The following is a 72,089-nucleotide window of genomic DNA, read 5'->3' on the forward strand; positions in this document are numbered from 1 at the left end:
GACTGATATTTTAATTGGGCCTTTGGCGATATTTGATATTGCCTGTTACTGCTTTGCTCTGATTGTGGGGGTCAATTCAGTTACAGAGGATGATGTACTAAATTGTGAACATTGCAGCGTTTTTGTGCATGAAGGCCCATTTGAGACTTTTTTTTTGTTTCACAGGTTTTTGGCTTCCGCTACTTACAAAATTTTATTTACATTCCTAATTAATGAACTGCTAGGATGCAAGATGATGCAAAGCAGTTCATTAGGATTTTAGCAAAAAAACTCAGGCCAGCTTCCCTGTAGCAAAATGTCACACAAAGTAAATAAATTATCCCAAAAGGTATTGGAAATAATCCTGAATTGAAGACAATGGCAGCACATGTGAATGGAATGTACTTTCCAAAATGTGGAAAATGAAATATGGGACAAAAGAAAGAAAATGAAGACATAAACACAGACTCAAAGAAAAAAAGACTCCAAGTATTGCAATTTTGTTCACTAAAATGTCTAGCTTAAATTCCTGTAGTGTTAGTATCTGCTAAACCTGGACATGATCTATTTTCTGAAGTTAATATATGATATCTAGTTTGGCTTTATTGAGCTTGAGAGTTTTTTTTTTGTTCCTCCAGGCTTCCAGCAAAATTGGAATCAATTTCTACCTGGATATGGCACCATGAGCTTTCATTTGTAACTATCTGGCTATTTGCCTCCATTTTAGCCCCTCCTCCCTCTTTCCATCTAACCCAGCCATCACATCCACAGTGCTAGGCAAAGGGCCACGGACAGTGACTCCCTCTGGAACCCTGTATAAGTACACCTTGAGCCTGGCCTCTAGATGTCACTGTTGTGGGGTGTGCAGCATCCTCAGCCAGCTTGACGGGCAGAGGACAAACTTACAAATCAAACCTAGTGGCTCCAAGCAAACAGATTATCCAGAAATACCATTAAAACCGAAGTATTAACTGTTAGCTCGAGTTCCAGCAGAGGATGTGCTCAAGTTTATTGAATTTCAGGTTCGGCATTTGCCTATCCCCACACAAGTAAGAAATCTAGGGTAACTCTTGTTGCAACCTCATGCAGTCAAAATAGTTCAAAATGTATTTTATAAACTGTGTTTATTGTGCAGGCTGCAGCCTTTATTAAACTAGCAAGCTTTTAGCACTGTAATACAATAGTTGACTAGTAGTATGGATTACTGTAACTCGGTATTCTTGGGCCTTCCAACCTCTATGTTAAGTGTCTTGCAGCTAGCACAGAATGCTGCTGCATGCATTATGGTGTTAGCACATGACACCGATTTGAAATCTATGCTCTGGTTACCCGTTACTTGCCGCATTAAATTTAAAATCTTACTATTAATTTTTAAGATATTCCATGGTACAGTTCCGTCCTGTATTAGTGCAGCCTTAAAAAATTTATACTCCTGTTTACCTGCATTGGTCCCAGGACACAATTCTCATAGAAATTCCATAATTTAAACATTTATGGCTCTATGAAACTAGAAAGGAGATGTTTGCTGTTGTGGGTCCAATGTTATGGAATTCTTACCAGAAAATCTTTGCGTTGAAGGGGGTATAAAACCCTTCAGGAAAAGGGTTAAGGGATTCTTATTCCAACAGGCATTCGAGGGTTAATTGTATAATACCTATCTGATCAGTACCAGATTGGCGGCATTTAAACATTTATTATTTTTGTCATTTTGTTTTATGGATTTGATTGTAGTATGTTTTATCTGTTTGTGATCTACTTGTGTTAGTTACAAGTGGAGTAATTTTATGTTGAATAGATATACAGCATGATGGTAACTTTTAAACAGGTTTGAGGGTGCACATGTGCGCGCGTTTGCCGACTCACACCCAGGGACGTGGCCATTTTATAACAGGCACACGCGAATGCGTGCATAGTATAAAACAGGCTGAACACACGCACACGTGCGCCCAATTTTAAGTAGGTGCACGCCTATGTGCGCAAATGGCGCTTTACCCTGTAAGTGGGGAGATTTTAGTAGATACGCGTGCCGACGCAATTACCACTTTTCCAGTTTGTTCCCAGTTCGCCCAGTTTAGGGATAGGACTTCCAACCCCCCCTCATTTATTAGCCTCCTTTCTCCCTATTAGCCCCAAACTTTAAAACCCCACTGACTAGCCTAGATCTTTTTGGTTTTTTTTTACTCACACACCATCCGTAGCAGTAGTAAAGTTACACGGCAGGGGACCCTGGTGCTCGTCTGTGCACGTAAGTATTTACATGCTCGTCTCTTGGCCTTCCCCCAACATGCCGAATGCCCCACCCAGAAAGCACCCACACCCTGCCCCTATTTCTAACCTTTTGACTTGTGTGTGTAGTAGGAGATACAACACGTATACCTGGGCGGCTTGTAAAATCCTCTCATTGCGCCCCAACCCAACTTGTGCACATATCTCCCGGCGTTGGTGCACATCGGGTTTTCAAAATTCCCCTACATGTGTTAAATTGTTACTTGCCTAGAGTTTTAGATGGGCAGGCTAGAAATATCTTAACTAACTAACTAAATAATTAGTTCTCCCACATGGCGGCATGCATGGCATTGCCACTAACCATCGAGCCAGCCTTGGTGCATGATACGTTTTTTGCAGGTGGTGCTATGAAGAGAAACGACTTTCTCAAGCTCTCCAAGCATATAAAAAATATGCAGCCAGGTACGCACTCCTTGTCCAAATTCGAGCCCTCAAAGCCTATTCCTTGTTATTACCTCTTCTTGGTTCATGTGCCTTCCATGTGCAGAGGGCACCATGCAGATAGCAAACCTTTGTGTTATTATTGTTCCTTGGTACGTAGAGCAGTATGAATCATATGCTGGTGTGAAGTCAGTGAGTGGGACAGAAACAAAACAAAAAAAAGCAGTTATAAAAACACAAGCTAGAGTGGTGATAGGGTAACATGACAACTTAATGTCATGTGCTGCATGGTATCAGGTTCAGCTAAATGGTAAGAAGTCAGTGTTCCCAAAGGCTTCGATTCTGCACACTTTCTACAAAAAAGGTTGCCTGGGAGTGAAGCTCTACTGAGAGGAGCTGCATCTCGTTGGAGTTCATCTAAAGCATATCTCAGCGCAGCGTGAGAATATAATATTGGGGACTGAATATGCCCAAATATTTTTTCCTTTCCGTGACCCAGGACTTTGGAAGAACTGAGACCCTAATGAGCAATGTATCCTGTTATACCACAATGCCACAGAATTTTAAGACAGCTTTGCACTTACCCTGCTTCATTGCTGCAGACTAATAGTGTATGTGTAATATAGTTGAAAGGTTTCTCTGTGCTGAGCCTAGGATATATATATATATATAATATTTTTTTTCTCCCCTAGATCTGTCCATATAGCCTGGCTACCTCAAGCACCAGAGACAATCCAAAAATCCATATATTCTCATAGGATGATTGCCCATAGCTAGTGGAGACTGTGCCAATTTCTGCTACTAAACTATTCAAAAATCAAATAATGCTAGGCACTGCACTCAATATATTAAGATCAGAGCAACTATTCATTATGTATGACATGTCTTTATTATGTTAAGATTCTGAATGCAGTGCCTGGCTTTATTTGATTGTTGGAGCTTCCTGGATTTCTCCTCAGGTCACTGGATTTCTCCTCAGGGCAAAGATTAGATGAGCCCATACAGCTGCCCCTGGAATGTGCATATGTGTACAGTGCTAGACTGGGTGAGGTTCTGTAGCATATTCTACAGAAAACATTTTGGTGGAAGGTGCCTGAAACTCCTTTCAAATCTCAGTGGGCTACCTCTTTTCTATCCATGGCCCTCATAGTGAAAAGGCTCCCTGCCATTTCCTGTACCTCCCACCCTCCCCTCCGTTGGGGTTTCTTTAACAGGGTGAGCTGCTTTTCTCACTCACAGTGACAGCTTCTCCTTCCTCATCGGTTTCACCCTTCTTGCTGCCAGTTCTATAATTTGGTGGCCTTTCTGAAGCCAGGTTGTTTGGCACCGTGCAATTCAGAACGTCCCAAAATTTCACCGCCAGAATAGGGCATGGGATAAAGATAAAAGGAGAATAAAAGCCTAGGAATCCTCGGCAGAGCCTTTGCGATGTCCTGTAAAGCAAACGCACTTGAAGTGGAGGCCTGTATCCAAAGGCGAGGAGCCGCAAACAAACCAGCATTTTTTTACCAGGCTCCATTACTGCTATTCCTGACCAACACCTGGAACTGGCTGCTTTCCTATGTGGCTGACCTTGACTTTTATGTTACTGATGGAATTCCAGATTTAGTTTTTAACTTTTTAATGCAGCCTTGCTATGTTTTGGTATTTATTCTTCCTGTAATGTGTTGCTCCACGATGTAACGCATGAATGGGTTTGGCTCTCTCTTCCTTTTCTCACCCCCTTTTCCTGGGCTCGGGTTGGTGAGGTTATCTCAGTTATGGAAGGGTATTAGCAAACATAGGGCTCAATTCAATAAAGAGTTGTTTTTTTTTTCCAGAGGCCCAGAATGGAAAAATAATGTACTTTTTGAATAAGAGCGATTAAACCAGAAGGGAAATTTGTAAAATAACAAATGCCCCCCCCCCAAAAAAAATAAAACCCCAAGCAAAGCTTAGTGGCTGATTTGCAATGAAACCAGGATGGACACTTTGGGCCTGATTTATCAAAGTCTTCCCCCATTCTGTGCCCATGGGAAGAAGCTGTGATGAATCAATCCCCTCAAGCTCACAAGGGCTTTTACTTTGCAGAAATTCTTGTGCACAGTGGCAGAGTGGTGCCAGAGGAGGAAATGATACCAGTGTTTTAGAACACAGTGCTCTCCCCAAGAGCGCACATCAAATTAAAGTGCCAGTCACAGGCTACGCTTTGTATTTTGCTGGGTCTCTGTTATGTCTTTCTATCTGTGCTAACACTGTAATTCTTGTACAGTCAAAATAATTTATCCTGATAACATATGCTTGTTTACTTTATTCTGATGCTATTTTAAAAATGTGACACACAAGATGTTGGTATAATCTTTTAACCAGGTTTATTGAAATTTGTTAGGTTTCTTGTAGCACTCTGTTATGGTTTTGAGGTGTTTGAGTGGATTCTCGGGTACTGTGGAGATGACCAAGCCCACAGGGAGGAGCCCCGTGAGGAGCCACAGTACCAGGCTAGACTCGAGATGCACAAACACAGAGTTTTGTCTTTTATACAGCTGATGTATACCACCAGAGGTGGCAGTAGTGAGGTGATCCAGAGGTAGCAGTCCAGGGACCCTCGGCAGAAGGAACCCGTCTCACCGAGATGGTATAGGGAGATCCGGATGCAGGTTTCCAGCGCAGCAGAGCTGTAGATGAGACAGACTGAGAATGTTAGATTACTCACTAACAGAACATAAGAACATAAGAACATAAGAAATTGCCATGCTGGGTCAGACCAAGGGTCCATCAAGCCCAGCATCCTGTTTCCAACAGAGGCCAAACCAGGCCACAAGAACCTGGCAATTACCCAAACACCTAGAAGATCCCATGCTACTGATGCAATTAATAGCAGTGACTATTCCCTAAGTAAACTTGATTAATAGCAGTTAATGGACTTCTCTTCCAAGAACTTATCCAAACCTTTTTTGAACCCAGCTACACTAACTGCTCTAACCACATCCTCTGGCAACAAATTCCAGAGATTTATTGTGCGTTGAGTGAAAAAGAATTTTCTCCGATTAGTCTTAAATGTGCTACTTTCTAACTTCATGGAATGCCCCCTAGTCCTTCTATTATTCGAAAGTGTAAATAACCGAGTCACATCTACTCGTTCAAGACCTCTCATGATCTTAAAGACCTCTATGATATCCCCCCTCAGCCGTCTCTTCTCCAAGCTGAACAGCCCTAACCTCTTCAGGTCGATACAGTAAAGTGTGCTCCGTCGGAGCGCACTGTCAGCCTGCTCTGGACGCGTGTTTTCCCTTACCCCTTATTCAGTAAGGGGAGGAAAACACGCGGTCCACCCGCGGCACCTAATAGCGCCCTCAACATGCAAATGCATGTTGATGGCCCTATTAGGTATGCGCGCGCGATTCAGTAAGTAAAATGTGCAGCCAAGCCGCACATTTTACTCTAAGAAATTAGCGCCGACCCAAAGGTCGGCGCTAATTTCTTCCGGCGCCAGGAAAGTGCACAGAAAAGCAGTAAAAACTGCTTTTCTGTGCACCCTCCGACTTAATATCATGGCGATATTAAGTCGGAGGTCCCCAAAAGTAAAAAAAAGTAAAAAAAAACAAAAAAAAATTTGAATTCGGCCCGCGGCTGTCGGGCCGAAAACCGGACGCTCAATTTTGCCGGCGTCCGGTTTCCGAGCCCGTGGCTGTCAGCGGGCTCAAGAACCGACGCCGACAAAATTGAGCGTCGGCTGTCAAACCCACTGACAGCCGCCGCTCCTGACAAAAAGGAGGCGCTAGGGACGCGCTAGTGTCCCTAGCGCCTCCTTTTCCCCGTTTTTCCCGCGTCACCTCATTTAAATACTGAATCGCCCGCACCGGCGAGGGGCCGGTGCGCGCGCCGGGAGAGCGGGCGTTCGTCCGCTCTCCCGCGGTCTTACAGTATCGACCTGTAAGTTGGTAGCTGTATAGGTGAAGATCCCAGCAGGCAGAAGTAGTTGAGTACAGGCACTGAACCAGGGAGAGCAGGCCCTCGAGGAGCGAGTACCTGATCCCAGATAGGCACCCGATAGAGAGCAAAGGGCCCCCGAGGAGCGGGTACCCAAGGTTAGAGAAATACCCCAAAGGGCAGAGAAAGCTTCCAGCGGCAGCAAGGAAGCGGCAGAGTAGCTCAGACCGGAGGCTTTCCATCCATTCACGATCCTTGCTAACTCGATGATCTAGCAAACAAGGGCAGGCGAAATACCCGGATGGCGTGACGTCACTCGAGGGGGACGCCCCCAGGTTCCCGCCATGACGTGGATAAAGACGTAGGTGGCATGCGCACGCACCCTAGGAGACCCTTAGGAGAAACATGGCGTGAGGCTTTGCCATAGCCATTCTGGGGACGCCAGAGAGAGCAGCATGCAGACGCGGCGGTAGCCATCTTCCCAAAGCTGGCAGGGAGAGCAGAGTAAAAGGTGAGGCACAGAGGTTGAAGCTGTCTGAGACCGATGGACGCAACACAATCTTGTAGGGTCAGATTTCAGTTTCAGGCTAAAGAAGTGCAAAGCATCTACAAGCCAATGTGCTTGCACTTTTTTTTTGAAATACTACATCTTTTGTCTAAAGAATTCATTTCCTGTAACTTCAGGAAGGAAAAAGCTGTGTTAGTAAAACCTTCTGTGAAAAGCAATGCGGGACTTATCTCTGAAATTGCTAGTTTTATGAATTGGGGAAAGTTCTAAGGCACTTTCTGCATGATAATTTTGCCCTGAGTTGATGAAGAAACTTCCTGTAACTCTCAAAAGCTACATTAAAGTGCAGGTTTTGATCTCCTATCCGATGTAGTTGGTCAGGCCTGGGCATGCTGTGTAGGTGGAGGGAGGAAAGGTGGCTGCTTCTACAATGGTGACTGTTACTGGCCAGCTAGCAGCACCAAGGGCATGCCTTGCAGGAAGTGCCCCTCCAGCTAGTGGACAGCAACAATCACCAGCGCTTCTTGGGTAGCCCATCTGGGGAGAGATAGAAGTGGCAAAACCGCTAGGGAACCAAGAGAATAAAAAACGTTTAGCCCAATTAAAAGGTAGTGCCTACAGCTTCTTTTTTAACCTTTGTCTCCATGAGATTTTGTGACAGAAAGTCACTATCAGTACCAGTTGGGGAATAGATTGTTCTAGGGAACGGTTACAACATTGCCCCTCTCACCTCTAGGCCACCGGTTGAAATCCCAGCTCAGGTGGGCTAAGTGAAATTAGATGGTGGTCTCAGCTCATTTCTGGGGGCCTTGGTAGACACGTTCATAGTGTGGCTCCTATCATATTTCTATCAATCTCTTACATCTGCTCATGAGTTTTTGGTGCCTAGGGGCCAATAATTATATCTGTACCCCTGCCCCTTCTGCCCAACCATCCCAAGCCCACCCACAGCATTCTCCCTCTTTCCATGACCCCTCTCCCCTGGCCTGACTCCAGCACTCTTCTTAATGGAAGTTACTACAGTATCTTGTGTGGTTGCTGCAGAACAGTTCAATTTTTGTTTCACCAGTCCAAAATACTTTGTTACAAAATGTTTCTGGCTTATCAAAGTTTGGTTTTGTATAGTCTTGACAATGACTTTTCTGATGAAGTCATAGAAAAGATTACTTTCTGACTGACACCTCACTCATGAAAATCATTGTTGTGTAAGCAATGTTGTACTGTGAACAACTATTCCAGCATCAGCTAAACTTTTTAGCAGCTTATTTGCAATGATCTATGGATTATTCTGTTTGTAGATCTGACCAGTTTTCAGGCAGTTCTATAAGAGATTTTTCTTGGTCTTCCAGATGTTGCCTTGACCTTAGCAACTGAATGCAATTTGCATTTCTTAGTAATGTTTCTGGCAGTTGAAATTACTAGCTGGAAGAGTTTAAAGAATTTTTTTATAGCCTTCCCCTGCTTTTTAAGAGTGAATTATCGTCATTTTCAAATGCTCAGACAGGTGCTCCTAGAAGTCCATAGTTGTTGAAAGTAGACAGAACAGCAATCACAACTTGAGAGGTTAAAAGATTCAGAGTATTTGTTCAAACTTGGAATTGTTTGCATTTGTCTAATTGAACGCTTAAAAAGTCTATCAACTCTTTGGGCCTTATTGACAACTTTTTAAAAAAAGTAAAAATTAATCAATTGGAATGGTATCCAAACTTTTGCACATGTCATTTGCTTTATTATTTTCAATGTATTAAAATTGCAAATAAATAGTAATTGTGTATTAAAAATTGCAAAAAGATGCATGTTTAATTTTATAATTCACATTATATCCAAATAAATCTATACAATCCATTTGATGATCAATCTATTTTAGATCTACATCAGTATGGATTTTGTGCAGATCATAATATTGAAACATTACTATTTTCATTTTTTTGACAGTTTTGTAGGTGTTTTGACAGTGTTTTTTTTCCTAGTGCTCCTTGATTTAACTTTTACTAACTAGGTTGAGAGAAGTTGGCATAGCTACACTGTTTATGACTGGTTTATGTCCTTTTAAAGGGACAATACCAGAAAGTAGTTTATAATAATTCTGACTCTTCCCTATTCAATCTTAAAACAGGGGTGCCTCAGGGTTGGGTGCTGTCTGCAACTCTATTCAATGTTTATATAGCTCCCATCTGTAAAGTTTTCTCTAGTCTTGATGTAGAATGCCGTATCTTTGCAAATGATACCTGATTCTACATACCAATCAAAGGATCATTTGCAGATGCACTAGAAAAAAAGTAAGCCACTATCCATTCTCTTAATCAGTGGCTAATGGAAAATATGCTAACTGAATATGAAAATAAACCTGAAATACTATACCTGACCAGGAATCCAGAGGTAAATCTCCCTGCTGAAGTATCTATTAATGGAATTGTAATGCCCATTTTAAATCAAGTACAAAATATGGACATATTAATGGTCACCACCCTTTCACTATATCTTCATATAAATCAATGCATAGTCAATGCATATTATAAACTACAGTTTATTCATAGAGCATGCCCATATCTTGAAGAGAATGACCTAAAAGCAATAGTTCATTCCCTTATTATGACACCTCTTGATTACTATAACATTCTTTTCCTTCAACTATCACAAACAACATTATGGGCTCTTCAATATGTCCAGAATTTGGTGGTGAGAATTATTTCTGGTACTCCTGTACATCAACATATCATCAACATATCATCAACATATCAAAATATCATTGGCGTATAATATAGTGTATGAAGTTTAGGGTTTTATTATTTGTCTTTAAGGGTATTAATGGGCAAGTTTCTCCAGTCTTTAATTCTGATTTGAAATTATATCAACCAACGAGATCATTCGGTTCAGCATCACAATTATTATTAGAGGTTTCATTTTTTAAATATATAAGATTAGATGAATCATGTGAGCAGCTATTTATGATCCAGGGCCCCTCTTTATGGAACTCCTTACCAGCGGAAATTAAAAGAGAAAGTTCTCTTCTTAGGTTTAGGAAATTGTTTAAAACCTTCCTTTTTAAATCAGGCTTATGATACTTTATAGCCCTTTTAAGACGACTAAGACTGCAGCAAGCAGGTAAGAACATAAGAACATAAGACGTTGCCATACTGGGTCAGACCAATGGTCCATCAAGCCCAGCATTCTGTTTCCAACAGTGGCCAATCCAGGCTATAAGTAACTGGCAAGTACCCAAAACATTAAGTAGATCCCATGCTACTGATGCAATTAATAGCAGTGGCTATTCCCTAAGTAAACTTGATTAATAGCCGTTAATGGACTTCTCCTCCAAGAACTTATCCAAACCTTTTTTGAACCCAGCTACACTAACTGCACTAACCACATCCTCTGGCAACAAATTCCAGAGCTTAATTGTGTGTAATTGAGAAGTGTATACATAGGCCTACTAAGATAGTAGTAGCTGTTGAAGTATGAGATTACTCTATTTTTTATTTTTACTGTTTTATGATATTTTGTTTTTAAGTGCTTAATGTTATGTTTGTCACATTATGATCCTTTTACTGTAAACCACTTGGAAATTGATAAGTGGTATAAAAGTATTTTAAATAAATAAATAAATGCACCAGAGGATTCAAACATTTGTTTTGTTAGTGAAAATTGAATAGAGAACTAGTCTAAAGTATTATTCTAGACAAAGAAGTTTTTTAAGTTTTAAGTTTTTTTTAAGTTTTCAAAAAATTAAAAAATAATAAAAACAAAATAAAATATCATATGTGTTAATGGAAGTATGCAATGGTATTGACAGTGGTGGGTTAATTTTTAATTTTTGATGTTTAATTTTGTGCCATGTAGGGATTGTGTCAGCTTATGTTCACTTAGAGATTCATTGAAACATATAATTTGACTAGGGTTACCTACACTTTTGTATACAACTGTATATTCTCTTACCTAAGCCAACACCAGTTCTTCATCCTCATGCTTTTACCTAGCCTCTCAACCAAATTTCTATTGCTCCCCTCTATATCTGTCCCAAGGATGTTTATATTTTGTTATAGTACTAAGCTCTACCTCCTCTATTGGTACACTATTTCAGGCCTGGTTGTCTTTCTTTTTGATTTTTATCAGCTCTATACTAATCCAACAACCAGACCTTCTGTCATGTCTTACCACCAAGCTTTGTAACAATCCATGAATCATCAAAACTAGTGAGGCTGTTGTCCAAAACATCTGGCCACCCTGTGCTCCTTGATATTAGGGTTATAGTCATACAAGCAAACATTAATGATCTAAGATCCTTTTATTAAAAAATTACCCTTTCATTTTCTGCCACCCCTAGTGGAGATCCCTTTAATAAGCTGAGGTTACCAGACACTGGTTACTCTGGAGTGCTTTACAGTCACCATTCTTAATGGGGAATCTACATATCTGGCTCACAAAGGGCCAGATTTACCAAAGCAGTGATTCTGAAGAGTAGGCACAGTGGCTGTATGTGGCTACCAGAGAATTTTTGTGGCCACCAGAAAGAGGAAGAGAGACACCATCAGTCCATGCAGGGCTGAGAGGAAAGGCAGCAGGCAGCAGTAGCCCATATGAGTAAGGAGAGCAAGGATCTAGCATCACTCGCTTGTGCAGAACCATGAAGGAGTTGGAGGCATAGCCTGTACAGGCTACAAGTAGGAAACAGCCAGACAGTGGCATGCGGTGCCATTCACAGTAAGAGACTCATCCCAGGGCATAATAATCTTCCCTTCCTTTTCCCACCACTCCCTGACATTCATTATTTTCACTCCCCCCAGCACAATCACCTGTCCTCCTTCCCCTCCCTCTCCTCCTCCCTTTCTGGCAGAATTTTGAACTTTTCTAACCCTAGGGGAGAGGAGAGAGGGAGGAGAGGGAGCTGAAAGTCTCAACCCCCTTTTCCTCCTCATGAGTCTCCAGCAGTCTTGCTCTGAATCAGAACCCTGTCCCCTTCAAGTCCCCAGCAGAGTCTGTCAGTGACTGACCTTCTGTTAGACTCAAGACGTTGGAGATCCTAGTGGTAAAGGACAGACGCTGATCCTTTTTGTGCCATGCAGCTCTGCCACCTCTTCTGGTACCTGCCTCCCTTGCAGTTGCCTCATTCGCTTTCTACTTTGGCTCTGCACAGACACAACCAACTATGAAGGTCCTGCATTCCAGGTGCTTGCAGCTTTTTGCACAAGGCAACCAGCAGAAGGTGGGACCTTACTTTGAGCTGAAGCTAAGTCCTGCCTTCTGCCCCCATACAATGTTGCTTGCTGCTATCCATAATAATGGACACAGGCCCCTGCCTGCCATTGCTGTGATTGACCCCACCATGATGAGGCCATCATTTGCTTTGCTCCTTCTTATAGGCCAGACCCCCTCCCCCCCCCGGTGGTTGCAATCAGGGGTGCACAATGCTGCAGGCTGCTGCTGCCTCCATTGGCTTAGTAGCTGAAAGAGAAAAAAAGAAGATTAGGGCAGGGCATTCACTGAATCCCTTGAAGGCCCTGATCACATACCACTGCAGCCAGACCAGCATCATCACGCCATCCAGGTCCAGGAAGAGGAGGAAGTAGGTCATGGCAGAATATGTCTGAAAGAGGAAGCTGCCAGGAGGAGGAGGAGGAGGAGGGGGAAGCAGCAGTAGGGAACCATAGGAGTCTGGGGGGGGGGGGGGGAGGTGGAATTAATGGCAGAGCAGACTGTCAGTGACGTTGGTAGGGAGGGGGAATGGAGGAAGGAAAAGAGTGTGAGGAGAAGGATAGGAGGGGGAGGGAAGAAGTCTGGGTGAGAAGGCATATGTGGAAGAAGGACAGGAAAGGGATGGAACATGGGGAGAAGCACAGAAGGTGTAGAGAAAGACTGGGGGGGGGGGGAAGGAAGGAAGGAAGGAGGAGAAGAGACATTCTGTTTTTTATTCCTATCTCTTCAACTTGGTGTTTCACTTTGAGGATTGTTTCCATATGCCTCTCAGCCGTTAAACAATGGTTAAGGCATAATAGCCTAGCCTTAAATGTAAGTTAAACTGAAGTGATGTTCCTGCGGAGACCTAGTAGGACCAGTACTATCATTGGGAAAATCCCTTCCTTTTTTATGTTTGCAAATTGTCAAATCCCAATCATTACATAGGTGAGAAGCTTGGGAATTATTCTTGATTTCAAGCTTTTGATGTCTTCTCAAACGTCAGCAGTGATCAAATCTCAGCAGTGATCACTGACCTTTGAAACATTTACTTAGTACAGAAGATTTCTGTTCAGTGGTCCAGGCTATGGCTCTCCCTATCTTGGACTATTGTAATAATTGCATATCTGTCTCCCAGTCCATGATTTGCGAGCCCTTCACTTGCTCCAAAAAAACATTGCCCGATTGATAACTGGGTCTTAATAAAAGAACGCATATATTTCCAACACTGAAAGAGCTACATGGTTACTGCCAGCGTATAATATAAGGTCGCTCCTCTAGGTCACAAGATGGTAAGCTCTGAGTCTCTGCCATGGATGAATTCCATGTTACGTATGCACAATCCATCTAGAACCTTGAGGTCCTCTCATCTTTCTGAGACTCAAAAGAGCTCGTTCTCGGTGGCTGCCCCTGAAATGTGGAATTCTCTGCTGAAGGCTACACAGCAAGCATCCTGCCTGAAACTGTTCAGGAAAATGCTGAAGGTTTACGTATTTCAGCTGACTTTTGCTGAGATTACTCAAGTTTTGAGGAGGCGCATTGAGGCATTGACACCTAATTTTGTATCAGTTGTTGTTATCTATTTGTGATTGTTTTGTATGAATTTTAATGTGTATGTTGAATTTTGTGAGCCACTCAGAGCTGTAGTTATGTGGTGGCATATAAATATTATAAATAAATAAGAGGGAAATGGGAAGAGAAGGGATATGGGGCCGCAGGATACAGGGTTGGAGGAGGTGGAAGGAAAGACAAATTGGAGGTCTGCAGAGGGAACAGACAGCAGGCATGAGGGAAAGAGACAGGGAAATGGGGGGGGGGGGGGGCAAATATGAGGTGGGGAAGGGTGAGAGATGGGAAGACAGACATAAGGAGGGTGAGGATAAGAATTCCCTACTTTTTTCTGTGTTAGCGAAGCTGCGGTGGAAATTTGGTTGTTCCCTTCTTATTTAGAGTGGTTTGGTGGGAGTAAAGGGAGTGGTAGAGCCCCATCATTGACTTTTGCCAAGGCCCTAGAAGCATTAAACTGTCCCTGGCCATAGGTTTATCTTTATTACTTGTTCCCCTGAAACTGAAATGACCTTTGCACAGAAGCAGCCCAGAAAAAGAACTACCTGTGCAGCACTCTTAGAAATCATTACTTTTCCCTTCAAAGTAGCTGCTGCTTTCAGCATCTGATGGTGGTGACACAAAAGGATGTTTCCCAAAGGCAAGGAATAGCTCAGTCCCCTGCGGCAGGAATAAAGGGAGACATGTAAATACACATTCCAATATATTGCATCTGCCAAAGACATTCCCCCCCCCCTTTCTTTATTTGGTTTTATAACTTAGGGTGTCATTTGGAATAAACTTTAATTGGGCCCTTCTTGCATCCTCTGAGTGGTCTCCATTAGCAAGTGCTTAGCACGGCAAGCAGTAGGGCCTTTGTCACAGGTACTTGCCATTCACTGAACTTTCACAAACACATCCCCCATTATTTATGCATGCTGCTGTGCTTTATTACAGACACCAGGTGTGAGTTTGGAACACTTGGCTACACACAGGCAACTGAAGGGGGTCAAATGTCACTTTAAGGTAATAATAGTAAAAGAGAGAGAGAAGGCAACAGAGGTGTGTTTTCATGTGACCAACTCTGTCCCAAGCCTCATAAATATGCTGCAACAATGGTCCTGTTTTATGGTAATCACTAAAGGCATCCAGGAAACATGAGCTGACTCCTTATGAACACAAGGGCAACATTTTGACCTCCTGGCTTATTTTTTTTTTTTACTATTTCTTTTATATATATATCTGCCATGTTGCAGAAAGAGTAATCTGTGCAAAAATAAATCAGTTGTCAAACAACAGCTAATAAACTGTTCCTTCTTACTTTGGCTGGAAGTTTGCTCTGAACACTTCTGTAGTGTAGATAGGCCCAGCTCTGTTCACGCTTCGAAAGTGGGCATCCACTGCTGAAGGCTTAATGTTCTTTCCTTCTTTCATGCTTTTTTTCCATTATCAAATTGTATTGGTAGCATACGAAAAGAATTGCAAAATTTAATTAGTGGATGACTCTCAGGTCATAGCAAAAATTGGCACTCTCAACACATAATAAATGTCTACTTTACTTTTAATTAAACAGCTTCCCCCTTAAAGGTTTTTAGTCATTGGTCCAGATAAGTGGGATCTGCACTGATTGTTGAGGTGCTGTGGAGTGGGGCAGCAGACGGGCACCTGAGTACAGATAGGATGGAGGGCTTACAGGAAAAGTGTGTGACGTAGAGAGAGGAAAAGGTCATACGGGTTTCTTCTCGCATGATCTCTGAGATGGGGAATGCCATGATTTTCACCAATGCAAGAGGTCTTTTTGTACCAGGCACTTAAAACTATTTCCATTAAACTTTTACACTTCTTTTCTCATTTAAAGGCATTAGCAAAATACCAGGCAATGCCTCATGCCTAGATAGCTTTTGTGCTTTGCATATGTAAGGGTGTCCCCTACTAAACTCAGTTTCTCCCCAGAACTTCCATGGAACTTATGGATGATGTCAGAGGGCAGGAATGTGTCTTGTGTTCTCAAACACTCCCCAATGGGTCAGTAGATTCTCTATAACAGAGGTGCCCTTTGGGTCCTTTTTCTTTTCTGTCTTGCTTCTAACACTCCTGCAGGGAAGATAGTTCAGGTTCAAGGTCAGAGCCTTCAGGCTTTCAAGTAAGGGGAGCATCCAGAGGTGATCTCCTGCTGGAGAGGCAATAATGACAGAACTCCTTGTCTGAAAGGGAGAGATCCAGTTTTATTCCAAAGGTGGATTTGCAGCAGGGAGCAGAGTGAAGCTACACCAGGTGTTTCTGCACTAAGGAGTGGCAGCCGATGCTCAGTGTTTTAGAGGAAATCCCAACTGTAAAGAACCCTGAGTCAGAAAGAGGATTTCTTTTGCAAACAGGAGAATTATCAAGCTTCTTGCTTGAAGTGGGAAAATCTTCAACCTTTGCTCATATACCAATACACAGAACGTCCCAGTGCTGGCAGCATCTCTAAAGAATACCCAGCGAAGGGGTGAGAGAGGAGAAAGCCACCTAGGCTTCACATTCTGTGACCGGAACAGCATTGACTTTGAGTTCAGTTCTTTTTTCCTCTTGTATGGATGGCATTAGAAGAAAGTTTACTATCTGCCAAGTCATTCACATTTGGTAAGTACTCCGGTAAACTTATTTGTGGAAGAACACTTCCTAGGGTGGCAATATGATTTGTACTGGGAAGTCCAGAGGAAATCCCAAGCTTACGGGCCCTGAAAGCTTGCCTTCCTCCCACCATGGGGCGTTAGATGACTTTTCAGCTACCAGCTGTGCCTCTGCATCCTGCAAGAGAAATGAAAGGGCTACAGTACACAAACTATGACGCGGGAATTTGGACGGGTTTTATTTATTTATTTATTTATTTAATATATATTTCTATACCGGACTTCACGAATGGAATTCACATCAGGCCGGTTTACATGGAACTTAGGGGATTAACAAGTGTAACCAAACAAGAAGGCCGAAACAAGCAAAGTTACATATAACAAGGGCATTGAACTTGGGGGCTATAGTAGCCAGGAAGTAGGCAGAGTGGAATTAACAACATATAAATAATATATGACGGGTTAAGAGATTAGTAAACATCCCATTCCTTGGGCTGAGTCCGACGTGACATTTTGACTTAGGGGAAGGCTTGGCGGAAAAGCCACGTCTTAAGTTTTCTTCGAAAGGTATGAAGGCAGGGTTCCAGTCTTAGGTCAGTCGGTAGTCTGTTCCAGAGGACAGGGCCTGCTGTGGGGAAGGAACGTTCTTTGGTGGATTTTAGACGGCTGGATTTAGTAGGTGGGACTTGAAGGGTTCCTTTATATGCTTCTCTGACGGGTCTTTCCAAAGAGTGGTGTTTGAAAGGGGTCTGAAGGTCTAGTGTGAGCTGTTTGTGGATGGATTTGTGGATTATAGTGAGTGCTTTATGTAGAATTCTGTATTTTATTGGCAGCCAATGTAGGTTTTGGATGATGGGGGTGATGTGAGCACGTCGGTTGGTGTTGGTTAAGATTCTGGCTGCTGCGTTCTGGAGCATTTGTAGAGGTTTTGTGGCTGAGATGGGGAGCCCCAGGAGTAAAGCATTACAGTAGTCAGTTTTCGAGAATAACGTGGATTGAAGGATGGTTCTGAAGTCCTGGAAGTGGAAAAGGGATTTGATTCTTTTTAGAACTTGAAGCTTATAGAAACAGTCCTTGGTGATATTATTAATTGATTTCTTTAAATTCAGATGATTGTCTAGTATAACTCCTAAATCTCTTGTTTGAGAAATCTGTGGGTCCAGAGCTGTAATATCGGTGTTGGTCGAGTGTTCAGGGGAGATAAGAAGGATTTCCGTCTTGGATGCGTTTAGAACCAGGTTCAGGCTAGAGAGGAGGCTTTTTATGGACTTCAGGCAATTTTCCCAGTAGTCAAGCGTTTTTGGCAGGGATTCTTTTATGGGGATCAATATCTGAATATCATCTGCATAGAGGTAGTGTGTTAATTTTAGGTTTGTGAGCGGATGGCAGAGGGGCAGTAAGTAGATATTGAAGAGGGTCGGGGATAAAGAAGAGCCTTGTGGGACGCCTAGCGTTGCTTTATAACTTGGTGATTCTCTGTTGTTGACTCTAACCTTGTAGCTTCTATTGTTGAGGAAAGAGTTGAACCATCTGAGGGCTAGTCCAGCGATTCCAATGTCTGATAGATGGTTTAGCAGAATGGCATGGTTTACCGTATCGAAAGCCGCTGAGATATCTAGGAGGACCAGTAAGTATGAAAGCCCTTTGTCAAGACCCAAGAGGATGTGGTCTGATAGGGAGATGAGAAGGGTTTCTGTACTGGAGGATTTCCGGAAACCATACTGTGAGGGGTATAGTATTTTATGTTCCTCAAGGTAGTCAGAGAGTTGTGTGTTCACAACTTTCTCTGTGAGCTTCGCTAGAAACGGAAGGTTGGATATGGGTCTGAAATTGGAGAGTTCTTTTGTATCCAGGTTGGGTTTCTTCAAGAGGGGTTTGAGAGATGCAGTTTTTAGCTCATCTGGGTAGATTCCTTGGGCTAAGGAACAGTTTATGAAGTTAGTCAGTGCTCTAGAGATGGTGCTAAGTTTTAGACTTAGTTACTAGGGATGTGCAGGCCTAAAATTTTCATTTTGGTTTATTTGTTTCGAGTTATTATGTTTTTGCTTTTTTGTTTGTTTAATGTCTTTTTGGTTTGGCTTATTTCCCATTCTTAAAGTAGTGTGTTGCAGAGGGCAGGAGCGAGTAGGCATCATTCCTGTCCTTTGGACTTTGCAGCATTATAGGGTAAGAGGGGGCCGGGGAAGTCTCCAGGTCTGAAAATGTTTGACAGGTTGGGCGTGGGGGTTGGAGAACCTGGCTGGGCCCTGACCTTGATTTTACAGGATGGGATGGGGAGTTGGAAGGCCTGAGGAGGTCTGAACATTTTTGGGTGTTTTCATGAGAGGCCATTTTTAGTTCATTCCATTTGGAACGAACAGATAATGGCCTCATTTGTCATGTTTTTCACAATCATGAAAATGAATGCACATCCCTATTAGTTATTCATATTTCCAAAAAACCTGTGCTCAAGGTGAGTTACAGTTCAGGTCCAGTAGGTAGTTCCCTGCCCCAGAGGGTTTATAGTCTAACAGGCTGATGCAATACCATGAGCTCAGGCTAGCGCACAGGTTAACCTGTGGTTGGATGCGTCCATAACCCCTTATGCAATAAGGGGATTAGCACGTCCAAAACGCATGTCCAAACCAGCGCTTAGCTAATAGCACTCATCACATGTAAATGCCATGTTGATGAGGCTATTAGCTATTCCCCCTTATGCTAAAAAATAAATGTGTGCCCGACGCACACATTTTTACTCTCAAAAATTAACGCCAGCCCCGGAGCTGGCGTTAAGTCTTGAGAAGCCCCAAAAGTTAACAGAAAAGCAGAAAATACTGCTTTTCTGTAGTTCTTCTGACTTAATATCATGGTGATATTAAGTGGAGGAACTGAAAAAAGGAGTAACATAAAAAAAACCTCTTGCCGGTGCTCAGGTTAGGAAAAGGGACTCTCAATTAATGAGCGTTGGGTTGTAGGGCGTGAGTGAAAGGACTGGAGAGAGTGTGGGTGGAAGCAAGGCCAGATTTAGGCATATGTACATAGGCATGTGCCTAGAATGCCAAATTTTGAAAGCACACCAAAGTGGGACCCTCTCCCTCCACCATGCTGCTTCTGATTTCCATGGGTGAAACGCACCACTTCTGGTCCTTTGCCTATGAGCACCACAGTCTTAAATCTGGCCCTGGGTGTTAGAGAATCAGGGTGTGGGGAATGAATGAGAAAAGGGCTCTGTGTCCAAAGGAAGTGGATCTTCCTTTCTTCTCTCTCCTGATCTTGGATCTCCTCCTTCCTGGTCCTTTCCTCCACTCATTCCCTCTCCCTATCCTTGCAAACCTTTCTCCGTTTGCCCCCGATTCCCTCTTGTTTCCCCTTCCTCCGTGCCTCAGTACCCTGACCCTCTTCCTTCAGATCCCTTTCCTATTCCCCAGATCTCCTCCCCTTCCCTACACCTCATTCTCTCTCTCTCTCTCCTCCTCCTTCTCTCTTCCCAGCATTGGTCTCTAAGTTCCCTTTTCTTCCCCAAAAGGACCAAATACATTAGCCAGATACAAGAAATATCAGAAAATAACCTTTTTTTTTACAATGTAAAATATGAATTAGCACTCTTTAATATGCAAATCCATTCAAATATATGCAAATGAGACACAACTGCTGCAGAGTTAGAGAAGCTTAGCCTGCAGAACTTACCCGCAAGCTGCTGCAGCAAACTGTGGGCTCTGTTGGAAGCTGGGCAGGTGGCCGTGCAATTGGACTGTTTTCGGATGAAAAAGTAACTTTTACAATGAATTAACTCCAGAGATGAGGCTGCAGACTAGCCATGCAAAAGGCTTGACGTGACCCATAATACTATAGTTTGCTGCGTATTCTCTATATCAGTAACTTGGGTCCTCAGTGAATTTTTTTTTTCTCAAGTCATGTTTCCTTCCAAGTAATTCAGTGGAATGAAACCCACGTTATAGTGAATTAACTTCCCCTTACAGTGAAAATGCACAAGAGAGTAGAGTTTATTTTAATAGTGGCATATTTGCACTGTGTATGTTGATTTGTAGGCTGTTTCAGGCCAAGGCATTAGTGGCCTATAAATGCCAATAACTAAATAAATAAATGAGCCTTTTTGCCGTTTTATAGTTGAATAAAATAAAACATATGGAAGGCCATGTTCAAACAGCTCACATAGGCTAAAGTCTGCCAGCACTTTTTGTGGGCATAAATTTGCTTTGAAAATCTGCAGTGCCGATGTTCATGCACAAAGTTACGTCTGCTTGGGTACAGATGGAGCTTCATGTGTAGATATTTACGTGCATGCTTCTGAAAAGTGAAAGTATGTGTGCAAATCACGTCCCCACTTCAACTCCGCCTCAACCACCCGGATGCATCTTTGTAGTGCAAGTGAAAGTACGTGCAAAATCACTTTTGTGCCTGCTTCTATGTGCACAACCCTTTGGTTAACTTTTAAAAGACTATTTATGCACAGAAAACCGAAAGGGGCAATTTTCAAAGCTAGGCAGATTGTTTCAAAGTCCACGGATACCCTCTTCGCGGACTTTGCACCAATTTTCAAAGAGAAAATACCTATGAATTTTCCCTATGAAAACAGCTTTCAGGAAAAATACACACAAAGATTCACACACCTGCTTTTTCTGTGGATACTTTTCCCCTGAAAATGCAAAGCTATGTACGTTGTTGCCTCCCTAGCCCTAACTATACCTCTGATCCTACCTATTTTTTCCTGCAGGGAAAACCAGGTGTGGTGTGTTGTTGATCCCTGCGCGTTCATGTGCACTTGCCCTCCCCATATATATATGTATGATAAAGACAGATATCTGAGTTACAGACTGCAGAGAGAAGTGTGCCCCTATTCAGTCTTCCTTACTGCCAGGACCAGCAGAAAGGATGAGACTGAGAAGCGCCCATCCAGGGTGCCCAGCACACCATGCTGCCACCATCACCAGTGGCAAAGAGGAAACTTCCGGTCACTGTGCATGGCCGCATCTTTTGCAGGAGCGCCTGCCACAATCACATCAGTGGATGGAGACTCCCACTTGGCCACCTGGAGCACGTTTTAGCCCCTGCGACAGTCCTGCTGACACAGGATGGAGACGGTGGCTCTGAAGCCGTATTGATTAATGGAAAATCCCTGCTGGATTCTGAACCTGAACCTAGGGGAAAACACAGTTACTGAGCAACATTGATGATTAGGGATCTGGAGCAACTTCCAAATGAGGAGAAACTTAAAAAAAAAACAAAAAACTAGGACTACAGCTTGGAAAAAAAAATAAAAGGAGATGTGATAGAGGGATATAAAATCATGAATGGTATGAAGGAAGGAAATTGGGAAATAATTAAGGACACACACACACACACACACACTATATTATCTCATAATATCAGACAGAGGATTCTGATAAACCTTTTAGGTGGCAGGCATAAGACAGATGAAAGGAAGTATTGCTGCACAAAACACATAGTTATCTTGTGGAACTCGGTGCCCTAAGATGTTGTGAAGCCAAAATGAACAGCTGGGCTCATAAAAGGATGAGATAAATGTAATGTAACAGTCAGGGTTCAAGGCATCTCTAAACCAGGGCTTCCCAAACCTGTCCTGCGGACCTCACGCCCAAGCCAGGATATCTACAATGAATATGCATGAGATAAATCTGAATATCATTGAGACCCCGTATATGCAAATTTACCTCATGCATATTCATTGTGAATATCATGAAAACCTGATTGGCTGTGGGGGTCCCCTAAGACAGGTTTGGGAATCCCTGCTCTAAAGCGCGACTGCTGGAAACTGGAAGGTATGGCAGTGGATGGGCACCAGTGGTGATCTTCTGCCAGGTCATGCCAGCCACCAGCCTGAACCCTTTTCTCCACTGGGGAAAAGATAGAAGGTGGAGGCTGCTGCTGGCCCCCAAGCTGGTATCTTGGTTTTAAAGAAAATTACCATGGATGGACAACTTGTGTTTTATGTCTTTACAACCTAAGGGCCTGATTTCCTAAGGCTTTTCTCCCATTCTGTGTCTGAGGGACAAATGCTTAGTAGATGAGATCCTAAATTTGAGCACAGGGTAGTTAAGGCTCTTGGTCAAGATTACAATTTGTGCAAGACTATTCTTGTGACTCTGTTCTCTGAGCCCTATGCTTCACTCCACGAAGCTGCTAGACCCATTTCAATAGGTAGTGAGGCGGACTTAGTCAGAAGGCTACACATGCGTCATAGATTGCATTATTCACTCTTGACAATGAGGGCTCTGGAAAAACAAACCAAGACTGAAATGTGAAAAGCATCAAAGGATATTACAAATGTATCTATGGTTAGGCTGCACCCTAGAAAGTTTTGAGGTTTGGATGTGGCGGATGATGGATATATTATTATGCTTCTCTGAACATTGTTTTGCCTCATATTAGTTTTATTAGGGACAGATGTATCAAATATCATCCATATCTTCTTTCTTATTGAAAAATAGATAAAAGAAATTGCTATGTGTGAATTTATGGGAATTCACTTAATCTTAGAGCTGGTTCAATTCTATATCTAGCTATTTAACTCTATGCAAGCTTTCAAAAAACATAAAGTGAAATTTTGTATTTTTGTTATCACGATCTGGTTGTCTGTATTTTTAAAATTAATATTACCCAAATTGCTGAATGAGGCAGCTCTTTTAGTGGGTTCACTCGGGGGGAGGGGCACTGGGGATGAGTTTGCTTATTGCATAAGATTTATAGATACTGCCATTTCAGATAGATGTAGATACCAGTATGAGTTTTTAAAAAGATAGAATTTGCTATCCAGTTGCATGACATGCATTATACAATTTCCTAAAAATACTATATAATGCAAGAATACCATGCGAAACAGGGATTGCCCAATTGCATTTTCTCTATAAACATTAATATAGTGTCCCTTCATAACTGACTAGCATCATTCTATTTCATAGCACTTGTGATGATTTTTTTTCACTAAAACTTTATTTACCCAGGGAATTACAATTCATACGCAAATCTTTCCAATGTGGTTCTGGGTGAGAATGATAAATTATGGAACGGTATTTAAGGCAGAAGTTTAACATAGGCAAGGAGTTTGGACTCTATTGATTTTCTCCCTTACAAGTGTATTCTTGCTTCCGTTTAATGCTATACAGTCTTTGCTGAAAAAGCAACAACAACAACAACAACAACAACAACTGAAGAACATAATGCAAATAATTTCTTGAAGATTATTTATGAGATGCTACCAGCCCGCAGCCCTCCCTCTCCCAGTAGCTGTCTGACCCCTGCAAGGTTTAATCAGTAACTCTGCATTCTGGGAGCTGCTCTCTAATTGGACGCAGCAAGGGTCAAAGAACATCCAGGAGTACGGAAAGGTGGGAGAAAGTAAAATCTCAAATAAACCATGGACATTATTTACATTTTTTCTTCAAGGGGGATAGAGAACTGTTTGGTACTGCTGGGCAAGTAGCTCAAGTAGCTCTAACGCTAATAAACCACGTGCTTTGGGTTGAGTCCCCGTGTGGAGATATATATATATATATATATATATAACCAAAAATTTGGCAATATAATCTCCCCTAGTGCTGAGGCTTATATACCAACAAACTCCCCAACAGACTGCTGTCAGGGTAAAAAGCACTATTATAATATGTAATAAAGCATTTCAAAAAATGTGGTTATTTTGGAAGTATAAAATTTATTAATAACTTCAACCAAATCACCAATGATGTGTATGAATAAATGTATTACAAACCATAAAATATAACATACATACTAAAATCCTCACCAAACCCCTTCATTTTGACCCTCCATCCTCTTCTAATATTACCCTCAATCTGTCCCTGATCAACTAAATATTCCCTCCTCTCATCGACGTTATAACAGGTCTATGTTAAAGCAATACACCACTTAGTACTTCAACTATCTTAAATCTCGTGTCTTCAATCGCATTCCTTAGTTCACACATTGATCAACTACTAGTGGTGTATGTCCTTTAGATGTCTTTACATCCCATCCCGACAAGGTCCTCGTTTCGCCAAGATTGGCTTCTTCAGGGGAATACTTTAATTATGACCAAACGTCAATGGAAACGAATAACTTCCATCACTTATATCTGAAAACACAAAACTCACATGAGGTCAAACTAGACTTCCCCTCTAGTGCCTTAAATTTTTATAATTAATCACATGCATCCCAATGATAATTCCCAACCCACCTATCAACCTTTTCATGTAAAAAACCTCTATTAAATAAATTATACCATTTGAGTTTGCAAAAAACCTTACCCTGAATCCCACTCCTACCTGCACTCTAAGCGGAGTGGATACAGGAAAATACCTTACCCTTTCTTGGCGAAACGAGGACCTTGTCGGGATGGGATGTAAAGACATCTAAAGGACATACACCACTAGTAGTTGATCAATGTGTGAACTAAGGAATGCGATTGAAGACACGAGATTTAAGATAGTTGAAGTACTAAGTGGTGTATTGCTTTAACATAGACCTGTTATAACGTCGATGAGAGGAGGGAATATTTAGTTGATCAGGGACAGATTGAGGGTAATATTAGAAGAGGATGGAGGGTCAAAATGAAGGGGTTTGGTGAGGATTTTAGTATGTATGTTATATTTTATGGTTTGTAATACATTTATTCATACACATCATTGGTGATTTGGTTGAAGTTATTAATAAATTTTATACTTCCAAAATAACCACATTTTTTGAAATGCTTTATTACATATTATAATAGTGCTTTTTACCCTGACAGCAGTCTGTTGGGGAGTTTGTTGGTATATATATATATATATATATATATAGACATACAGTCTCAAACTATAGGCATGAGGGAATGTGAAATACAATACATAATTCCTTTACATAATTCCCTTACAAATTTGCTTTCACTTAATTTTCTAAAATAAAATCCTGTTTCTGTGTGTCGTATTATTATATATATATATATATATATATATATATGTATGTATGTCTATATATATATATATATATATATATATATATATATATATATATATAGACATACAGTCTCAAACTATAGGCATGAGGGAATGTGAAATACAATACATAATTCCTTTACATAATTCCCTTACAAATTTGCTTTCACTTAATTTTCTAAAATAAAATCCTGTTTCTGTGTGTCGTATTATTATATTTCCTCCCATGTTACTCTTCAGAGTCTTGACAGAACAACTTAATTATAACTTAAACTCGTGGTGCTCTCTTAGCAGGCAACTGACATACATTTTTTTTTTTTGCCACAGATTTTTTTTTTTTTTACTCATTTTATTGGCAAAATGATAAGGTTAAAGGAAAAAAAAAAAAAAAGCCCCTGATGTGACACTAATTACAGTGAGCTGGGAAAACTGGGTTTCGCTTCAGCCCTGCTGCCTTTTGCTCCCCTCTCGCCTACAGTGCACAGATGAGAGTTTGTCACTCACTGGGTCCTGCCTTTCTGCAGCTTAAAACAATATGAAATAATGCCGGGAGCCCCCCCCCACCCCCCCGTGACAGGAAATTAGGGATGACACGTTCAAGATAAAAAGGGGAGGGGGGGGGGGACGACTGAAACATCGTGGGACGGAGATTTAGAGCGATGGTCGTGTCACGGGCAGGCTTTATCCAGCTCGGCCACACCAGTGCAGCCAGCCGGAAGCGGTGCAATAATTTACTGGGGGGCCGCAGCCCAGCGCTGGGGAAGAGAACAATCTAGCGCAAGCCTGACATAGGCACGTCAAACCGATACGAAAAAAAGAGAAACCACTCCGTTTCCGGAGATGGCAGCGGCGATTCGGACGGAACTGACAAGGAGGGGGGTGCGGTCTGCTTGGATGTACTCATCTTTGGAGTATATTCCGTGTTTGCAGAGCGTTTAAACCAAGCCTTTTCGGGCTTCCTAGCTGACCCAATGTTTGGTTCATTTTATTAACAGCCTGTGGCATATCCTAGGATGACACCTCCCTCCCTCCCCCCCCCCCCCAAGAGCTATCTTTTTCATTTCCCAATAGGAATAATTCTGCAGAATGCATTAAACGAAGCGGCTTTGATACCACCAATATTCCAGAATACCGCTAAAATACGTAGATGGGTTGGAGCAGGACCAACACAGGGGACCAAAGCACTGAGGAAAAGTCGAACGCGATTGACAAAAGTCTTCTTCATTCTAGAATGCGGGGGTTCCCCAGGGCATTGCCTTATATGGGCAGGGCAATGGGATCTTGGAGAAAATCAGGGGTTGGTTTTGTTCCCCCCCCCCCCCCTCGAACGTTTGTGAAAGATTTTGGAGGAAGGGTGAATATTCCACTCTCACAGGGCAAACCTGTCCGCCCTGATATGGGCTTGATAGGTAAAATGTGTTTATTTCCCTACGGGATGAATTTGCTTGAAAGCTAATCCCACGTATAATGCTAAAAAGCAGTCCAGTGCTGAAATGGGGGTTTTTGTTGACCCAGGAGAGAATTCGAGGGGGCAAGGAGTTAAATGACAACAGCTACCGAAAACATTGCATTTGGTAAGGTGTTAATTATACTGCCATGGCCAGGGCCAAGGAGGATAGCAAGATATCTTCCTAGAAGGAACGAGGAAACAAATTATAATGTGCTTTACCAGGCTTGCCAGGACAGATTGCTCCAACGCTATTAACCCCCCAAAAAAGGCCGTGGAGTAAAACCAGGACTGCATTAGCTCATTCAAAAAAACATGGAGCGAGCTGACAACTCTAACTCTGGGTTAGTTTTGGGGTTGTTTTTTTTTTTTTTTTTTTTTTGAGCATTCTGAAATTTGTTGTCCCTCATTAGTTTCAAGGAAAGCCAGACAATGCTTAGATATGAGAATTAATAACAGAAAGTTTGATTCAATGTTTATGATTAATTGAGTAGGTCTGGAAAGACCAAGGCACAGTTTAACAGAAAAAGGTTAATCATTTTGTAATGCTTGCAAATGGTTTATGAAATGGCTACCACGTACCAGATGATTCCCAGTAATTTTGATTTTTCAGAAATTTTTCTCAAGCAGACACTGAAAGATAACATTAAATGACTGTGGCTAACCTAAGGATAGATATGTCAGAGCCTGAGGAAGGTGTGCTTTGTACTGGATCGCATTAAAAAAAAATAAAAGTGCATTGTAAAGTAAGTGTTATTATTATTATTATTTTTTTTTTTGCAGTCTGTCTTCATCAATCATTGTGTTACAGGCATCTCAGTAGTACAGTACTTTTCCAGTGGGATTAGTGACATAGAAGGAAATAGTATGTGTCTGCAGTTCTCCCTGGCAGATATGCAGATTTCCTTTTTATTAGCCTATCTTGTAAATGTTTCCTTTACCCATAGCTTTACAGGCCAGAGCAGCCTGCCAGATAGGTCGAGTAAAGACAAGTGAGACAGCATGGCACTCTAAGGCAGGGGTGCTCAAACCGCCCCAGTCGGGTTTTCAGGATCAAACCATAGGACCGGTTTCTGCACCCCCCTGCTCTAAGTGCTGACCACGTTCAGGAATGCAGATGGCCCTAGATCAGACACCACAGAAGTTGAATTATTCCGTTTCTGCACCTCCAGAGAACAAAAACCACCCAGACGAGCCTTAGATTTTTTTTTTAAATAATCTCATGGCTCAGATGTGCCATAAGTGACAATATTGCAATTAGGGTGCAAGGGAGCCCCACACCAGCGATCGCACACCCTGTTCCCCAGAGACACTCCCGACTGACATCGCAAGAAAGCCATGGAAGATGTAGATATGGTCATTCTCAGGAATCTGTCCCGGGAACATGATAACGGAGTTTGGACAGGGAGGATTACACTGGACCGAGTCGTGCAAAGCCGTTTTCAGACTTCTGTTTTCACCGCAAACGTGAAATGACAGTGTCTGAAGATGTTTGTTTAATGCTCTTTGTTGAACTAAAAAGGATCGCTTTTGCCATCTGCTATGTCAGGTCCCTCTCCGCTTGAGGTTTAAGCTCTTCCCTGGTATAATGAGAAATGTGTGACTGTTACACTGTTGCAATATAACGTAAGTTACACTGCAGTATAAGGAGGGGCACGGTCCTGTCAGTCTAACACAGACGTTTCCTTTTCCTTTTCTTGATGATTTAATGTTGGGCTTATGGAGCTCAGAAAATGTTTGATCCAGGAGCGCATCCTTTAAAACTTTTCTCACAAAAGTATATATATTTTTTTAAAACTTAGATCCTTTCCCGGTTAGGACTGTGAACACGTGCTTCATGGTGAACCCATCAAATCCTAGTATTTAAGAACGAAAAGTCCCCCGTCCCCCTCCCGGGTTTCATATTTTGGTATTTTTCTTTTCAAATGTCTTTGTATAGTTGAAGCAGCCCTTGCTATAACAGCGTGGTCCCTTTCTCACCGCCGATCAGCGGGGACGCTTCTATTTATTTTGAACCTCCTACCAGTCCCTACTCGCCTGCCTTGCAGAGCCGCGCTCCTGTGGCAGGGCAAAGTGACGCTCTTCCCAGCATCAGGCGGAAGCCACCGCCTCTCTTCAGTACCGAGTTTGGAACGCGCTCCCCGTGCCAAACCTGCCCAGATCTCCCGCCTAAGCGCAGCGGGAAGTGCGATCTTTCAAAGCCGCGAAAGAGAACGCCGCAGTGACAAAAAAATAACCCTCCCGCTCCGCCGCGGAGCTACCGCCAGGAGCAGCTTCCAGATGTGCGGATGCTGCAAGGAGCTGGGAGAGGAAGCGTCCTCCGTCTACAGCTGGGCGGACTTCCGAAGGTCTTTTAGGTTTATTAACCGCTCGGCGCTAGCTTGCTTTCTTTCTTTTCTTTTTTTGTTTTACCTAAATTCATCACTACAATTGACAGGAAACAAACAGCATATAAAACTGAACAGAATGGTTTCCCCTGTAATGCTTTAAGTCCTCCGTTTAAATGTTTAAAGCTAGCTAGTAAGTGAGTGCACGTTGAAATGATTGCAGGAGCGAGTGCTCGGAGAGGGAAGATGTATCCTTGTAATCTCTCTCTTTTGAAAATGCTAAATTAGGCAGAGGTTTACATTTAAAGGCTGGAATACGTTTTTGATGTGGGTTTCTTTTTAACTCCAGTGAAAATAATCTCTCTCTCCCTCGCTTTCTCCCCCACCCCAACGCCCTCAGCACTGTCAGTACTGCAGGGGTGTGTGTATATATATGTGTGTGTGAGGATTTACTATAAAGTCTGTATCTATGCAGAAAGTTCATTATTAGGCTACTTTGGATATAAGGCACTAGTCTTTCACTCCAACCACCCCTCCCCCTCCCCTCCACATAGACACTCATACATAAATTACCCTCTAAGAAGCTGTACTACAAAAAGCATGCACATGTTTTGATAGATTGGTATTTGCCAATTTGTCTGTGTGCCATAAGAAGATCCCGACATTGCACCTTTTTTTTTATATTATAGCTCTGTTTTTTTAGATATATTATTTTCTTATTTTGTTCTATGTTAATGTTTACAATGTATTTTTATTATTTTATGTTGCTTGATGTACTATGATGCTCTTTTAGGTTGTACCCCGCCAAGAACAAATTATTTGGATCGGCAGGATATATATTATATATGATTTCTAGCAGTAATAATTTGCATTTACTGTGGGCCAGATTTAACTAAGGTTTTTTCCTCATTTCTGTGCCTATGGGAAAAAAAAGTTTAGTAAATCAGATCTAAATGGCATCATTTTTCCAAACAGGATCTTGGTATCTTTTTCCATCAGAACACTTCAGTAACTCATTTATTAGAGAGAAATATTCCACTGGCATTGTAGTTACATTTGAGAAATTTCTATAGGAAGAGACTGGGCGTTGTGGCAAGATCAGTGACAATGAATCTTCTTATATAGTTCAGATTTTAGCATCTCTCCTCTCAAGTTGGTTTCTTGGCTACTAAAAAGTATTTTCTCCCAGACCATTACTCCCTCTCCTACCTTACCCATTCCTCTTCAAACACCCTGCCCTATTGATATTTAAATGTCCTAGGGCAGCCCTTAAAAACTCAGAGCCAGCATTCCTTTGCCTCTTTTAGCCATTCAGGAATGAGATGAAAGAATGAATGCATTCTTTTCAAGATAATTGAATTATGAATGTGTATGAAAGTAGCAACATTGGACAGTAGGGTATGGTCAAAGCCCTGATGTTTGCCACAAATGGTCACAAGTTCCAACCTTTAATTTGCTTGTAGTAACATGTGTCGGTAACTCTGGAGTGGGAAGGCTATGTGCATTGGCCTGATCATTGCAGGAGAGCTTGCAGAGAGGAGAAACAATGGAACTATAGAAGTTAAGTACTTTCTGACTTCATGAGCATTCTTTGAGTGATTTTTATAGTCAATCAATTACATCTAGGAAAGCTTTAGGACAGTAGAGAGACAAAGAGCAAGGGGGGCAACCTGAACTACAAATGAGGTGCTCCATTAGTTTTAATTTCTTGGTTCAACCAACTGATCACCCTTGCTCACCTGAGAATAAGTTTAAAGTAAATGACATTTCTTAAAATGGGAACAATCATAATCAATTACACTGATAATGACAACAGCTCTGGTGTTGCAATATAATGCAATCAGGCTAAATTGCAGAAAACTTATTTTACAATACATTTTTTTGATATATAATAGTGAATATTTTCTAAAATCCCATTTGTTGTCTGGAGAAAAATTATTATTTTTTTTTTATTTTTAGCCCTCTTCTCCAAATAATGCTCCAGATGGCTTACAGCAGTATTTCTCAAGCCAGTCTGAAGTACACTCTACAGCAGAGCTTTCCAAACTGTGTGTCGGGACACGTTAGTGTGTCGCCTGCAGTGTGCAGGTGTGTTGCGCAAGCTCGGTCAACTCTGACGTGAGTTTGGGCTTTTTTTTTTTCTAGAGATTCACTTTTTTTTTTTTTTTCAGTTTATGGGTTGCTTATTATTGGGTGATTTTTGCTGTCAATCGCGTTTTTTTTGGGGGGCTTGGTGGGTGGAACGAGCCCAGCCATCCTTGCATTGGCTGCTGCCGCCGATGAGGCCTGGCCATGAGGAGTACTGACTGCAAGCAGCAGTGTCTGGTGATCATGGAAGGGAGTGAAGCACTTAACTGGCAACAATCAAAAAGACGAGGTACATGAGTGTGGGGGCCAGACATGTGCTGGGGGGAGAGAGATGAGTGAGTGGGGGGCAAACGTGCTGGGGGGACAGACATGTGCTTGAGGGGGAGAGATATGAGTGTGTGGGGGCCAGACATGTGCTGGGGGGAGGAGAGAGATGAGTGTGTGGGGGCCAGACATGTGCTGGGGGGAGGAGAGAGATGAGTGTGTGGGGGACAGACAATTTGTTTTATTATTGTTTCTCATAAATTATAACAATAACATGAATCTTGGAATATATATTTTTCATATAAATTTAAGGTTTTCATGAGATAGGTTGTGTCATGAAACATTTTATTTATGTATGTATTTAAGGAAACATACATAAATTGTCGAAATATGTTTCGTTCGTTTAACCTTTAACCTCTGGTTTACTAGTAGACTGAATTACTGTGTCCCGAAATTATGTTTGTCTAAAAAGTGTGTCACCAACATGAAAAGTTTGGAAAGCTCTGCTCTACAGTCTGGTTTTCAGGGTAACCACAATGAATATCCATGAGAAAGATTTGCATGCAATAGAGGCAGTGTATGCAGATCTATCTCATGCATATTCATTGTGGATATCCTGAAAACCTGACTGTAGAGGATACTCCAGGATTGGCTTGAGAAACACTGTCTTAGGCCTGGATTTTCTAAGGTCACAGACCTTAGAGAATATGGTGGTAATGGGGGGAGGTGGCGAAGTGGGGGCAGGCCTGCGAAAGCTGGCAGCGATTGCAGCTCCGGGTGCGGTGCGATCGCTCCTCTGCGGTGCGATCGCTGTTGGCTTTCGCACCCAATAGCGCCATCGTAAAAGGTGGTGCTACTGGGTGCGCTACTGGCAGTGAAAAGGGTTCTTACCTTTTCGCTGCCAGCGAAGTTTCTGCCGTGTCCGCCTCAACGACGCCCCGACTCCTTCTCTTCCAGGGCTGAGTCCACCCCGATCTAGCTATTTCCCATGAGATACGCTACAAAAATGACCCCCTTAGTAAGATAGTGAATGATGGCAGATAAAGATCAAAAAGGTCCTTCCAGTCTGCCCAGCAAAGGTCTTAGGGTAGTAATGCTTCTCTGTGGAGATACTCCCATGCAGAAATGTTAACTTTAGATGAGACAGGGGTTACCCATTTCTACATTTCCATTCTCTAGTTACTAGGGATCCTCTGTTATGAATTCCATTACCATTCTTATTTTCATCACCTCTTCCTGGAGGGCATTCCATGCATCTGCCACCCTTTCCATTGAGGAAATATGTCCTGACATTGTTCCTGAGACTTCCTTCTTGGAGTTTCATATCATGACCTCTAAGTTTACAATTTCCTTTCCATTGGAAAAGGTTTGATTCCTGTGCATCATTAATTTCTGTATGTATTTTGAAAGTCTGTATCATATTTTTGCTGTCTCTCCTCTCCTCCAGGGCATACATATTTAGGTCCTCCAGTTAGTCTGCTTTAATATGCTTTTGGTGCAGACCTCACACCATTTTGGTTGCCTTTCTCTGGATCATTTCCATCCTGTCCTTATCCTTTTTTGAGGTACGGTCTCCAAAAATGAATACAGTACTCCAGGTGAGGCCTCACCAAAGACGTGTACAGGGACATTAGCACCTCCTTTTTCCTTCTGGTTATGCTTCTTTCTTCCAGCATCCAGCTGGCCTTAGCCACTAGGGATGTGAATCGTTTTTCAACGATTAAAATTATCGTCCGATAATGTTTATATCGTCTTAAATCGTTATAGAACACGATACAATAGAAATTCTAACGATTTATCGTTAAAAATCGTTAAATCGTGTTAGTGCGCACTAACTCCCCGTTAGTGCGCACTAACTCCCCGTTAGTGCGCACTAACTCGATTTAGTGCGCACTAACTGAAAATGATACAAATAAACACTTTCCAGGTCACTGAAGGTCAGTTAGGAATGAATATGTGTTCCTATTGGCTGGCTGCCCTCTTATCTATTGATATTACCAAGGTTACCACTGAGGTGATGGTTGGGGGGATGGGAAATGGAACTGGAAACTAACGAACACCAACAGAAAATGAAACAAAGTGTTCACACTTCCCAGGTCAGTAAAGGTCACTTAGGAATGAATATGTATGTATGTATTCCTATTGGCTGGCTGTGCTCTTATCTATTGATGTTACCAATATGGTTGGGGGGATGTGAAATGGAAACAGTTGGAAGCTTGACAAAAAAAGTAATGTAATGATCAGCACTCACGTGACTAGAACTTGTTTGTTTATTATTTTTGTTAGCAGGCACCTGAAATGCTAGTGCATGTTGAATTTGCCAATCACTGTGCATTTTAGAAAGGTGGTCCTGGCTGGAACTGTACACAGTTCAAATATATGTAATTGATTGTTGGTAAGTGTATTTTTTAAGTAGCCACACTGGCACCAGTATGTTTACTTTTCCTCCTACTTAACTCACTAGCTCAGCTTTGTAAGAAGGGCTTCTCTGCTTGTGTGTTGTTTTTGTTTGGTGTGAGGAGAGCAGAAACATCAGATCTTTATTCAATCTACTACAGTCATCTCTTACAGTGCCCTATCCCTATTAATACCAGGAGTGTTGTGATCTTCCTGCACACAGTGCCCTAACCCTGATACCAGTCTGAGACAGCTCCCTCCCTGCATTACTAGTGAGAGGCTGGCTTCACAGACAGGGGGGAGCTGCCTGACCCTCACTCCTGACTTCCCCCATGTCCCAGCTAGTGAATGGTGTGTGGGTGAGGGGGGGGGGGGAGGATGGTGAAGTCTGAGACAGCTCCCTCCCTGCATTACTAGTGAGAGGCTGGCTTCACAGACAGGGGGGAGCTGCCTGACCCTCACTCCTGACTTCCCCCATGTCCCAGCTAGTGAATGGTGTGTGGGTGGGGGGGGGGGGGGGGGGGGAGGATGGTGAAGTCTGAGACAGCTCCCTCCCTGCATTACTAGTGAGAGGCTGGCTTCACAGACAGGGGGGAGCTGCCTGACCCTCACTCCTGACTTCCCCCATGTCCCAGCTAGTGAATGGTGTGTGGGTGAGGGGGTGGGGGAGGATGGTGAAGTCTGAGACAGCTCCCTCCCTGCATTACTAGTGAGAGGCTGGCTTCGCAGACAGGGGGGAGCTGCCTGACCCTCACTCCTGACTTCCCCCATGTCCCAGCTAGTGAATGGTGTGTGGGTGAGGGGGGGGGGGGAGGATGGTGAAGTCTGAGACAGCTCCCTCCCTGCATTACTAGTGAGAGGCTGGCTTCACAGACAGGGGGGAGCTGCCTGACCCTCACTCCTGACTTCCCCCATGTCCCAGCTAGTGAATGGTGTGTGGGTGAGGGGGGGGAGAGGATGGTGAAGTCTGAGACAGCTCCCTCCCTGCATTACTAGTGAGAGGCTGGCTTTACAGACAGGGGGGAGCTGCCTGACCCTCACTCCTGACTTCCCCCATGTCCCAGCTAGTGAATGGTGTGTGGGTGAGGGGGGGGGAGGATGGTGAAGTCTGAGACAGCTCCCTCCCTGCATTACTAGTGAGAGGCTGGCTTCGCAGACAGGGGGGAGCTGCCTGACCCTCACTCCTGACTTCCCCCATGTCCCAGCTAGTGAATGGTGTGTGGGTGAGGGGGGGGGGGGGGAGGATGGTGAAGTCTGAGACAGCTCCCTCCCTGCATTACTAGTGAGAGGCTGGCTTCACAGACAGGGGGGAGCTGCCTGACCCTCACTCCTGACTTCCCCCATGTCCCAGCTAGTGAATGGTGTGTGGGTGGGGGGGGGGGGAGGATGGTGAAGTCTGAGACAGCTCCCTCCCTGCATTACTAGTGAGAGGCTGGCTTCACAGACAGGGGGGAGCTGCCTGACCCTCACTCCTGACTTCCCCCATGTCCCAGCTAGTGAATGGTGTGTGGGTGAGGGGGTGGGGGAGGATGGTGAAGTCTGAGACAGCTCCCTCCCTGCATTACTAGTGAGAGGCTGGCTTCGCAGACAGGGGGGAGCTGCCTGACCCTCACTCCTGACTTCCCCCATGTCCCAGCTAGTGAATGGTGTGTGGGTGAGGGGGGGGGGGGGGGGGGAGGATGGTGAAGTCTGAGACAGCTCCCTCCCTGCATTACTAGTGAGAGGCTGGCTTCACAGACAGGGGGGAGCTGCCTGACCCTCACTCCTGACTTCCCCCATGTCCCAGCTAGTGAATGGTGTGTGGGTGAGGGGGGGGAGAGGATGGTGAAGTCTGAGACAGCTCCCTCCCTGCATTACTAGTGAGAGGCTGGCTTCACAGACAGGGGGGAGCTGCCTGACCCTCACTCCTGACTTCCCCCATGTCCCAGCTAGTGAATGGTGTGTGGGTGAGGGGGGGGAGGATGGTGAAGTCTGAGACAGCTCCCTCCCTGCATTACTAGTGAGAGGCTGGCTTCGCAGACAGGGGGGAGCTGCCTGACCCTCACTCCTGACTTCCCCCATGTCCCAGCTAGTGAATGGTGTGTGGGTGAGGGGGGGGGGGGGAGGGTGAAGTCTGAGACAGCTCCCTCCCTGCATTACTAGTGAGAGGCTGGCTTCACAGACAGGGGGGAGCTGCCTGACCCTCACTCCTGACTTCCCCCATGTCCCAGCTAGTGAATGGTGTGTGGGTATGGGGGGGGGGGGGAGGATGGTGAAGTCTGAGACAGCTCCCTCCCTGCATTACTAGTGAGAGGCTGGCTTCACAGACAGGGGGGAGCTGCCTGTCCCTCACTCCTGACTTCCCCCATGTCCCAGCTAGTGAATGGTGTGTGGGTGGGGGGGGGGGGGGGGGGAGGATGGTGAAGTCTGAGACAGCTCCCTCCCTGCATTACTAGTGAGAGGCTGGCTTCACAGACAGGGGGGAGCTGCCTGACCCTCACTCCTGACTTCCCCCATGTCCCAGCTAGTGAATGGTGTGTGGGTGAGGGGGGGGGAGAGGATGGTGAAGTCTGAGACAGCTCCCTCCCTGCATTACTAGTGAGAGGCTGGCTTCACAGACAGGGGGGAGCTGCCTGACCCTCACTCCTGACTTCCCCCATGTCCCAGCTAGTGAATGGTGTGTGGGTGAGGGGGGGGGAGGATGGTGAAGTCTGAGACAGCTCCCTCCCTGCATTACTAGTGAGAGGCTGGCTTCGCAGACAGGGGGGAGCTGCCTGACCCTCACTCCTGACTTCCCCCATGTCCCAGCTAGTGAATGGTGTGTGGGTGAGGGGGGGGGGGGGAGGATGGTGAAGTCTGAGACAGCTCCCTCCCTGCATTACTAGTGAGAGGCTGGCTTCACAGACAGGGGGGAGCTGCCTGACCCTCACTCCTGACTTCCCCCATGTCCCAGCTAGTGAATGGTGTGTGGGTATGGGGGGGGGGGGGGGGAGGATGGTGAAGTCTGAGACAGCTCCCTCCCTGCATTACTAGTGAGAGGCTGGCTTCACAGACAGGGGGGAGCTGCCTGTCCCTCACTCCTGACTTCCCCCATGTCCCAGCTAGTGAATGGTGTGTGGGTGAGGGGGGGGGGGGGGGTGGATGGTGAAGTCTGAGACAGCTCCCTCCCTGCATTACTAGTGAGAGGCTGGCTTCACAGACAGGGGGGAGCTGCCTGACCCTCACTCCTGACTTCCCCCATGTCCCAGCTAGTGAATGGTGTGTGGGTAAGGGGGGGGGGGGGGAGGATGGTGAAGTCTGAGACAGCTCCCTCCCTGCATTACTAGTGAGAGGCTGGCTTCACAGACAGGGGGGAGCTGCCTGACCCTCACTCCTCCGGGGTATTGTGATCTTCCTGCACACAGTGCCCTATCCCTGATACCAGGGGTGTTGTGATCTTCCTGCATGCAGTGCCCTATCCCTATTAATACCAGGAGTGTTGTGATCTTCCTGCATGCAGTGCCCTATCCCTATTAATACCAGGAGTGTTGTGATCTTCCTGCATGCAGTGCCCTATCCCTGATATCGGGATGTGTGCAAGAAGATCACAACACCCCCGGTATCAGGAATAGGGCACTGTGTGCAGGAAGATCACAACACCCCCAGTATCAGGAATAGGGCACTGTGTGCAGGAAGATCACAACACTCCTGGTATTAATAGGGATAGGGCACTGTGTGCAGGAAGATCACAATACCCCTGGTATCAGGGTTAGGGCACAAGTTCTAGTCACATTGACTGATCACATTGCTTGTTTTGTCAAGCTACCAACTGTTTCCATTTCCCATCCCCCATATACTGTCAGTAGGAAACTTGGTAACATGAATAAATAAGAGGGCAGCCAATAGGAATACATATTCATTCCTAAACTGACCTTAACTGACCTGAAAAGTGTCAAATTGTATCATTTTCAGTTAGTGCGCACTAACTCCCAGTTAGTGCGCACTAATCGGAAAAAACGATTTTTAACGATTTTTTAACTAAAAAATCGTGCCTAAGACGATTTTCTTGCCCTGCCACACGATTTCTATCGTTAAGACGATATGGAAAACGATTCACATCCCTATTAGCCACTGCCATGACACATTGCTTCGCTACTTTCAGATCATCAGACATATCACCCTAAGGTCTCTCTCATGGTTGGTGCACATCAGTCTTTCACTGCCCATCGCATGCATCTTCTTTGGATTGCCACACCCTAAATGCATGACTCTGCACTTCTTGACATTGAATCCCAGCTGCCAAACCTTCAACCACTCCTCAAGTCTTCTTAGATCCCCTCTCATTTTCTCTACTCCTTAAGATGTGTCCACTCTATTTCAGAGCTCAGCTGCAAAAAGGCAAACATTTCCTTCTAATCTCTTGGCACTATCATTCACAAAAATATTGAACAGAACTGATCCCAGAACCGATCCTTGAAGAACTACACTTAGCACTCTTCTCTCTTCAGAGTAAGTTCCATTTACTACTACCCATTAACATCTATCAGTTAGCCAATTTGTAATCCATTCCTCCACCTTGGGACCAACTCCCAGGCTTTTCATTTTATTGATGAGCCTTGCTGAAATCCAAACCACATCGAATGCTCTTCCTTGATCCAATTGCATTTGTTGGACAGGACCTTCCCTTAGTAAAACCATATTTCCTTGGATCCTGTAACCTATTGGATTGTAGATAGTTTGTTATTCTTTCCTTTAGCAGTATCTCCATTCCTTTTCCCACCACCAAGGTAAGATTAACCGGCCTGTAGTTTTCAGCCCTCTCCCTGCTGCCACTTTTGTGAAGCTGGACCACAACCATCCTTCTCCAATCCTGTGGCACTACTCCAGTCTCCAAGGACACTTAGTATCCTGGGACATATCTCATCTCATCAGGCCCCATGGCCTTGTCCACTTTCAGTTTTGCTGGCTTCACCAAAAACTTTCTTCTTCTGACCTCTTGCCAACCAGCAATGATCCTTCTCCAATATCTTTCTTAGTGAACACTGAACTGAAGTATTTGTTTAATATTTCTGCTATTTCTTCATCTTTCTACACACCTTGGTCCTTGACTTCTTTCAATCTTACGGTGCCACCTCTGGCCTTCCTACTTTTTATGATATACCTGAAAAAATGCTTTGCCATCAGGCTTTATCTCTTTGGTGATTGTTTCTTCTGCTCAAGGTTTTGCTATACTGATTCCTTTTCTTGTCTCTTTCAGCTCCACCAGATATTCTTTCCTGTGTTCCTCTCCTTTGTACTTTTTGAATGCTGATCTTTTTGCCTTTATTTTCTCTGCTACCTCCTTGGGGAACCTTATCAGTTTCCTTTTTCTCTTACGTTTATTTACTTTTTTTTTTAACATAAAGTTTGTTGCCTTTGTTATAGCTCCTTTTAATTTTGCCCACTCTTGTTCCGCTTCACCCATCTCCTCCCAGTCTTTTAGCTCCTTCTCAAGTTACGTTGCCATTTTACCAAAGTCTGTGTTTTTGAAATCCAGGCCTGATCTTGGCTGTTATATCAAACCAGACAATCTGGTAATCACTGTTGCCCAGGTGGGCACTGTGAGAGAGAGTGCCCTATAGACACTCTTAGAACACCTTAAGAGATTGGTCCCAGCAATCTGGGCCCAGTAAACCTTAACACAGGGCATTCTGGGTACAGGATGCCTTCTCCAAGCAGGAATAGTGCGTAGACTCAGAGGAGAGCAAGACACGCCCTGGGGCAGCGGCAGCAGTTGCAGCTCCTTATAATATAACTGACCTACTGATGTTGTTTTGCTGAAGGACTGCAAAGTAAGACGTTTTGGAATTATGCTCATTGTGTGAAGAATAAAGTTGTACAAGAGAAAACTGGAGGCCAGACTATATTCTGTCCTCCAGCCAGGCATAGATGGTCGTGCTCTGTGACAGGCACCTACCCAGCCATTAGAGATATTGTTTCCATTTATGAGCACCAGCTCCAGGATCGCTCCTCCCCTCATGGGTTCCATCTTTTGTCTGAGAGGAGCCCCTTGAAAGGCATCCACAAGCTCTCTACTTTTTGCAGATTCTTCTGCAGGAATACTCCAATCAGCAGGTTAAGATTTCCAATGAGCAACACCCTGGTCCACAGAACCTACAGTATAAGGGGTATCTAAGTCAATGGAAGACAAAGTGACTTACCCACGTTCGTAAAGGATTAGTGGGAGGAAGTAGATTTGAGCCCTGATTTCCTTGTCTCTCAGCCCACTGTTCTAACTATTAGGCCACTCCTTCTCAAAACCTGTTGGATTGAAGCAGTCTTCTTTTTTTTTTTTTTATGAATAAAGGCTGGTCAGCACAGGCTATTTTAGTGGCACCATCCTTTTTAAGGAAGTATTCCCATATGCACAATTCTGCATAAACAGTGATCATTTACAGCTGCTAGCTGCATCAAAACAAAGGCTATAAATGCCAAAAATATCTGACACTGTAGGAAGAAATGACTTTTTTTTTCTAATTTAGGTCTATTTATGAAACTGTGTTATCCCTACTAATGCAGGCCTTAAAGTGCATCAAGTGCCAGCAAGACTTAATGCCCACCCCTACAAATGTCTGTGTTACTCTGAGTTATACATAAGGTGATCTAACACAGCCAAAGCACAAACACTTTAAATGAGCCAACATCATGTAGATTCAGTCTAATTAGCTTCTGAACAATTAGATATATTAGTAGAAATTGTGTTAAATAATGAAATTTGTGTTAACATTCCAGTAACTCAAAAACTTAATGACACCTCAAGGAGGTGTCATTTTTTTGTTATCTTATGCATGCTAATGCAAGTCCTGAAGGGGGCTTTAATTGCCTCCTCTCCCCCTGATACAAACTTATGAGACCTCCAGACCCCCATTGCCTATCTCCATCACGCCATCAAAAATAAGGTGCTAATGTGCTCCAATCCCCCTGGACATACCCCTGTGTAGGAAACCCCCTGAGGCAGACCTCAGGCCTCATTCCCTGTTTTCTCCTCCAGGTGATCTGCTTCACAAAATCTACCCTTTCTGACACCATGTAGAAGAAGACCGAGACAGGAGAAGCCTGGCTGGGAAGGTGAGGATTAAATTAGGGTCTCTGCCTTAGGAGGAAGGCTTTGACTTGGACACTGACTCAAAAAAGTTCCCCCAGAAAGGGTTGCTTGGTGAGGGGGCGGGAGGGAAGAAGAATCAGGGCCGATTAACGTTTTCTTTTTGATGAGGGGGTGGAAATGAGGCAAGGAGTCTCCAGGTGTTGGTGTTGGTGGGAGGGGAGGGGAGGGATGGGGTGCATTAGAGATTCCCATTGAGACTTGCACCAACCTCCCTAGGCTAATGCATAAACTTAACAATAGCACCCAAAGGAGGGCCAGTTAGCAAGAGAGATTGCACTACCCCTACAATATTGTGCCCCATGAAGCTCTAAATCCCTAATCCATGCCTTGACCCCCCCTCAATGAAGAGTAGTCTGCCCTCTGATCCAAGCCCCATTCCAACAACAAGCCCCCAAATATGGAACCCCAATCCCCTATGAATCACTCAACCCTTAAGCCCACTCAGTTTGAAGCTCTGACTCTACCACAAAGCCAACAACAAACCCTGAAACCCCTCAAATCCACAACAGCCCGGGAAACTCTCCTCAACATCAAGATCCATCCAGTATGAAACCCTGACTTCCCCATGAATATTAGACCCCCCATATGAAGCTCCAAACCTCTTACCCACCCGCATCCCACCAAAATAAATCCTTTACTATTCCAGAAGGTCCACCACCTTCAGAGGCATAAAGTGTATTAGAGTCCTCCTGCTGGCACCAAATGATGCCACCCAGAGACACTTCACAATGAAGCACCTCTAGGAGGCATCATTTAGCAGCTGTAGCAGTGCCAGCTGGAGGGTGCTCACAACCTTTCTGCTGGTGAAGTTCAGGACCCTTTGGAATGGTAGGGGGTTCATTGCAGAAAGGATCAGAGAGTGATGGAGGATCATTCGTGTGTGTGTGTGTGGAGAGGTTGGGCTTTCTTGTTAGTGAATAAGTCTTGATATTTGGAGGGCTTCATGGGGGAGAGGGTTGATACTTGATGTTAGGAGATGCTTCATGAGAGGGTGAGAGGTTCATTTTATGGGTGCCTTGATGTTAGAGCAGCTTCATGGAGGGGTGTTGGGGTTGGGGCCTGGATTGGGAGGCAAGACAGATCTGGGCTTCATGGGGATGCAGTACATGGATCAGGTGGTCAGACTGATCTTGTTGGCATGGGGGTAGAAATTCCCCATATAACCTGCCATATTATTTTGTTCAGGTTATCATGGAGGATTTCTTTATCCATGGTAAACTTTTTAGGTCAATAATTTTTCAGGTGCAAGGTAAAATGTAGGGCATAGGTCATTAAGTAGTATTTTAATGTGCATACTAAATGTTTAACTCACACATATGCATGAGTTTTAGTGCACAGGCTCCATAACCAATGCTTATTCTCAGTGCCTCTGAAGGATGAAAGCCTGAATGACTGGATCCTGTGAACCACTAATGTCTAAGATAGCAGCATTATCTCTCCAACTTATGAAGATAGATGACCATGGATCTGGCAAAAATAAGAGGTTCCCTTAAAATGATACCAAGTAAAAACACATTTTAGACATCTGTGATATATGTATATACTATTCCCTATTGGTTTATTTTATTATTTCCATTTTGTCTTTTTAAAGCTGATTAAAAAAAACCAATGAAACTTCCTGTGCTCCATATGTAAGAAAAACCAAGAACAAAACAAGTGAAAACATTTAGCTCCAAGGTTGCTGGGGCTTACTTAACTGTGAAGACATTATTTGTTTTTCTTCTTGTAAATATGTGAAGCAAATATTGGGGTAGGCAAAGGAAGAGGATTCAGCAACATTAGAATGACTCGTAGCAAGCTTATGATGGAATAATTATTATTTTGACTGATGGAGGTTGCAACAGTTTGCAATGCCAGATGTTTTTGCAGGTTTTATTTATGCTAAGTTCTGATCATCATGCATTTTCACAGTTATAGTAGCAATAATAAAATATGTGAACAAAAGTGGCTTCACTTAAATATTCTGTAAAGTATTCTATACATTTATGTGTTTATGAAATATCAACACAGGGCAACAGACTAATTTCTCTTATCCTCTGCGTGTGCTTGTGATTTGTCTATGTGCATAAAGGAGGAGTGAAGACAATTCATTGTGCATTTTTAAACCATTCTGAAACCAGTTATCAAACTCATGGGTAAGGAAAGGAGCATGTAAATTGAACTATACTGAGATCATTAATCTGGGCTCAGGAACCAAACGTTGTTTGAGCAACCACCGAATAAACTTTCAGGAGCCACTACATCATTTTCTTTTCTAGTTATTAGAACTCTGAGCACTGCTCTGGAATTGGAATGGAGTGATGCCACAGGACCGTCTGTAATCCAGGCAGCTGTAACACAGGGTTGGATGCCTTTTACAGTGGTCGATGACATCACCAAAGGTGCACCTACACATCAAGAAACAACCACTTTTAGGAGAGTAGCAAGTACAACATTTTCTGATCTGTTTCTACAACTTTAACTAGTGCTCTACAATTGGAAACGAATGAGGCGACGGTTGGTTCATCGGTGGGCAATCACATGTAATGGCTATCTCTGACTTAGTTGTTTTTATAGTAGTTGGTGACATCAAAATGGTACCCTGAGAGTTACAGTCAAATAAAACCAGCTTGAAACAGGAGTTAGCTTAATATCTCTTTAAACACAATCAGGTCAATTCACCCCCAGCTGTTTTGATCATCAGGAGGTGAATCACAGTTAAATATTGGGTTTTCCAGAATATCTCCTACTGTAAAAGGGCAATCTTTGCCCCTCTCTTTGGGCTGTTTTCAAACTCTCCAAAAGTTATTCGCAAGGGCTCGAATACCAATATTTGGAGCAACAGAAGGTGGAGTTCTTATGAACTTTTCAGCATAAAGCTCTGCTCCACTTCCTTTCATGCTCACAAATATCAATTAATCCCCCTAAATATGTGGGTTTTAGAGCTCTCTACCATGAATATAGTTACTCCGGCTCAGGGTACAAGGAAGTCTGGCCTGCCTCTTGTTTGCTCAGGTAACTCCCATTATGTTCCATGAAAGTAAAAATGATTTTATTTTCCTTTCATAGAAAGCCATTGGAAGTGGCCTTTCTCTTTTACTTTGTTTCCATTGGAAAGTAAGCTTAAAAACAGCTTGAGAAAAAGATTTTTTTTTTATGACTACTTTGTAAGCATTTCTGGCTGCTTTTAATGAAACAGTAATACGAAGGCTGCAGCGAATTGTGGCACTTGTCAATTGAAAAGCAGCATTGATAGCCTCTGCATATTGCACAAGCATCTCTACACACCATACATGTCTCCCTTTCTTTCTCACAAGTACACACTTTTGGCCCTACTCTGTACACAGGCACTCACACTCTTGCTCTTACACCCATCATTCAGACACATACACATCTCTAGATCTGGAAGAACCATGGCAATGGTTCCTCCAGGCACATTACCAGTAAGCCCTGGGTAGCTCCTTTTGATCAGACAGTGCAGAGTAGATTGGTAAGCAGGGGGGGGGGGGGACACCATTCTGTACAGCCCCTCCCTTTGAGGGTGCTGGAATAGCTGACTCCTTTGAAAAGAGTTAAAAGTAGCTTTCTCCTGAGAGCTCTGCAGATAGTATAGTTGAAGTTTGAGGTTTGTGTTATGGTTTTGAGGTGTTTGAGTGGATTCTTGGGTACTGTGGAGATGACCACGCCCACGGGGAGGAGCCCCGTGAGGAACCACAGTACTAGGCTAGACTCGAGACACGCAAACACAGAGATTCGTCTTTTATTATTCAGCTGAGGTATACCATCAGAGCTGGCAGTAGTGAGGTGATCCAGAGGTAGCAGTCCAGGGACCCTCGGCAGAGGGGACCCGTCTCACAGAGGTAGTATAGGGAGATCCGGATGCAGGTTCCCAGTGCACCAGAGCTGTAGATGAGACAGACTGAGAATGTTAGATTACTCACTAACAGGCCGATACGGAGCACACTGTTAACCGGCATTTGGACGCGCGTTTTCGACGCGCTAGCTTTACCCCTTATTCAGTAAGGGGTAATAGTGCGTCGAAAACGCGCGTCCAACCCCCCCCCCCCGAGATTAATAGCGCCCGCAACATGCAAATGCATGTTGATGGCCCTATTAGTCATTCCCGTGCGATACAGTAAGTAAAATGTGCAGCCAAGCCGCACATTTTCCTTTAAGAAATTAGCACCTACCCAAAGGTAGGCGTTAATTTCTGCCAGCGCCGGAGAAGTGCACAGAAAAGCAGTAAAAACTGCTTTTCTGTGCACCCTCCAACTTAATATCATGGCGATATTAAGTCGGAGGCCCCCCCCAAAAAACCGGTGTGATATGTATATTATACAGGAACATCAGTATATAAAAACTAAAAATAAATAAATAAATAAATAAAAGTTAAAAAAAGTAAAAAATAAAAAAAATTTTTTTAAATGAGCCCGCGGCTCGCTGGTTGAAAACCGGACACTCAGTTTTCCCGCACCCGGTTTCCGAACCCATGGCTGTCAGCGGGCTCGAGAACCGACGCCGGCAAAATTGAGCCTCGGCTGTCAAACTCGCTGACAGTCGCCGCTCCTGTCCAAAAAGAGGTGCGAGGGACGCGCTAGTGTCCCTAGCACCTCTTTTTACCACGGACCCTAATTTAAATAAATTAATTTACTGTATCGCGCGCACAGGAGAGTGTCATGTGCTTGCGCCGGGAGAGCGGGCGCTCGCCCGCGCTCCCGCTACTTTTACTGTATCGGCCCATAAGTTGGTAGCTGTATAGGTGAAGATCCCAGCAGGCAGAAGTAGTTGAATACAGGCACCGAGCCAGGGAGAGCAGGCCCTCGAGGAGCGAGTACCTGATCCCAGATAGGCACCTGAAAGAGAGCAAAGGGCCCCCGAGGAGCAGGTACCCAGGTTAGAGAAATACCCCGAAGGGCAGAGAGAGCTTCCAGCGGCAGCAAGGAAGCGGCAGAGTAGCTCAGACCGGAGGCTTTCCATCCATTCACGATCCTTGCTAACTCGATGAGCTAGCAAACAAGGGCAGGCTAAATACCCGGATGGCGTGACGTCACTTGAGGGGGACGCCCCCAGGTTCCCGCCATGACGTGGATAAAGACGTGGGTGGCACGCGCACGCACCCTAGGAGACCCTTAGGAGAAACATGGCGCAAGGCTTTGCCATTACTGTTCCGGGGACGCCGGAGAGAGCGGCATGCAGACGTGGCAGTAGCCATCTTCCCAAGGCTAGCGGGGAGAGCAGAGAAAAAGGTGAGGCACAAAGGTCGAAGCCATCTGAGACCGACGGACACAACAGTTTGGAGGCAGTCTGGAGATTTTTTTCTCCCCTTTGTTTGATTTTTGGCCTATCTGAGGATTTTGGCTCATTCTTGCTTGTGGTCCTTAGACCGGGTCGGGGACTCCACTCCTGTATCCTATTTTTTTGGGAGTTTGGTGGTTTGTCCTGGGTTGTTGTGGGGATTTTGAAGACTTTAATTTGTAAGGGGACTGTGAGAGCCCAGGCTGTTTGCTCAGGGGGAGGTTTTGGGGGTAACTTCTTCTTGGGAGGGGGGACCCTGGATAGAGAAGACGTGCCCCACTCTGACCTTCCCAGGAAGCAGAGGCATGGTGGTGATCCTCTGCAGCATCTTGTGGTGTTTTGAATCAGTTTTTGGGGTAAATGACTTTTTGGTTGAAAGATTTGGGAGGAAGTGATTGGCTGCCCTCTTTCTGTCCTTTTGGATGAACATCAAGAGCTGCAATTTCCAAGTGGATCCCTCTCACTTTGGGATTCGAGAAAAGTCAGAGATCAAGGAAAAAGAGAGCAACTAACCGTAAGTAAGATATCTGACAAATTGCATCTGAGATCTCCCAACTGGAGTCTTCACCTCCTGGGGAGAGAGGATTTGGACTCTCTGTGCAGAAGCTGGGTTTTTTTTTTTTTTTGCCATTTTTGTGGGGTTTTGTGTTAGTTCACAACGTGACTGGCAGTGGTGTTTGTACTGCTATTATTGTGAGGTAACACCAGAATTAAAAAAATATATTTTTGTATGATGAGCTCTAGGAGAAACATCCAAGCTCCATTGTTTGGGGGAATTTCAGTGGATGCACAGAGTTACAGAACTGGAGGTGCAGGATTTATATTGACATTCTGTCCCTTCCTATAAATTCCAGACTTCACTCTCATAGCCCTATAGAATTAGTTGAATGAGGCTATCAAATAATTTGAATAGTAGTTTTACTAGAAGGGTGAAAATAGCCAGCTTTTTTAAATTATGCAGAAGACCCTTTGGACTTTGTTATTGAGAGTTTATTTTTACAGCCAATTTTAAAGCAGGGGCAAAGCTATGGAGGTGGGTGTGATATGAGGAAATGTTGTTTTGGCTTGTCCCCCCAAATTCTTCTGTCTAGAGATGCCACTGATTTTTTGTGACCTTAAGCATTAGTACAAGAAGGATTGGAGGGTGCAGGGGCGCTGGAGTGGCACACAAATGCATTGGCCCCTGGGTGCCAGAGACCCTTGGTATGCCACTGATCCTGTTTCCACCTCTAGGGGGCGTTTTCTTCCCCTGCTGCTCATGGAGACAGGTCATGAGGTCTAAGCTAGATGAGGCTGTAAAAAAGGGCAGTCACTTTGGATGCTCTACAGGCAAATCAGCATGAAGTAGGTGTAAATCAGAAAAGCAGGCAGCAGGTATGACAATACCTGCAATAGGAAGCAATTTTTCACTTCCAGATCAAACCCCAAAGAATGCATCCTCGATGGGGAGCCTGTGCTTCTACTCTCAAGGGAGGGAAAGGTGGGTTGTGTTGTAACTTACTAAAAATTGCCGAAGTTACGAATACTCTGGAACTGCCACAGCCAAGTTTTTTTGCCGCTATGTTTTAGGCTCCATAATTGAAAACAAAACCAAATGTTTTTGATGCACAAATTGATGCTCTGTAAAAAGTACAGGCAAACATTCTGCATTTTGTTTATTTATTTTGAAGTTTTTGTGGCACAGTTTGTGACCAGGGTAGTTTCTGTATCATCTAACTTAAAATAAAGGAAATTTATTGTAGATCTTTGGTTTGTAGCAAATGTTTTAAATTTAACATAAAATTAGATGAAATGACCAACAGAATCTTTAAAAACAAAAGTTAAAACATTTACAGCATATGTACATTAAAATCTAAAAAAATGTGTGAAAAAACTGCAGCCTAGAACTGCCATCAGCATGTTTTTATGCCGCTATATTTTAGGCTCTATCAGTGAAAGAAAACAACTTTTCTTTGGTGAATGAATTGATGTCTGTTAGATACTGCTATCGAAGTGCAGATAGATGTCATGTACCTCAAAAGATGAAGCAGGATGAGTGGGAAGAGAGAACATTTTTGGGTGTGAAAATGTGCTGCTTGGTGGTTCAAAGGTGAAACAGATGTGGAGCAAAAACTGAAAGAGGTGGGTTGGGTAAAATTTTCAGAAATCACAGGTCACATAAATGATGAAAAGTCATAAAATTGCAACCTGCTGAGATCATGTACACTGATTGTGCAAGCCTTTAAAATTTGAAGCGGCAAAAAATTTTGCTGGTGGTGGATCTAGTGTTAATCTTGTTCCTACCTGTGTTCAGACCCCTTCACTTTTTCCACATTTTGTTACATTACAGTCTTATTCTAAAATGGATATTATGCATTTTTTCCCTTCCTCAATCTACACAAAATACCCCATAATAACAAAGTGAAATCAGGTTTGGACTTTGTAGAAATTTGTGCAAATTAACTTAAAAAACCCCCTGAAATATCACATTTACATAAGTATTCAGACCCTTTACTTAGTACTTTGTTGAGGCACCTTTTGCAGAGATTACAGCCTCAAGTCTTCCTGGGTATGATGCTACAACCTTGACACACCTGGATTTGGGGATTTTCTCCCTTTCTTATCTGCAGACCCTTTTAAGCTGTCAGGTTGGATGGGAAGCATCAATGCACAGCTATTTTCAGGTCTCTCCAGAGATGTTTGATCGAGTTCAAGTCCAGGCTCTGGCTGGGCCACCCAAGGACATTCACAGACTTGACCTGAAGTCACTCCTGCTTTGTCTTGGCTGTGTGCTTAGGGTTGTCCTGTTGGAAGGTGAATCATCACCCCAGTCTGAGGTACAGAGTGCTCTGGAGCAGTTTTTGCTCTGTTCATCTTTCCCTCAATCCTGACTAGTCTCCCAGTTCTTGCAGCTGAAAAACATCCCCATAGCATTAAGCTGCCATTACCATGCTTCATCCTAGGAATGATATTAGCTAGGTGATGAGCGGCACCTGGTTTCCTCCATCAATAATACTTGGCATTCAGGCCAAAGAGTTCAATCTTGGTTTCATCAGACCAGAGAATCTTGTTTCTTATTTTCTGAGAGTCCTTTAAGTGCCTTTTGGCAAACTATAAGCAGGCTGTCATGTGCCTTTTACTGAGGAGTGGCTTCCATCTGGCCACTCTACCATAAAGGCTGGATTGGTGGAATGCTGCAGAGATGGTTGTCCTTCTGGAAGGTTCTCCAATCTCCACAGTAGAATTGGAGCTCTGTCAGAGTGACCATCAGGTTCTTGGTCACCCCCCTGACCAACGCCCTTCTCCCCCAATTGCTCAGTTTGGGAAGGCAGCCAGCTCTAAGAAGAGTCCTGGTGGTTCGGAACTTCTTCCATTAAAGAATGATGGAGGCCACTGTGTTTTTCAGGATCTTCAATGCTGCAGCAATTTTTTGTACCCTTCCCCAGATCTGTGTCTCAACACAATCCTGTCCTGGAGCTCTACAGATAATTCCTTCCACTTCATTGCTTAGATTTTGCTTTGACATGCACTGTCAATTGTGGGACCTTTATATAGACAGGTGTGTGCCTTTCCAAATCATATCCAATCAATTGAATTTCCCACAGGTGGACTCTAGTCAAGTTGGAGAAACATCTCAAATATGATCAGTGGAAACAGAATGCACCCAAGCTCAACTTTAAGTGTCATAGCAAAGGTCTGAATACTTATGTAAATGTAATATTTCAGTTTTTAAAATTAATTTGCACAAATTTCTACAAACCTGATTTCGCTTTGTCATTATGGGGTATTGTGTGTAGACTGAAAAAGGAAAAATTGCATATTATCAATTTTAGAATAAGGCTGTAATGTAACAAAATGTGGGAAAAGTGAAGGGGTCTCAATACTTTCGGAATGCACTGTAGAGGATGGTAGAAGAACAAGGTTAGGAGGCTACAATATTACAGTCTTCATTCCTTTGTGATCAGAGACAAGAGAGATGTGATAATGAGAAAACAAGATGTGGATAAAGGAAGCATGAGTTAGTAATGCTGCTAGCCTCAGGGCAGCAAAACAAGAAGGTAGTCATGAGCAGACTGTGTCCAACAAGTGGAAAGCAAAGTATTAGTTTAGAGTGAAGACTCACATTACAATAGCATACATTGGGTCCAGATCCTACTCTTCTCACACTAAAAGACAAGAGACCACATGTTGCAGATTTACTGGAGTTGGCAGAAGGACCCACCAGGCATAGTCCTCCTTGGCCCAATTCTGGTCCTGGTGGATCAGCTGTAATGAAAGCCAACGGACAGTGTGTGGATGTGATTGAAGTACTCCCTCTGGTTATCAGTGCAGGCTCTCAGCTAGGCAATGAGTATGAGCATGTAATGCCTACTTTTCTTATACTGTGACTAGTGCCACCCTAGAGAGAATCCTTACCAACCTTTAAAGGGATCAGGTCTGTTTTTGCTGGCTAGGCACAGGTGATAGGCATCCTTTGCTCATTCTAAACAGCAGGCTTTCAAGAAAAAAAGCAAGAAAAGAGAGTGGCAGCAGCAACAGTTCGGCTTTCACTTGTGTCCATTGGAGGATGCATGGCATGCATATTAATATGCACTCCTGTTCAGAGTGATTTGAGCAGGAGGCATACAGAGCATCTGGTCCTCTGATACATATAATGGCTGGGTGGAAGAAAGCGGCAAGAGGCTTGCAGATGTAGAATGGATAAAGGCAGTACCCCTTCTATTCTGTTGTGAGCACTGAAGGTAGGTGATGCAGTGATGGAGGCCTTGTGTGTACAGATGTGGCTCTGTGGCACCCTAGCTTTGCTGTCCCGCATGGGAAGGGACTGCAAAATAGTGAGACGATGGTAGCAATGCAGGGTGAGAGGATTGCATGGCTTTACCCAGGGCAAGTCTTGCCTCACAAATCTGCTTCACTTTTTTGAAGGAGTTAATAAACATGTGGATAAAGGTGAACCGATAGATGTAGTGTACTTGGATTTTCAGAAGGCGTTTGACAAAGTTCCTCATGAGAGGCTTCTAGGAAAAGTAAAAAGTCATGGGATAGGTGGCGATGTCCTTTCGTGGATTGCAAACTGGCTAAAAGACAGGAAACAGAGAGTAGGATTAAATGGACAATTTTCTCAGTGGAAGGGAGTGGGCAGTGGAGTGCCTCAGGGATCTGTACTCGGACCCTTACTTTTCAATATATTTATAAATGATCTGGAAAGAAATATGATGAGTGAGATAATCAAATTTGCAGATGACACAAACTTGTTCAGAGTAGTTAAATCACAAGCAGATTGTGATAAATTGCAGGAAGACCTTGTGAGACTGGAAAATTGGGCATCCAAATGGCAGATGAAATTTAATGTGGATAAGTGCAAGGTGATGCATATAGGGAAAAATAACCCATGCTATAATTACACAATGTTAGGTTCCATATTAGGTGCTACCACCCAAGAAAGAAATCTAGGAGTTATAGTGGATAACACATTGAAATCGTCGGTTCAGTGTGCTGCGGCATTCAAAAAAGCGAACAGAATGTTGGGAATTATTAGAAAGGGAATTGTGAATAAAACGGAAAATGTCATAATGCCTCTGTATCGCTCCATGGTGAGACTGCATCTTGAATACTGTGTACAATTCTGGTCGCCGCATCTCAAAAAAGATATAATTGCGATGGAGAAGGTACAGAGAAGGGCGACCAAAATGATAAGGGGAATGGAACAGCTCCCCTATGAGGAAATACTAAAGAGGTTAGGACTTTTCAGCCTGGAGAAGAGATGGCTGAGGGGGGATATGATAGAGGTGTTTAAAATTATGAGAGGTCTAGAACGGGTAGATGTGAATCGGTTATTTACTCTTTCGGATAGTAGAAAGACTAGGGGGCACTCCATGAAGTTAGCATGGGGCACATTTAAAACTAATTGGAGAAAGTTCTTTTTTACTCAACGCACAATTAAACTCTGGAATTTGTTGCCAGAAGATGTGGTTAGTGCAGTTAGTATAGCGGTGTTTAAAAAAGGATTGGATAAGTTCTTGGAGGAGAAGTCCATTACCTGCTATTAAGTTCACTTAGGGGTAGATTTTCAAACAAGGCGCGTTGGCGTACTTTTGTTGGCGCTCCAGGCGCCAACAAAAGTACGCCGGATTTTAGTAGATACGCGCGGAGCCGCGCATATCTGCTAAAATCCTGGATCGGCGCGCGCAAGGCTATCAATTACGTATAGCCGGCGTGCGCCGAGCCGCGCAGCCTACCCCCGTTCCCTCCGAGGCCGCTCCGAAATCGGAGCGGCCTCGGAGGGAACTTCCTTTTGCCCTCCCCTCACCTTCCCCTCCCTTCCCCTACCTAACCCACCCGCCCGGCCCTGTCTAAACCCCCCCCTTACCTTTGTCGGGGGATTTACGCCTCCCGGAGGGAGACGTAAATCCCCGCGTGCCAGTGGGCTGCTAGCGCGCCGGGACGCGACCTGGGGGCAGGTCGGGAGGGCGCGCCCCTGGGTCCGCCCCCGGAACGCTCTCGACACGCCCCCTAAATGCCGCGCGGCTCGGGCCCGCCCCCCGACACGCCCCCGACATGCCCCCCTCGCCAAACCCTCGGACTTACGCGAGTCCCGGGGTCTGCGCGCGCTGGTAGGCCTATTGAACATAGGCCTACCGGCGCGCAGGGCCCTGCTCGCCTAAATCCGCCCGGATTTGGCGGATTTAGGCGAGCAGGGCTCTTAAAATCCGCCCCTTAGAGAATAGCCACTGCCATTAGCAATGGTAACATGGAATAGACTTCGTTTTTAGGTACAAGTTGCCAGGTTCTTATGGCCTGGATTGGCCACTGATGGAAACAGGATGCTGGGCTTGATGGACCCTTGGTCTGACCCAGTATGGCATTTTCTTATGTTCATATGCATGGTGAGGTATAAGGGAAATGTGTGAGGTTATTTTCCTGTGTTTACTGTCTCTTCATGGAGCTGTAAGGGAAAGATGCAGAATCAAGAATGGATAGATGAAATGGAGGTTTTATTTGCATTAGGACACATGCTGGCCTTGTCTGTCAGCAATTCCTCCTGCTCTGCCCTTTGCTACGAGATTGGCAGTTCATTATCGGACCATAATAAGTGGTTTTTGGCATGTGTATAAGAGTTGGTGTTTTCCTCCATCGATTCCTATGAAGCCAGGGAAAATCAGTGTTTCAGGGAGTATGCAAACATTGTGCAGTGGGGGGGACGACAGATGTATGGGCAAGGGTTTTAGCTTCTTGCTCTTAGACTGTGTTGACATCAGAGCCTGAGCAATTTAGTTTTATTTCAGTTCATTGGTGGAAAGTAATATTCTTGGAGCTAATTTTTCATTTATTTTTAATGCATGTCCTAAGTAATGCGAAACATCACGGTTTGTGTGCAAGCTATTTTCTAAAGTAAATTTTAATAATACAGCTGGTATGCTTAGAATGTTAAGTACATTTTTTTTTTCTTTGTGACCTGGCAAATTTCTCCTACTCCTTAGAGTTCCAGCTCAACTGAAGCTAGGACTGGGATCTGGTGACATGAGCCTTCATGCTCAAGTGCCTGTGAATTTTGATAACCCCCGCTCCCAGTCATTGCAGTGACAGGCCTTAAGCAAGGGCCATGCACCGGGGGGGGGGGGGGGGGGGGGGGAGTATGGACTCCTTCCGGAACCCTGCATTCATAGCCACTAAATTCCGAATGGTGACTGGGACTCCCTTTCCCCAAGGGGTTCAGTGAGTGCTGCTTCCACAGGATCCCCAGCCCTGGCCACCCCCAGGGAGCTGAAGACCTGAGCTATGAGTCTGAACCCAGGTGCCTCAGCACTGCCACTCTGTCACCTGGCCAGCAAATGTGTTTTCCAAAGCAGAAGGGGCTCTGACTCCCAGCCAGGTATGTGAGAACTTCGCTAAAAGTGGAACATCTGTAGGAATGGGTCACAAGTCTGTTGTTAACAAATGTGTGTGTGTGTGTGGGGGGGGGTGGGCAGATGCAAAAATCTACAGTGAATACACTTGCCCTCACCGAGGATTTGGGTGGCCTAGTGGATTTCTGTAGATCTGCTGCAGATTTCTATGGAAATAGCTAAGGTTTATGACAGAAGATTGAATGGCATGCTGCTGCAATTTTGAAAAAAAAAATATATTCAGTTGATGTTTTTGAACTTGAACTCCGCAATGAGACCTCTCTTTTGTTGGAAGGTGCGGACCAAAAGCTTTCTAAATAAATAAATAAGACAAAATATTCGGCTGATCTTTTTGAACTTTAATCAGGATGAAATCTACCTAGCTTGAGTCTGGCTGTTTTGCACATCTGTATTCCCAGTACAGCCAGGTTTATGTGTATGACTGCACATTTCATTCTGTGCCATTCTCTCTTTTCTTTAACATATAATCTATATCAACATATCTATATATTTATAAACAATTTATTGTTTATATAGATATAAATATTATTATATTAATTCTATCTTATGATGATTAATTATACTTATCTAAGTATCCCTTACATAGGACCTTTACATTTTAAATAAACATTTCAAAATTATGACATTTTATTGAGTGGTGGAGCTACAAGTTATGAATATGCACCTCTGTGGTATAAAATGCTGATGTGGACCTTCTGCAATCAAAAGAAGCCATTTACAACATATTGACTTTTTCTGAAGAAAGGAGGCAGAGATGATGTACAGACACTGAAACCCAGTGGATGCTGGCAGATGAGGATGAACTGGCCCATCCGGTCTTCCCCGTTGTCTTCCTCTCTGTAGCCATTTCCCATACTTCCTCTCTGTAGCCATTTCCCATACTTACACTAGCATCAGCTCTTCTCATGTCATTCACCTGACCTCTCAGTCCTGTTCTCTACATCTGCCCCAGTCATCTATAAATTCTCAGGCCATGTCATCTTCCTTTTGAGTTCTGACAAGTCCCATACTTAATCTAACACTGAGGCTGCACATCTTGCCTTAACCATAAAGATATGCAATAATCCAAGGAGCCATCAAAGTGATGCTGCTGCCTGAAACATCTGGCTATACTCTGTGCTTCTTGCTGTTAGGAATATAACCATAGATACCTACAATATACAGTATTTCACACACATTATGTAATAGAGCATAACATAATTACAAAAGGCCTTTCTTGTTCTTGGTTTATGTTTCATTAAAATAATTTTAACTGTCTCTATAGACTATATAAAAAGTACTAATTTTATATCTAATCATAAGGATATTTTATAAAATTCTTTTTATCTCTTTATAAAGTCTCTCATTAAATCAAATTTCCAGCCATGTATTTGTTTTATAACAGCAGAAAGGGTATTTTAAGTGTATTTAGCTTCACCTTGTGCCTGTTCACATTGAAGTGTCCATATATATAATATATATGCATACCATGCAGACAAAGATACAATACAATATTTTATTATCATGATTTGTATAATGTATACCAGTTGTACACAGCTAGGTGCAGAGACACATAAGAGACAGTCTCTGCTCCTTGGAGTTTACAATCTAGTAAAGATGGACAGACAGACAAAAAACAGACAGGAGGCTTTATAGTAAGTGAGAATCCTGAATATATTTCTTGTGCATTTAAACGAATAGCAAACCACACCTCTGTATTTATGCTGGCCACCATGTTATACAGGCAGAGCTTTGGTTCTTCTATTTCAGTAAACTGAAACCTGTTATTAATGTGTTAAACAGAAGTGCTTGTTAATAACTAGATAATTTTAAGATGTTAGGTTCATGCCATCTGTTAATCTTTGTTGTGATTAAAGAGGTAATCCTAATGCCCATTATTCCTAATGACAAGACCGAGCAAGCTTAAAGCATTAACCGTCAGAGGCCAGAGAGAAGAAGCATTGAAGGATATCAGCAATCTTAGCCAACAATTGAAGAATTGGCCCGTCCTCCACACAACAAAAGTGATACAAAAGAATTACACCCTCACTAAGGTCTATTTCCTCGTATAATCACACAAAATGATTTTTCTTAAATATGATAATAAATCACAGCAAAAAATCAATGTGGCAGGGTCCAACTGCTATAGCCTGATAACGCATCAATCAATATTTAGTATTTAGATTTTAATTAATACATAGCAGAGCAGAAGCCTTTTAAGAGAGAAATATTATCTCAGATAAAAAATCCTGCACGGTTAGCATGCAAAAGTTGTTGCTCATATCTGTCATTGATCAATCGGCTGAAATTGTGATTAAAAACCCTTGAAAATATCAGAGCGGAGTGTATAAACAGACTGAGCCAGAGTGTGTCATAGGCAACTCTGTCTGCAAAGCCGCTAGGAACAGACTGCAGGGAAAATTGAAGGCAGCAAAGCATTGGTGGAATCCACATTTCCTCCCTGTCATCCATCTGTTTTCTCTGCAGAGTCAATTCACACAGTCATAAAGCTCAGAATATTTCTTATACAGTGAAAGCTAATAGAGAGGGCACTGTACAGATTGGGCTGGGGGGGTCATACATTGCACGTTTTTGAATCACAAATATTTTTATTGAAATTATGCTCCACCGAATGGAAAATAATTTTCCTAAGCTGAGAATTTGCCCCGACGAAAGTGGAATTTTAAGGAGAAAAGGTTTCATTCATCCTTGGCACAGGACTTAGAAACGTTTTCTGGTGGAAAGATGCTCACTGCACCAGGTATGTAAAAGTCTTTGTATCCAGTGTTTGGAGAAGGTCGGAGAGGCTGAGAGGTCCTTGCGCTCCTTGGAGAAGCCAAATAAAACACCTTTACTTCAGTTTTTATTTCAGTCCCCATTCTCCAGTGTGTAATGAGGGTAATTTTCAAACATCTTGGAAAGTGGACTTTAGTCCAGCCATTGGAGGGATAGTCATCTACAAATGAGTTAGCACCAGCTTCTCCATGAACCTGCAGTGCGCTACAGGAGAGAGGCACTCCCTTCTGTCTTTGCTCTGTTACCAAGGCAAGCAGAGGTACTCACTGGCTGGTTGGCTAACCCAGGCCAACTGAGGTTCTGCGGCGCTGCTGTATTGTTCCATTGCGGGGGGGGGGGGGGGGGGGGGGGGTAGTTTTGATGTAGAGGTGATCAGTCATAAACCCACAGATGGGATAATGCCTGTAAATTTGCTTTGAAAATACTTGGATAATTGGCTGAGTATGTCTACACATTATGGTGCATAAAGTTACACTAACTCTTCAGAAGGTGCTACTTGTAATGGCTGATGGGGGATATGATAGAGGTCTTTAAAATCATGAGAGGTCTAGCACGGGTAAATGTGAATCAGTTACTTACTCTTTTGGATAATAGAAGGACTAGGGGGCACTCCATGAAGTTAGCATGTAGCACATTTAAAACTAATCGGAGAAAATTATTTTTCACTCAATGTACAATTAAACTCTGGAATTTGTTGCCAGAGGATGTGGTTAGTGCAGTTAGTGTAGTTGGGTTTAAAAAAGTTTTGGATAAGTTATTGGAGAAGTCCTTTAACTGCTATCAATCAAGTTGACTTAGAGAATAACCACTGTTATTACTGACATTAGTAGCATGGGATCTATTTAGTGTTTGGGGACTTGCCAGGTTCTTGTGGCCTGGATTGGCCACAGTTGGAAACAGGATGCTGGGCTTGATGGACCCTTGGTCTGACAGAGAATGGCAATTTCTTATGTTCTTATGATGCAATTTATGCATGTACTTTTTAAAATAAAGAATGTGTTTAATTTACAACTCTGCTTGTACACTTTCTCTGCCCCCCAGCTCCCTGAAATGCCTCTCTGCAGTTTGCATAAAAGTACATCCAAAATCATTTTACGGGTATACTTTTAAATGCACCGAGCACTGGGATTTTTTTAGTATCACCTTATTTCAGCTTATAAAACCTAGTTTAATGCATGTAAATTGCCTTAAAAATTAATCTCAATACATTATCAGACTCATAACAATATGCATGGACCTTATTATCCATTTCTGACATTCAAAGTTGCTCTAAGGAAGTCAGCAACTTTTGTACTAGCATGGGGGAAACACACAGAGCAGGCTTGCAGTATGATGTCAGCTGAGAGGTAAGGCCAAGAAACTAAAAATGCTTGCCCACATTTCAGTAATCTTTCTGCCTCATTTACACACTTGGAAACATGTCCCAACTTCATAAGAAACCACGAGGAAGCAAGAGATGTAAATAGGGATAAGCCAAAAGGAACTTGTTAGCTGGGACATCAACTCTAATAGTTATAATAAACTTTCCTAATTTTTTAAATACATGCATATCTTACAAGAAGTCACATGCCACATATGCCACATATGTCATATAGGCATGAAATTTCAAGGGAGTTCCATATGTAAAAGTAGTATATATTGTAGTAATTTTCAAAAGTCCATATATGTGTGTGCAACACTTTTTGAAAATTCAGTGAAATTTCAAAAAAATGTACTCATGTAAAAGTAGCCATTTTCACAAACCTATTTACTTGCATAAAGTCCATTTATGCATATAAAACTCAGTTTTATGCATGTAAATCCTTTTGAAAATTAGCTCTTTAAGGAGCACTTTTCAAACTGTATACTTTCAAACAAATGGCGGCAATCACAGCCTTGTCAAGGAGGCACATAGAAGGTGGCAACAGCCTAACAATGTTGTCATCAGTGGTGTAAATATAACAGTATGGGAGTATGGACACCCTGAAATCCTCCAGGCAGGGGTCTCAGGGCTCTCACAGGAAAGATCCTAAAAAATATGTCTGAATATCCTCAACTAAAACTCCTGGAACCAGCACCAAATGGTACCCATACTCTCCCTACTAGGGTATTGGTCTGAGCTGTGAAACCCAGTACCTCAGGAAAAACACTCCTACTCTCTTAACTCCTGCTCAAAGTGCCACACTGTGAAATGCTGCAAGCTGCTTTTATAAACAGCACTGGGCTGGCCATTCCAGCAGCCTCAGTGGAGGAGCTTTTCTGAATAGTCTACCCCTCCCTCCACTATCTTTCCTGTCCTAGCTCAGAGGGTTCAAGACTAGAGCCATATAATGATGATCCCAAAGGATCTTCACACTAATTCACTTGGTGCTCTGATTTCCTCTCAGGGCTTTCAATACCATCTTTATGCTGATTCTCAGATTTACACTTATATACCAGAAATTTCATAAGGAATCCGGTCCCAGATCTCAATCTGCTTTTCTGACATGCTGCCTGGATGTCCCACTGCCACCTTAAACTCAAAATGGCCAAGACAGAGCTCCTTATCTTTCCCTCAAATCCTCTTCCTCTGTTCTTCCTTCCTCTATTTCTGTGGATAACACTATAATTCTTCCAGTCCCTCAGCCCATAATCTTGGAATCATCTTCAACTTATCTCTCTCTTTCTCTACACATAAACAAAATACTGCTAAAATGTGCCATTTCTTCCTCTATAACTTCATAAAAATCCACACCTTCCTTTCTAAACGCACTACCAGAACCCTTATCCACTTTCTCATCACCTCTTGCTTAGACTATTGCAACCTGCTCCTCACAAGTCTCCCAGTGAGCCATCTTTCTCCACTGCAATCTATCCTAAATTCAGTTGCGGGACTTATCTTTTGCCAAAATTACTACACCCATAAAACCTCCTTTCTCGAGTCACTACAATGACCAATGGCTCCCTATCCATTCCCACATACAGTTCAAGTTCCTCTTACTCATCCACAAGAGCCTTCACTCTGCAGCTCTTCACTACTTCTTTCTTATCTCTCTCTACTCGTGTACTCCACTGATCAGGCAATTCACTCCTGTCTATGTGCATCTCCTCTACTACGAAGTCCCAACTCTGTGCTTTCTACCTGGCTGCACTATAAGGTTGGAATAGACTTCCTAAGGTTGTGCATCATGTTCCTTATCTTTCCTTATTTAAATCCCGTCTAAATACCCACCTTTTTGAAGCTGCTTTTAAAACATATATTTGTCCTGTTTGGAGCCTCATTAATTTTTAACCATTGTTTTAATAAATGAAATTCCTCAAATCTCTTTTGCTTAGTATGTGTTGCATTCTTGCCCTCGCTCCACCCTCTCTACCTTTGTGGCGACTCCCTTCGGCTCAGATGGACAGATGTAGCCACGGCTTCTCCCCGCCTCTTAGTTCCAGTATCCCCGGGCTGGGTTGACGCTACGGATCCGCCATGTTCCTGATGATGTAAGGGCGTGCGCGCGTGCTTCAGATTTTGTACCAGCAAGAGCACGAACCTGGGGGGCGTCCCCCTGTAGTGACGTCATCCGTTTTCAATTTAAAAGGTCTTTATTTGCTAACTACTAGGAGTTAGCAAGGAACTCCAACGGGACTTGCTTCAGCAGTCCACACTACTTGCAACTACGTTCTGAGTCAGCAAGGGAATTCTTCTCCACTGCTCGGCCTTTTCAAACTTACCAGGAGTACCCGCTCCTCGGGGGCTCCGCTCTCTCTATTCTTGATTTCAGATTGTTGGACGGGATCCGGTACTCGCTCCTCGAGGGCCTACGTTCCCGAAGACTCAGAAGACTCCTATTGCCTGGAGGCAATTGCAGACGTGAACACAGTGAGTCCTATTACAGACAGGAACCGGTATTCTCTCCATGAGGGCCACTGTTCCTAATCACTAAGGCTCCCTTCAGTCTAAGACGTTATCGCAGGTATGGAGATCGTGAGTTACCATTGCAGATTGCTGATAGGAATTGGTAATCGCTCCATGAGAGCCTATGTTCTTAAATCTCTCCTAGCTTCTCTTCTATTCCAGAAGCCATCCCATACACAGTTATTGTGAGTTCTACTTCAGACTGCTTACAAGAACCAGTACTTACCTGATGCTCCTGTTCCTGAATACTGAAGACTCTCTGTTGCATATAGAAGACACTATAGAGCTTTACAATTGTGAGTGTATCTTCTACTACTGGTTATGTCCAGCATACCCTGTCTACTAACTACCTATAGTCTCTCCTTACAGCTCAGCAACTCAGAGATCGTTGTTCCAGTATCAGAGGAACTTCAGCCCTGCCGGGCATATCAACTCACTACTGCCACCTCTGGTGGTTCTACTTCCAGTCTAATAAAGAACTATCTGTGTTTGTCTCAATACTCCAGCCTAGCCGGTGGTCCCTCTCAGGATCTCCATTTGAGAGCGCTGTCAACTGCCATCAGCCCAGGGATTCACTATTTCTACTAAGTGTTATTCCTACACTAATAAGAGCGGTATTATCATCTACCACTCTGTGGGAACCAACCCACATCAGACCTTCACTCCTCTCTCTGTGGAAACTGATCCATATCAGATAGCTATCTCCCCGTGGGAATCATACAGGTTGCTGGTTCATCTTTCTACAGGAACAAAGCATAACAGTTGCTACTCCTTCCCGCTGAAAGAGCAGAGCACTAACAGATTGCTACTCCTTAGCAAGATCTGTAATAGAGTGCTACTTTGCCCCCTGGTGGGGTGATCGCTTATAAATTGTTAACTCCTCCTTCAACGGGAATATCCAGCATCCAGATTCATAACAGATTACTAACTCTTCCCCTCTGGGGGAGCAGATTTATAACAGATTGCTAACTCCTTCCCTCTGGGGAGCTGGTCTCTAACAGATTGCTAACTCCTCCCCTCTGGGGAGCTGGTCTCTAACAGTATGTTTGTCTTGATTAGCTTATAAACTGTACTGCCCATGGACTGACTCTTATATGATTTTTGTAGAGTGCTGCACATATCAAGTAGTGCTATGAAAGTGTTAAGTAGTAGTAATAAATAGTAAGTCATAGTAGAATAAAGTTTACTAAAAGTCTGTAAGTTATATATGTTTGTATAAAATGATGAATGTGTTTTCTCTTTTATTTATATTTTGCAGACCCAAGTTACGAAGTCAACACTGAGTCTGGTATGGAAACTTGGTGAAGTTATTGCAGTGAATACCTGGTGGAATGTGATGTGTCTTACTCACAAGTATAAGGCCATTGTTGTAGAAAAGGGTAACAGACTGCTAGTACTGTTTATTTTTAAACCTTTAGATATATTTATATTGGAGTAGATCTATAAGCAACCGTATCTTTGGTTAATTGCCAAGGAAAATTTGACTAAGACATCCTATTCCACAAGGAATAAGATGTCTCAATCATTGCCAGAGATCTCTAGCTCCAGGAGATGTCAGTAGAGAGTCATCTACAGCCTGCAAGAGAGTCAGTTGGGCTATTAGATGATCAAGGGATAAAAGGGGCACTTAGAGAAGACAAGGCCATAGCAGAGAGACTAAATTAATTCTTTACTTCAGTCTTAATTGAGGAAGATGTAAGGAAGATACCCATGCCAGAAATGGTATTTAAAGGTGATGATTCAGAGGAACTGAAACAAATTTCAGTGAACCTGTAAGATGTAATAAGGTAAATTGACAAATTAAAGAGTAGTAAATCATCTGGACCAGATGATATACATTCCAGAATGTTAAAAGAACTGAAAAATGATATTAAAGACATACTATTAGTAATTTGCAAACTATCTTTAGAATCATCTACAGTACCTGAAAATTGGAGGACTGCCACATATTGCCAATTTTTATAAAGGGTTTCAAGGGTGATCCAGGAAACTACAGACCAGTGAGCCTGATGTCAGGGCCAGGAAAAATAGTAGAAACTATCATAAAGAACAAAATTACTGACATATAGATAGTAATAATTTAATGGGACAAAGATAACATGGATTTTGCCAAGGGAAGTCTTGCTTACCAATCTGCTACATTTTTTTGAAGGTGTAATTAAACATGTGGATAAAGATGAGCCAGTTGATATACGGTCTGATTTTAAATGGCTAGCATGAATAAAAAACGGGGGTTACACATGCAGCCAAGCCTTACGTGCACCACGCACATTTTAAAAGATGCCCGGATGCAAGCATAAACCTTGTTTCATACACAAGAGCCAGGCCATAGAAAAGGGGCAGTCTGGGGAGTGGGGATGGGCGGTCCAGGGGGTGGGGCGGGGCGGAGCTGGAGATGGCTGGTACAGTGGCCATTTGCCGCTGTGCTTGCTGGAGGATCGTGCGCTGACAGGAGTTATAAAACAAAGAAAAATAAAAGGTAGGGCATTTTAAGGTGGCAGGGAGGAGAGGGGAAGAGGGAGGGAGGGTAGGTAGGGGGATAGGAAACACCAATTGACCCTTAATTGGAGCAGACTGAGAGGGAACTGGGGAGGGCCAATATTGTCACCATTCATGAATTACATTTTTCAACCCCCCCCTTGCGCACGCCGGGTAGTGCATGCACATGGATGCATGTGCATATGTTTTTAAAATCTACTCCATAGTGTATCTGGGTTTCAGAAAGCATTTTACAAAGTTCTTCGTGAGAGACTTCTAAGAAAATTAAAAAGTCATGGATAGAAGGTAATGTCCATTGTGAATTGGGAACTGGTTAAAAAATAGAAAACAGAGATTAGGGCTAAATAGTCAATTTTCTCAATGGAAAAAGGTGAATAGTGGAGCACCCAAAGGATGTGTTCTGCATTTTAAAATATTTATAAATGATATGGGGATGGAAACAATGAGAGAGGTGATCAAATTTGCAGATGACACAAAATTATTCAAAGTTGTTAAATCACAAGAGGATTGTGAAAAATTGTAAGAGAACCTTGGGAGACTGGACATGCAAATGGCAGATAACATTTAATGTAGACAAGTGCAGAATAATGCACTTACGGGTAGATTTAAAAAAATTGCTCGATCGCGTACTTTTGTTTGCACACCAGGCGCAAACAAAAGTATGCTGGATTTTATAAAATACACGCGTAGCCACGCGTATCTTATAAAATCCAGGGTCGGCGCACGCAAGGGGGTGCACATTTGTGCAACCTGCGCGCGCCGAGCCCAGCGCGCGCTGCCTGTTCCCTCCGAGGCCGCTCCGATTTCGGAGCGGCCTCGGAGGGAACTTTCCTTCGCCCTCCCTTCCCCTAACTAACCCACCCCCCCGGCCCTAACTAAACCCCCCGTTACCTTTATCGCACGATTTACGCCTGCGAAAAGCAGACGTAAATCTGCGTGCATCGGCCGGCTGCCCCGTCCATGTTCCGGTCCCGGGGGCTGGTCTGGAGTCCGCGGCCACGCCCCCGGAATGCCCCGGGCCAAAACCACGCCCACGTCGCCGCCCCAAAACGCCGCGTTACGCCCCCGAAACGCTGTGTCGTTTGGCCACGCCCCCGACACGCCCCCTCCTGCCCCTTTTAAAAAACCCTGGGACTTACGCGCGTCCCGGGGCTCTGCGCACGCTGGCAGCCTATGCAAAATAGGCGTGCCGGTGTACGAGGACCCTGCGCACGTAAATCCGCCCAGATTTACGCGCACAGGGCATTAAAAATCCGCCCCTTAGGGAAGAGAAACCTAAATTATAGCTACACAAGGTTCCACATTAGGAGTCACCATCCAGGAAAAAGGATCTAGGCATCATCGTGAATAATATGTTGAAATCCTCTGCCCAGTGTGTGGTGGCAGCCAAGAAAGCATATTGAATGCTAGGAAGTATTAGGAAAGGAATGGAGAATAAAACAGAAAATATCATAATGCCTCAGTCTGTATTGCTCCATGGTGCGATCTCATCTTGAGTATTGTGTACAGTTTTGGGTCACTGCATCTCAAGAAAGATATAGTAGAATTAGAAAAAGTATAGAAAAGGGTGACCAAAATTATAAAAGGGATGGAACTATTCTCCTATGAGGAAAGGCTAAAGAGATTAGGGCTCTTCAGCTTGGAGGAGAGATGGCTGAGGAGAGTTATGATAGAGATCTATAAAATAATGAGTAAACGTTAATCAGTTGTTTATTCTTTCAAAGAGTACAAACATTAGGAGACATGCAATGAAGTTACTAAGCAGTATATTTAAAACAAATAAGAGAAAATATTAATCTACTCAACGCATAATTAAGCTCTGGAATTCATTGCCATGGGATATGGTGAAAGCTGTTAGTGTAGCTGTGTTTAAAAAAGGTTTGGACAAGTTCGTGGAGGGAAAGTCTATAAACCATTATTAAGGTGGAGTTGCATGTAATCTATTAACCTTTTGGGATCCTGCCAGGTTCTTGTGACCTGGATTGTCCACTTTTGGAAACAGGATACTGGGCTTGATGGAACTTTGGTCTGGTCTAGTAAGGCAAATATTATTTTCTTATCTATCTATCTATCTATCTATCTATCTATCTATTTTCATTTTCAGCCATTGCTTGCATGACTGCAAGTGTCAGAGTGTGTGCCTGCAAGTGTCACATCATCTCCTGCCTGTATGTAAAGGCACTGTAGCAGCATGGAACTTATGAGCACTAGCTGAGTGTCAGATCAGCCACTTTCATGGTTGTTAGCAGTGAAGCTTATCATATAATGTATTCCATTGGCAGTCTGGGGTGCTATCATGATGGTTTCTGTGCATTTCTATTGTGGAGAGCAGAGGTTTTATTCTATTAGTCATTATTGTGCATCTAAAGGCAGAAGTCAATGTGTTACAATGTATGATTTTTTTCCCCCTAACAGAGCAGGATTTTGAGTTACACTGTTTACACACTGACTGTAGTTATTAATTCTACCCTTCTTCCTTTCTTGATAACTATTTCCAGCTTCTACCATTCCAACTATGTTAGCTTTCTCTTCCTGTGATGATAAAGAGTTTATTGTAACGTCTGTTGTGGTTTAAGGATGTGGTTTAGTAGGTAGTGGCTGATGATGTGACTTCTTTTTTACTCACACGGTAACATGCTCTTGCTGTGGCTGCTGGAAGAGGAGGAGGAGGAGAATGGGAGAGAGAGAGAGGGTCCACTGCCCCAGTCCCCAAAACAGCAGTCCAGCAGGAGGCCAAAAGAAGGGGACCATCCTCAGCCTCCCAAACACCCCTTTGATGGAGCCAGCAGCAAAGTAACTGTGTTGAAATGTTCAGTCTTGTGCTTTGTTTGTACATATTTACCAGATTCCACTTAGTTGACTTCGGGTACATATGGTATTATTTCCTGTATGAAATATGTAGTTTTTTGCTATTCATGATAGATGAGATAGGCGTGATGTGTGTGAGTGAGTTAATGTGAGAGAGAGAGAGAGAGAGAGAGAGATGAAGAGTAAAGGGAAGTGAAAGTATGATGGTTTAGGTAAGAATAATAGAAATGATGCATGTCAAAGTATTCCTCTCATTCTTTTTGCATTATGCCTGACTCGCTTTCTGAGTAGGGGACTTTAGATTATTTGTTAATTTTATTTATTTATTTAAAATTACTTATTTCCCACGCCCTCCGAGGTTCGGGCGGGGTACATAATATACACACATAAAAACAAGTAAAGTACATACATAAAAATAAAAATACATTGACACATACAATAGACTAACAGCTATGCTTGCTGGTATTCGCTGCTTCAATAGCAAGACCTTGTTAGGCACTAAGGGCTAGTAATTGCTTGGGGGTGGGAAGGCTGCAATGAATAGATGAATTTTTAGGGCCTTTTTACATTCATGAGAATCTTATAGGCTGCGGAGTTGTTGGGGGAGGGAGTTCCCAAGGACAGGGCCGGCTGTGGAGAATGCTTTCTTGCAGGTTGTGGAAAGTGGTGCTCGTTGTGGTGATGGAACATCTGGAAAGTACTGGCTGGAGGATCGTAGTATTTGCACTTTCTGTTAAAGTTTATATGCATGTTTGATTTCCATGGATGGTAGATATGTCTATCCTATTTTTTTCTGTAAGGAATTAAAAAAAACGAGAAATGATGATGTGCTTACTTTGAAAGGTATTGTGGGTGTTAAGGTCAGGACCCAGCAGTTTAAAAAAACGACAACTGCCTTTCTCTGCAGAGAAAGTGGTTTTGTCTCTTTAAAATCAACTTTGACCATGTGAAATTGTAAATCAGTGCTCTTTATTTTTATTCTTTTTTATTGTTAAAGAATAAGATATAAAACATTAATACAATGAAACACAATAACGTACTTTGAAAGTACGAGTCATCTTACAAATTTACCTTTGCAATTAAGAACATAAGAACATAAGAACATAAGAAAATGCCATACTGGGTCAGACCAAGGGTCCATCAAGCCCAGCATCCTGTTTCCAACAGTGGCCAATCCAGGCCATAAGAACCTGGCAAGTACCCAAAAACTAAGTCTATTCCATGTAACCATTGCTAATGGCAGTGGCTATTCTCTAAGTGAACTTAATAGCAGGTAATGGACTTCTCCTCCAAGAACTTATCCAATCCTTTTTTAAACACAGCTATACTAACTGCACGAACCACATTCTCTGGCAACAAATTCCAGAGTTTAATTGTGCGTTGAGTAAAAAAGAACTTTCTCCGATTAGTTTTAAATGTGCCCCATGCTAACTTCATGGAGTGTCCCCTAGTCCTTCTACTATCCGAAAGAGTAAATAACCGATTCACATCTACCCGTTCTAGACCTCTCATGATTTTAAACACCTCTATCATATCCCCCCTCAGTCGTCTCTTCTCCAAGCTGAAAAGTCCTAACCTCTTTAGTCTTTCCTCATAGGGGAGTTGTTCCATTCCCCTTATCATTTTGGTAGCCCTTCTCTGTACCTTCTCCATCGCAATTATATCTTTTTTGAGATGCGACGACCAGAATTGTACACAGTATTCAAGGTGCGGTCTCACCATGGAGCGATACAGAGGCATTATGACATTTTCCGTTTTATTCATCATTCCTTTTCTAATAATTCCCAACATTCTGTTTGCTTTTTTGACTGCCGCAGCACACTGAACCGACGATTTCAATGTGTTATCCACTATGACACCTAGATCTCTTTCTTGGGTTGTAGCACCTAATATGGAACCCAACATCGTGTAATTATAGCATGGGTTATTTTTCCCTATATGCATCACCTTGCACTTATCCACATTAAATTTCATCTGCCATTTGGATGCCCAATTTTCCAGTCTCACAAGGTCTTCCTGCAATTTATCACAATCTGCTTGTGATTTAACTACTCTGCACAATTTTGTGTCATCTGCAAATTTGATTATCTCACTCGTCGTATTTCTTTCCAGATCATTTATAAATATATTGAACAGTAAGGGTCCCAATACAGATCCCTGAGGCACTCCACTGTCCACTCCCTTCCACTGAGAAAATTGCCCATTTAATCCTACTCTCTGTTTCCTGTCTTTTAGCCAGTTTGCAATCCACGAAAGGACATCGCCACCTATCCCATGACTTTTTACTTTTCCTAGAAGCCTCTCATGAGGAACTTTGTCAAACGCCTTCTGAAAATCCAAGTATACTATATCTACTGGTTCACCTTTATCCACATGTTTATTAACTCCTTCAAAAAAGTGAAGCAGATTTGTGAGGCAAGACTTGCCCTGGGTAAAGCCATGCTGACTTTGTTCCATTAAACCATGTCTTTCTATATGTTCTGTGATTTTGATGTTTAGAACCCTTTCCACTATTTTTCCTGGCACTGAAGTCAGGCTAACCGGTCTGTAGTTTCCCGGATCGCCCCTGGAGCCCTTTTTAAATATTGGGGTTACATTTGCTATCCTCCAGTCTTCAGGTACAATGGTTGCTTATAGATCTGCTCTGTTATAAATATATCTAAAGGTTTACAAATCAAACAGTACTAGCAGTCTATTACCCTTTCCTACAATGGTGGCATTATACCTGTGAATAAGACACATCACATTCCACCAAGTATTCACTGAAATAACCTCACCGTTTTTCCAAATATTATCAACCTAATTGCCAGAGATAATAAAGGTAATTTTCAAGAGTGTGCAGCACTCAGCACATATACACACAAGTAGGTGCATCTAAAATTATGCTATGTATCAGCGCTCTGCAGGTATGTGCATTTGCTTCAGTACACACATTTTCCTAATGGAGGGATCCACATAGTGTATGCACCTATTTTATTGAAGTACACACATATATTTTACATATTAAATAATTGTAACGTGTGTGAGTAATAATCCTTAGTTTATACACAGAGGCAGGTGTTTTATAAAGTTGGCTGATATATGTGCATATCTCTCTTATAAAAATATTTGTGAACATACTTCTGAACACAATTGACCCAGTTGTTTACGTCACTCACAATCTGCACCAGTTCACAAAAAAACCCTGCACCATTTGCTGTAGACAAACAGCAGACAACATAGAAGTCTGATTTAATTTCCATCTAGCAGGTCTAAAAGCTTGTGCCTGTATGATGAAGTAGACACAACACTGTTTATAAAATATGCAAATGTGTGTATTTTGAAACCCTGACCCAAAATGCTCTTAAAATTCCCTCTTTGTATGCACATAATTTCCACACAGCAGTGACAGTATGCACATACTCCTGTCCTTCTGGAAATTCACTTACTATGCACTGAGTCTATTTCTTGTGCATATGCCTATTTTACATACACAGAAAGCAAGTCAGGCATAATGCAAAAAGTGGGAGCTCTGAGAGGAGAGGATCACCTTGCTGGTGGCTGAAAGGAATCAGTACGTTTTTGCTTGGGACATTGTCTTTTTTAAAAGTATTGGGGCAAAGTTAACTATTTGGGAATATTATTTAGTGTGTTTGTGCTTTTAATAGTCAGTAAGACAGCAAATAAACAGAAGTTAGACTGTTTGTATTTTTAAATAGTCAGTCAGTAAGGCAGCTAGTAAGCAGTAGTTAGAGTGTTTGTATATTAAAAAAAAAGTAGCCAGAAGCTAGAAATAAGCTAGGAGCAGTATATACCTAAGTAAAAAGGTTGAAAAGTTCAGTTCAGTTACTCACCTTGGAAAGGTATTGAGGTAGTGTGATTTGGTTTGATTAGGGACCAACATTTGTTAATCAAGAGAGCAGTGAGTCACTCTGGCTGACTAACTGAAGTTAGACTGTTTGTATTTCCCAACCCTCCCACCCCTCGCCCATGCACCCCTAGCTCATCCTTTAATTTATAGGCAGGTGCCACTTACAAAACCCCCCCCAAAAAACACCTTATTGAGAGTTTGATCATTCCCCTGTAGGCTACTACTAGACATATACTGAATTCACTAATACATTTAAAGGACATTAATTAGACACATTCCTACTTCCATAGCAACCTAAAACTTAAGTAGGAACTGAACAAATTTGAGATGAAGGCAGCAGTCCAGCAGCAAGAGGGGGGCTTCCCAGTCTTTTGCACAGAGTGTCACATGTATAATTTTTTACCTGCCGGTGAGAAATTGTATATATCCATACGATGCAAAGAGCTCCTGGCACTCAGAGAACGAGTCCGATCTCTGGAGGTAAGAGTGGTAGACCTGCAGGAGCTGAGGCAGACAGAGAGGTATATAGATGAGACCTTCAGGGACATAGTAGCCAAGTCCCAACTTCAGACTGGCAGCCCTGGTGCTGCCTTGGAGGAAGAAGGTCTCATGATTGGAGAACATCAACCTGGTGCAGCAGGAAAGGATCCTTTAGTAAGGACTTGCTCTCCAGGTGATGCATTGCCCTTTTGCACCGAGGATATCTCTCCAAGGCCTACTGCCCAGGAGGGAAGGGTTAGATCCGCCATCATAGTTGGTGATTCGATTATTAGGAATGTAGACAGCTGGGTGGCTGATGGGCATGAGGATGGCCTGGTAACATGCCTACCTGGTGCAAAGGTGGCAGACCTCATGCCTCACCTAGACAGGAATTTAGACAGTGCTGGGGAGGAGCCGGCTGTCGTGGTACATGTGGGCACCAACAACATAGGAAAATGTGGGAGGGAGGTTCTGGAAGCCAAATTTAGGCTCTTAGGTAGAAAGCTTAAATCCAGAACCTTCAGGGTAGCATTCTCTGAAATGCTCCCTGTTCCACGTTCAGGTCACCAGAGGCAGGCAGAGCTCCAGAGTCTCAATGCATGGATGAGATGATGGTGCAAGGAAGAGGGATTCAGTTTTGTTAGGAACTGGGGAACCTTTTGGGGAAGGGGGAGTCTCTTCCGAAGAGATGGTCTCCACCTTAACCAGGGTGGAACCAGACTGCTGGCGCTAACCTTTAAAAAGGAGCAGCTTTTAAACTAGAACAAAGGGGAAAGCTGACAGTCACTCAGCAGTGCATGGTTCGGAGAGAGGTATCTTCAAAGGATACTAATGATGCATTAGAATTAGGGCATCCCGACAGTGAGGTTCCAATAATAAGAAAAGTAGTCCAAGTGCCTGTAACTAAAAACTCACCTGAGCTAAAAAATTCTAACTTATCCCTATCAATTAAAAAGCAGAATGAAAATACAAACAAAAAGCAAACTTTGAAATGTGTGTATGCTAATGCCAGGAGTCTAAGAAGTAAGATGGGAGAATTAAAATGTATAGCAGTGAATGATGACATAGACTTAATTGGCATCTCACAGACATGGTGGAAGGAGGACAACCAATGGGACTGTGCTATACTGGGCTAAAAATTATATCGCAATGATAGAGAGGAACACCCGGGAGGCAGTGTGGCCCTTTATGTCCGGGATGGCATAGAGTCCAACAGGATAAACATCCTGCATGAGACTAAATGCACAATTGAATCTTTATGGGTAGAAATCCCTTGTGTGTTGGGGAAGACTATAGTGATAGGAGTATAATACCGTCCACCTGGTCAAGATGGTGAGACTGACAGTGAAATGCTAAGAGAAATTAGGGAAGCTAATCAAATTGGTAGTGTGATAATAATGGGAGACTTCAATTACCTCACTCTAAGACGTTATGAAATCCCAATTTTTCCTTCAATGTTGATTAATTTTCAAACCTTGCCGCCGTTTCTTCTTGACAGCATCGACAAGAAGAGACGGCGGTAAGGTTTGAAAATTAACCAACAGTCAAGCGAGTGGATATGATGAATAGTATCTTTCAGTGAAAAATTCACGCTTGTTACAGTCCCTGAAGCAGCAACAGCGAAACATACGTCGGACTGGACTGGACTCAAGGATTAGCAGTGTCCTGAGTGAAACAGCTCCGTGGAGCACGGTAGCGCCCTTGGAGGAAG

Source organism: Rhinatrema bivittatum, chromosome 2, assembly GCF_901001135.1.
Source record: "Rhinatrema bivittatum chromosome 2, aRhiBiv1.1, whole genome shotgun sequence".
Lineage (NCBI taxonomy): Eukaryota > Metazoa > Chordata > Amphibia > Gymnophiona > Rhinatrematidae > Rhinatrema > Rhinatrema bivittatum.